Genomic DNA, 72089 nt, shown 5'->3' on the forward strand with positions numbered 1-72089 from the left:
TACCCCTTTGTGCCAAATCAGGTCCCTGTTTCTTCTTACAGGAACAAGTGTATTGTGTCCAAACACACAGAGAAACCCTAATGAAAGAGGTTGAGATTTAAGCTTTTTTACTTAAGTACAGGAGGGTAGGAGCTGGGTAGAGAATAATGTCTTAGGCTAGGTTCTTTAGAGAAGCAAAATCAGTGAATTATGTGTGTATATACATATACATATAAGGAGCCCTGGTGGTCCAGTGGTTAAGAGCTTGGCTGCTAACCAAAAGGTTCACAGTTCAAATCCACCAGCTGCTCCTTGGAATCCCTATGAAGCAGTTCTACTTCATCCTATAGGGTCGCTATGAGTTGAAATCTACTCAACAGCAACTGGTTATATATAGACAGAGAGAGATTTATATAAAAGAAATGGCTCACAGGGTTATAGAGGCTGGAAAGTCCCAAGTCCATGGGTCAGACATCAGGCTGGAGGCTTCTCCTGACTCAGGCTGATGAAACCAAGGTTGACAGGTGAGATGGTAGGCTGCTGGCTCACAGGCTGTGGAGGCTGACGAATCCAAGATCAGCAGGTAAGACAACAGGCTACTGGCTTAAGTCCCAAGAACTGGAGGTCAGATGATGATGAGCCAAATGCAGGATCCAGAGCACAGCAAAAGCCAGTGAGCTTTGCCAGAAAGTCCATGTGTATTGAATGCAGGCCACACCCCTAAGAAAACTCCCTTTCAACTGTTAAGCTGCTCATAGCAGATCTCATCATGGAGGTGGTTACATTAAATCAGATCTCATCACAGAGGTGATTGCATCATTATATAACTGTCAAACTAAGTATCATGGCCAAGTCAAGTTGACACACAACCTTAACTATCACAGACAGTATCGGTTTGGTGGGACAAGAACAGAAGTAAGAGTGAGAGGCTGAGTTCTGGTTCTGGTCTGCTTCTGACTCCTGCAGGGCCCCTTCCACTGGAGAGACAGACACAATAACTACCCTATACAGCTCAAAGGGTTGCAGCAAGGACCAGGGTTGCAGCAAGGACCAGGTGATACAATATAAGCTGACATTCAGAGAAAAACGATCAAAGGAGAATGTCAGGTGGGATGGGGCTTTCACCTCAGCCATCCTTTCCTTAGTAAGAACCATACTTTACGGAAACATACATTCAAAAGAGGGGTGGGTTTACAGTGCCCCATAAAAACAGGCACCTACCTTTTTTTATCCTGGGAGGTTTTTCTGGGGTGTAGGGACTCAGAGCTGACATTCCCACATTTCTTTAAAGTAAAGGGCATTCACCAGGTAGTAGGATCCACAGAGACATCAGGTAGGAGATTCAGGAGTTTCATCTACAAGAGTAAAAGGACAGATTTCAAAGTAGCAATATGTATATCTTAATTAAAGACAATATGTACATTTTAATTAAAGACAACCAGACAGTATGGTTCCAATTTTCTGGAACCGTAACAGTGTTCCTTAAAAGTTCTGGGGTCAGATTTAACAGAAACAGGACAATTTAGCGATAAGCACCATTCCGGTCAAGAATCACTATGAGTAAAGAAGGAAACACTAGAAAAATAATATGCCAAACATTTGGTAACCATTAGCCCATATTAATTACAGATTTGGGTGTTAATTGATAAAGCTCCTTTCTAATATCAGTTGATTTGTACCTCAATTTTGAGGGCACTGAAATATTTCCCTCCTTCTCACTTCTGTTTGCATCCACAACCATAAGCTGCTCTGGTGAACTTCTGAAAGCTTGCATCCATGTTGTCCTTTGTCTAGATTCCTTCTTTGGACAACTGCTTATGTCAGATGGCTCTAGCTCCTGTTTAAGCTGGTATTTCATGGGAAGCCCCTCGTACATTCTCTCCCAACTCCCCACTAAACAAACCAGGCATTGGAGGTTTGCTGTGGAGGCAACTTGTTTCATAACCATGAGGTAGATGGAACTGGACTGAAAAAACCTCCCTGCCATCCACCTGCACCCCAAAAGAGAGACTGCCTTCAGGCAGTAAAGGCTGATCTTTGAAGTGCCAAAACAGACATGGAAGAGATTTTAAAATTATGAGGCATTGCTTGTATTACTTGATCCAAAAAATGATATGAATTATTTCACAGGAAGATATTAATTAATAGAAATTTGAGAATTAATATGAATCCTAAAAATATCCAACATGATAGGAATTTAAAAATTGCCAGGGAACTACCGCCTCTGAAAACAGTATAAACTGCAGACAATTAAACAGATGAATTCTCTTAAGCTTTCCAGTAACAGATAATCCCTACAATATTCAGTTTCAGAGCATACAAAAATAATAATAATAATCTCAGTATGAAAACTTGTCAAAGGAAGCACAAAATCCCCACTATAGACCAATCTTTTTTATGAAGACAAGTCAAATATTCTTAAATTAAATACTAGTAAGTCAATCTAATTAATATTATTCTAAGGATGTAAGAAATGTACAGTTTTAGGAGATAGAATGATATAATCTGTTACTTTAATAAGCCAGAGGAAAAAACCCCATATCATCATCCTGATGGATGCAAAAAATACTTTTACCCTACTTTATCATCCATTTACATTTGCCACCTAAAATAAAAGGATATGTCCTTAATATGACAAAGAACATTCTTCTCAAACTTCCCTAATCATGCGAACCATGAAGCATGAATGTCATTCACATAAAAGTCAGGAAAACACAGATGTCTGCTGTCATCACCATTATTTAACATTTTTCTCACACTGCTAGTTAATGTCATGAAGCAAGAAAACCAAATGGGATACAATTACATAAAGAAAGACAAAATTATTATTTTCAGTTAATATTGAAAACAAGGAGAATCATCTGAAAAACAAAACCATAACAAGTGTTCTTCTAGGTGTTGAGTTACGCCACTATGACTGAAATAAATTCTTTCCTTAGATCCTAACAATAAGTAATTGGAAAGTGGTATAGTTTACATCCTAATCATATGTTTTCAGTTGTGCTTAGTGAGAGAAATACAGAAAAGTATGTCTATGCCACCTTCCTGGAAGTGAAAGTTAAATAGGATTTTTAGAACAGTTTCTAACAGGTTATGGGTAATGTTTAGAAAAAAGACTTGTTTTTATAGTTTAGTCCTGTGTTTTACTATCTCTTTAATGCTCGATAGATACTGAGAATCTTACATTTGTTCTTTGATTTTTTGGGGGGGTAGGCAATCATGTTATCTTCAAATAATTACAGCTTTCCTTTTTTTCTCTAATATTTTGTCACTTATGTCTTTGCTTGACATGTCACATGACTAGGACCTCTAATACAACGCTGAATATTAACAATGATATTTGACCCGTCCTATTCCTGGCTTAAAGGGAATACATTTAATGTTTCACTCTTAAGTGTGATGGTTGCAGTAGGTGTCACACTAAAACACTTTGTACAAATGTGAGCTAACAAAAGGGAGGCATTTAATGGAAGGATATCAGAAGTTCACAGAGTCAAAGGAAGCTCTGTTGCAAGCTCTATAGCTTTCAGCATCAGGATCCTGTGGATCTTCCAAATGCCTTCCTTATCCTTGGTCCTCTACTCAAGATTCAAATTCCTGAGAGAGAATCTAATGGGTTGGCCCAGATTACATGGCCACTGCCATGGTCAAAGGACAGCCTATCATCAAAACACTCTGCTATTCGAGCCGCCGTTCAAGGCACAACAATTCATCTCCATTCGCCTGAAGCAACAGAGAAAGAAGTAGAGTCAGGAACCAGAGGAGGGGATTGAATGTGTGTCTCGGTGCCTCCATAAACAACTGCCTCCTTTGACATGAGACCAGAAGATCTGGGTGGTGCCTGGCTACCATTATGGAATATTTTGATCAAAGAGTCTGTGGAAGAATCCTGAGTAAAAGGGGAGAAAATGTGGAGCAGAATTTCAAATTCTTAATGGAATCCAGAGTTTCTGGAGCCATTGAGGCTGGCTGAACCCCCAGAACTATTGCCCTGAGATAATACTCAAAATTTAAACCTTAAATCAAAACTATTCCCTAAAAACTTCTTTGAACCGAAAGAATAGTTTATCTGAATTAAGAAAGCACACCTTTGAACATTATGCTCTTTTAAAGAATTATCTGTATGAGATCAAACTGGCAATGGCAACTTGAAAGGTTGGATGGGAAGCTTAGGGAGCAGTAAGTTTAAGATAATGGTGGGGGAATAATTTGGAAAAAGATAGCGAGAATGTTAGCACAACTTAAAAGAATGTTGTGTCACTGAACTGCACATGTAGAAATTGTTGAAACAGTGTATCTTTGGCTGTGCATACTTTCACCAAAATAAAGAAATTTAAAAAACAAAAAAGTCAAGAGGCCCTACTGGTTCAAGATACAAGCACCTTCTCAGTGCTGTGCCCTGGCATTATCCAATACTGTTTTTTGATTCCATCGGATCCACTTTACTAAAGTCTCATCTTTCTAGACTGATACCCATTCTTTGTCTTCCTCCTGGAAGAAAACTCCCCCTAATTGGTCAATTTAGCTAAAAAATATTTCCCTTCTGAATGCCCTGCCTAATTAAGACAAATTTAACTTGTTCCATAATTGCCTAGACTGGCAACTATCTCTCCTAAAACTCTCTTCTGTCTCATGGGTTAATGTTATTTAGTCCACCATGCATGCTGTTACCATTGTGTATTAATGACCTGAGTGTAGTTAGGATACATGTTTTATGCTCAAAAATGTTAAGTTCCCCATGAGGTTGCATGGGTTATAGACACATCTAGAGGTAATTTAGTCTGAGTTTGCCATAAGGCTTCCTGTGATGGTTAAAGCTAGGCCATGATTCTCAGTGGTTTGGAAAATATTATATAAATACCCTCTACTTTGTGATCTGATGTGAGCAGTCAATCAGTTGGATGGGGGGGCTCCTTGTGGGTGTGGCCTACATCCAAAACATATGCATATTCCAGCAAAGCTTGCTCTCTCTGGACTCTGCATCCTACTCATCATCCTCTGATCAAGAGTTCCAGGAATGTGAGCCAGCACCTCCTATCTGACCTTCAGATTTTGAGATTCACAAGCTACTGCAGCCCTGTGAACCAGCAGCTTGCTGCCTAATCTGCAGATTTTGGGTTCGTCAGCTCCTGCAACCGTATGAGCCAGGAGAAACCTCCAGCCGGCTCCCTGACCCAAAGATTTGGGACTTGCTAGCCTCTAGAGTTGTGTGAGCCATTTCCTTGAAGAAAATCTCTTTCTATATATTTATACGAACACTTCACTGGTTTTGCTCCTCTAGAGAGCCATTTCCTTTCTCATTTCACACGTGGGGTTGATTCATGAGGAAATTTGAACATACCACGTTATGCCTCCTGCTTTATTCTTATTGAGAAACCCTTGTTCTTTTCCAGTGTATTTAATAGCTTTCCACCCACAAAAAAAAACAAAAACGGAATGATATGTATTTATATATAACACATTATGGTATGTCAGGCATGCATCTACTGTATTTTGTCCATTATAACCAGGGTTATAATGACACAGGGCTGACACAGTGCAAAAGGCAAGACGGAATGCAGGCAGTCCAGGGTCCCCTCTGTCCACACCTGTACTTCCTGCTTGCCACCACATGGTGATGCTGCTCACCATGGTCATGCTTGGCCTGAGTGCAGATGCCAGGCCTCAGAGGCAACAGGGACTGCAGCAGCTCCTTCCCTGCCTTGGGATGGATGACAAGGCATCTCTGTACCAATGCCTCTGACTAGGATGGCTCCAGGGCTGGTCCCAGCACTTGCCACTCCACAGTTTCCCGGCCCTCTCCAGGGCACGCACACCACCCAGAGGCCTGGCCGATTTTCACACGAGATCTGAACACCCCTTGTCCTGGTCAGGGGGGCTTCCTGCCCACCTTGTGAGGTTCAGTGATTCCAGAGGGCCTGCACCTACCTTTCTTAGGATGATTCACTCACTTTCTGTAACACAAAGATGGTTCAAGGACTCCCCTTAAGTGATTCTGGCCAGAAAGGAGCCAAGGATTTGATCTCTGTGGAGACATTCTAGTTCTGGCAGAAGTGCCCTCAGCACCTTTCCCACCGTCCCAGGACCTCCTGGGTTGAGAAGACAAGGTGGCCCATTCCCAGCCTGGGAGCACAGGGTTTGCGGACAGCTCCCGGCGAGGCCACATTCCCACCTCTGAAAACAGCAACAGCAGACAGACAGACATGTGGACACTGCGCCCTGAGACAGGGAGAGGTCACACGTGTAACATATAGTCTAAGAGGGAGAGCTCCAGCAACCAATAGGGGCTACAAACTTCATCAGCACCACCATCGATGGACACAGAGAACATCTTCCTTCTGTTCTGTTGCTGAAATCGGGCCATCGTAGAGCACCAGACATCAGGCATCCAGTTTGAGGAGGGGTCTTGGGGAAGCCACAAGGGCAAGTGGGCTTCCAGAAGACGTGGCACAGGCCAGAGGGTGCTGGAAAAGAGACAATTACCCCAAATGCCTTTGCAACCTGGGGCTTTTCCAAGAATTCAAGGGATGTCCTTGGCCTTTGTAATCCAATGAGGGTGGATTCTGCCCAGTGCGGCCCATTGAGTCAATTGAGAGGCCCAGACCTTTGAGAAAGAGAAAGTGGACCTTATTGCACACCGGTCAAGCAAGGAGCTTGGAGACTAAGATTCAAATCAAGCTCACCAAAGCTGGGGATTCTAGGTCAGTTACAGGGTTTAGGATAGGGAATTTATGCTTAATTCACAAAGTTTCTGGGAATAAGCGGGCAATTTCGGGAGCTAATTAACATCCATGGGGTGTAGTGGGGGTGCATGTATGACGAGTGAAGTTTATCTAAGCACAGCTTTGCAGCTTATTGCTCCTGTCAGAATGGAGGGGGCGGGGGCAGTTGTTGAGTAGTGAAGCAGCCTTGAGCAAAGAAGCAGTAAGGCGACCTCGGGCTGTAACACGGAAATGCCTTCTCAGGAACTCAGAGAGCCTGGCTGTGATGGGGGGAGCTGGGGGGATAATTTAACCCTGTGGTTACCTTTCAGGAGTGGGGATAGTTTAAGCCTGTGCTTACACCTTGAACCACTTCCTGCTTGTCCTATTCTTCCTCCCTCTTCTTTTCCTTCCCCTTCTTCTTGGTAATTAAGCCTTTTTATTTTGAGTAATTGTAGGTTCATATTTTTTATGCAGTTCTAGGAAACAATATATAGAGATTCCGTGCACCCTTCACCCATTTTCCCCAATGATAACTTGCAAAAGTACAATAGAATATCATAGCCTGGGTACTGACGTTGTCACAGTCAAGCAGAGAAGGGCTCCATCACTGCAAGGATCCCTGTTGTTGCCCTTTTACAGGGGTGCTCACCTCTCTCCCTCACCCCAGGCAAGGACTAAGCCTTTAACTGTATATACTCTCTCTGGTCGTTTCGAGCTTGTTGTGTCAATGGGCTCACACAAGTACATAACCTGTGTCTTTTTTCCACTTATAATTCTCTGGAGATTCATGCAGGTTGTGCGTCCCATTTTATTGCTGAGTGGTTTCCATACACTTACATTCTGCTTGGGGGCGGGGTGGGCAGGGTTCAAAGCTCCCGGCGCCAGGGACGGAGGGCAGCGTTCAAGGCTGTAGCCGCGGGGCGGGTCGAGGGCGCGGAGCCGGCCGAGGGCGCGGGGCGGGGCGGGGCGGGGCGCGGGGCGTGGGGCGGGGCGGGGCGAGGGCGCGGGGCGGGGCGAGGGCGCGGGGCGGGGCGAGGGCGCGGGGCGGGGGCGAGGGCGCGGGGCGGGGGCGAGGGCGAGGGCGCGGGGCGGCGGGTTGCGCAGCACCACCCCAGGAACGCGCAGCCTAGGGCGCTCCCGCCAGCGTGCGTCCAGGCTGTGTATTGACCCCTTGCGGCTCCCATTTTCACTTCCCGGCCGGCGGGTTCGCTTCCGTAGGGTGAGTTCTCCCCGCATCCGGGGGGAGGTTGGAGGGGACGGGGCTGGGCGCGGGGACTGAACGCACGGTCCCTGTGGTGCGTGCGGCACGGGACGTGGACCATTTGGAACATTCCGGTTCTTGGCTCTCTGCCCATCATCTGCCCCGACCCTGGGAAGTCGGGGCTGTAGTGTCCGCACGTCACCAATGAGGAGACGGGGCAGCGCCGCGACATGGGTTGCCCGAGATCTCCTTGGGAATGGGGTGTCCCTGTCAGACCTGGGCGGACCCCCAGGGACTACGTCCTTCCTACACGTAGAACAGGCCGCCGTGGTTCAGACCAGTCTTCCTCAAGGTTTTGTGGCAATCTGTAACAAAACCTAAAAAATACCACCTCTAACCTTTAATCTCTCTGATATTAAATATTGATATTTCAGCTAAAGAAATCCAAGAAAGAGAAAACGTATTTAATAATTTGTGCTTCCACATACACCCGTTTCCGTCGAGTCGATTCTGACTTATAACCACCCCAAAGGACAGAGTAGAGCTGCCCCATAGGGTTTCCAGGGAGAGCCTGGTGGATTCGGACTACCGACCTTTTGGTGAGCAGCCGTGGCTCTTAACCTCTGCGCCACCGGGTTTCCATATGCTTCCAGAAGTGCAATTTATAGTGTTTAAAAGATGGAAATCCCCTGCGTGTCCAGGAACAGGAAGGGAAAGGGCCCGCGGGCTTGCAAACAGCAGTGCATCCCGGGGAGCTATCCTGCCCTTAGAGCAATGAGCAGGGCGTCCCCTGGGAGGGGGCCTCAGCGCTGGAGGCTGAAAGGATGAACTAGCTATGCATCAGAAATATCAGCAGATTTGAGGTGGTAGATGTAGCTTAATAACTATGCGGTTTTTTTCTCCTATAACAGTGTCTAAGTGCCTTGTTTCTAGCAAAGGAGGAAAACTGTCAGCCTTGGAGAATGGCGCTAAGGGAGTCAGGACACCTGGGCTTGAGTCTTTTCTGATATTTTGGGTGTCTCACGTCCTGGATCTCAGTTTCTTACTCTGTGCAGCTAGAGGACTTGACCTAGATGGGTACTCCCCAACTGGAATGCCTCGTGCGGTCAGGCTGGTGATGTGGACATGTAAGCTGGGCTCGAGGGACCGTGGGGGCTGGGGGCGTGGGGAGGCTAAAGAATGCACGCCGTGCCTGAGGCGTATGCACTGAAAGCATCTGGTCCAAACTAAGATGGTCTTGGGCCCTCACTTTAGGCCACAGGATGAGGTGCTCCCCAGTCTGCCCTGACACCAGTGCTCTTTTAAAGATAAACGGACCATGCCACTCCTCCTGAAGATGCCCCGATGGCTTTCTGGGAGGCTAGGATGAATCCCCTGCCCCTGACCTGCGAGCCCAGCTTAGTGGACCCCAGCTCCTCCCTGACTGCATCTCCCACCACCAAATTCCTTTTTTTAAAAAAATCACAGTCCGGCCATGCACTTGCTGTTTCTTGACCTCCCCAGGCCAGCTCCCACCTGAGGGCCCTCCCACTGCCTGGGCCTCTGTGCCCCCAGGTCTTTGGCCAGCTCCGTATGGTCATTCACTTCCCTGCTCAGAGACACCTGGGGCAAGCCTACTACCATAGCAGTCATAGCCCTGTGGTTTTATCCACCCACGCACTGTTTTCTTGATATTGCTCACCACCTTCCAAGATTCTGTGGTGGCTTTCATTGCCTGCTTGTTTATTGTTACAACCACGCTCCCCCAAGAGTATGGCGCTTCCTTCTTCTCTGTTACAGTCACTTCTGTCCTGTGCACCTGGTGCAGTACTAGCAGAAAGCTGCCAATCAGTAATTAGGAATTGAGTTTCTCTCACTACTAGTAATAGAGTCAACTCCACCAGGTGAAATAAAATGAGGGGCTTGATCTCATGTAAAAGAAATCTGGAGGCTGGCAATCCAGAATCATCTCACAGCTCTCAGAAGCCATCAGGAATCCAGGTGCCCACCATCCTTAGACCATAGCCTCTATCCTAGGACAACAAGATGTCTGGCTGGGCCCGGGTCACTGTTCCACACTCCACGGAAAAAGGAGAGTGGCAGGGGCCAGAACGGTACTCGCAGCTGAGCCCTGGTGAATGACTTCTGCTTACTCCTCATTGACTCCCCTATCTCAAGGGAAGCTGGGCACATTGACACCCTGAATGAATCAGGGTTCTGTTTATGTTGGGTAGCCAAGAGGTGGGTTGGCAGAGACTATGATCCAATCCCTAACTTCTCAGTCACTGTTGTTGTTAGGTGCCGTCGAGTCGGTTCCGACTCATAGCAGTCCTATGCACAATAGAACAAAACACTGCCCAGTCCTGAGCCATCCTCACAATCATTGTTATGCTTGAGCTCATTGTTGCAGCCACTGTGTCAATCCACCTCGTTGAGGGTCTTCCTCTTTTCTGCTGACCCTCTATGCTGCCAAGCATGATGTCCTTCTCCAGGGACTGATCCCTCCTGACAACATGTCCAAAGTAGGTAAGACGCAGTCTCACCATCCTTGCTTCCAAGGAGCATTCTGGTTGTACTTCTTCTAAGACAGATTTGTTCATTCTTTTGGCAGTCCATGGTATATTCAATATTCTTCACCAATACCACAATTCAAAGACATTAATTCTTCTTTGGTCTTCCTTATTCATTGTCCAGCTTTCACATGCATATAATGCAATTGGAAACACCATGGCTTGGGTCAGGCGCACCTTAGTCTTCAATATGACATCTTTGCTCTTCAGCACTTCACAGAGGTCCTTTGCAGCAGATGTACCCAATGCAATGCATCTTTTGATTTCTTGACTGCTGCTTCCATGGCTGTTGATTGTGGATCCAAGTAAAATGAAATCCGTGACAACTTCAGTGTTTTCTCCGTTTATCATGATATTGCTCATTGGTCCAGTTGTGAGGATTTTTGTTTTCTTTATGTTGAGGTGCAATCCGTACTGAAGGCTGTGGTCTTTGATCTTCATTAGTAAGTGCTTCAAGTCCTCCTCACTTTCAGCAAGCAAGGTTGTGTCATCTGCATAACGCAGGTTGTTAATGAAGCTTCCTCCAATCCTGATGCCTCGTTCTTCTTCATATAGTCCAGCTTCTCAGATTATTTGCTCAGCATACAGATTGAATAGGTATGGTGAAAGAATACAACCCTGACACACACCTTTCCTGACTTTAAGCCAATCGGTATCCCCTCGTTCTGTCTGAACAACTGCCTCTCGATCTATGTAAGGGTTCCTCATGAGCACAATTAAGTGTTCTGGAATTCCCATTCTTCGCAACGTTATCCGTAATTTGTTATGATCCACACAGTTCAATGCCTTTGCATAGTCAATACAACACAGGTAAACATCCTTCTGGTATTCTCTGCTTTCAGCCAGGATCCATCTGACATCAGCAATGATATCCCTGGTTCCACGTCCTCTTCTGAAACCAGCCTGAATTTCTGGCAGCTGCCTGTCGATATACTGCTGCAGCCGTTTTTGAATGATCTTCAGCGAAATTTTCCTTGTGTGTGATAATAATGATATTGTTCTATAATTTCCACATTCGGTTGGATCACCTTACTTGGGAATAGGCATAAATATGGATCTCTTCCAGTCAGTTGGCCAGGAAGCTGTCTTCCATATTTCTTAGCATAGACGAGTGAACACATCCAGCACTGCATCTGTTTGTTGAAATGTGTAAATTGATATTCCATCAATTCCTGGAGCCTTGTTTTTCGCCAATGCCTTCAGAGAAGCTTGGACTTCTTCCTTCAGTACCATCGGTTCCTGATCATATGCTGTCTCTTGAAATGATTGAACATCGAGTTAATTCTTTTTGGTATAGTGACTCTGTGTATTCCTTTCATCTTCTTTTGATGTTCCCTTCATTGTTTAATACTTTCCCCATAGAATGCTTCACTGTTGCAACTCGAGGCTTGAATTTTTTCTTCACTTCTTTCAGCTTGAGAAACGCCGAGCGTCTTCTTCCCTTTTGGTTTTCCATCTCCAGCTCTTTGCACATGTCATTATAATACTTGACTTTCTCTTCCTGAGACGCCCTTTGAAATCTTCTGTTCAGTTCTTTTAGTTCATCAATTCTTCCTTTTGCTTTAGCTGCTTGACACTCAAGAGCAAGTTTCAGTCTCCTCTGATATCTGTCTTGGTCTTTTCTTTCTTTCCTGTCTTTTCAGTGACCTCTTGCTTTCTTTACGGATGATGTCCTTGATGTCATTCCACAACTCATCTGATCTTCGGTCACTAGTGTTCAATGCGTCAATCTGTTCTTCAGATGGTCTCTAAATTCAGGTGGGATGTACTCAAGGTCATATTTTGGCTGTCATGGACTTGCTCTGATTTTCTTCAGTTTCAGATTGAATTTCCTTATGAGCAATTGATGGTCTGTTCCACAGTCGGCCCCTTGCCTTCTTCTGACTGATGATATTGAGCTTTGCTATCGTCTTTTTCCACCAGTGTAGTCAATTTGATTTCGGTATGTTCCATCTGGCGAGGTCCATGTGTATAGTCACCGTTTATGTTGGTGAAAGAAGGTGTTTGCAATGAAGAAGTCATTGCTCTTGCAAAATTCTATCATTCGATCTCTGGCATTGTTTCTGTCACCAAGGCCATACTTTCCAGCTACTGATCCTTCTTCTTTATTTCCACCTTTCGCATTCTAATCACCAGTAATTATCAATGCATCTTGATTGCATGTTCGATCAATTTCAGACTGCAGCAGCTGATAAAAATCTTTTACTTCTTCATCTTTGGCCCTAGTGTTTGGTGCGTAAATTTCAATAATAATCGTATTAACTGGTCTTCCTTGTAGGCGTATGGATATTATCCTATCACTGACAGCGTTGTACTTCATGATTCATCTTGAAACATTCTTTTGGACAATGAATGCAACACCATTCCTCTTCAAGTTGTCATTCCCAGCATAGTAGACTATATGATTGTCCAATTCAAAATGGCTGATACCAGTCCATTTCAGCTCACTAATGCCTAGGATATTGATGTTTATGCGTTCCATTTCTTTTTTTTCTTTTAATAATTTTTATTGAGCTTTAAGTGAATGTTTACAAATCAAGTCAGTCTGTCGCATATAAGCTTATATACACCTTACTGCCTACTCCCACTTACTCTCCCCCGATGAGTCAGCCCTTCCAGTCTCTCCTTTCGTGACAATTTTGCCAGTTTCTAACCCTCTCTACCCTCCAATCTCCCCTCCAGACAGGAGATGCCAACACAGTCTCAAGTGTCCACCTGATACTAGTAGCTCACTCTTCATTAGCATCTCTCTCCAACCCATTGTCCAGTCCCTTCCATGTCTGATGAGTTGTCTTCGGGAATGGTTCCTGTCCTGGGCCAACAGAAGGTTTGGGGACCATGACCGCCGGGATTCCTCTAGTCTCAGTTAGACCATTAAGTCTGGTCTTTTTATGAGAATCTGCGGTCTGCATGCCACTGATCTCCTGCTCCCTCGGGGGTTCTCTGTTGTGCTCCCTGTCAGGGCAGTCATTGGTTGTGGCCGGGCACCATCTAGTTCTTCTGGTCTCAGGATGATGTAAGTCTCTGGTTCATGTGGCCCTTTCTGTCTCTTGGACTCATAGTCATCGTGTGACCTTGGTGTTCTTCATTCTCCTTTGATCCAGGTGGGTTGAGACTAATTGATGCATCTTAGATGGCCGCTTGTTACCATTTAAGATCCCAGACGTCACATTTCAAAGTGGGATGCAGAATGTTTTCATAATAGAATTATTTTGCCAATTGACTTAGATGTCCCCTTAAGCCATAGTCCCCAACCCCCCGCCCTTGCTCTGCTGACCTTTGAGGCATTCAGTTTATCCCGGAAACTTCTTTGCTTTTGGTCCAGCCCAGTTGAGCTGACCTTCCATGTATTGAGTATTCTCCTTCCCTTCACCTAAAGTAGTTCTTATCTACTAACTAATCAGTAAATAACCCTCTCCCACCCTCCCTCCCTCCCCGCCTCGTAACCACAAAAGTATGTGTTCTTCTCAGTTTATACTATTTCTCAAGATCTTGTAATAGTGGTCTTATACAATATTTGTCCTTTTGCCTCTGACTAATTTCACTCAGTATAATGCCTTCCAGGTTCCTCCATGTTATGAAATGTTTCACAGATTCGTCACTGTTCTTTATCGATGCGTAGTATTCCATTGTGTGAATATACCACAATTTATTTAACCATTCATCCGTTGATGGGCACCTTGTTTGCTTCCAGCTTTTTGCTATTGTAAACAGAGCTCCAATAAACATGGGTATGCATATATCTGTTCGTGTAAAGGCTCTTATTTCTCTAGGGTATATTCAGAGGAGTGGGATTTCTGGGTCGTATGGTAGTTCTATTTCTAACTTTGCAAGAAAATGCCAGATAGATTTCCAAAGTGGTTGTACCATTTTACATTGCCACCAGCAGTGTATAAGAGTTCCGATCTCTCCGCAGCCTCTCCAACATTTATTATTTTGTATTTTTTGGATTAATGCCAGCCTTGTTGGAGTGAGATGGAATCTCATCGTAGTTTTAATTTGTATTTCTCTAATGGCTAATGATCGAGAGCATTTTCTCATGTATCTGTGAGCTGCCTGAATATCTCCTTTAGTGAAGTGCATGTTCATATCCTTTGCCCACTTCTTGATTGGGTTGTTTGTCTTTTTATGGTTGAGTTTTAACAGAATCATATAGAGTTTAGAGATCAGGCGCTGGTCGGAGATGTCATAGCTGAAAATTCTTTCCCAATCTGTAGGTGGTCTTTTTACTCTTTGGGCGAAGTCTTTAGATGAGCATAGGTGTTTGATTTTTAGAAGCTCCCAGTTATCTGGTTTCTCTTCGTCATTTTTGGTAATGTTTTGTCTTCTGTTTATGCCTTGCATTAGGGCTCCTAGGGTTGTCCCTATTTTTTCTTCCATGATCTTTATCGTTTTAGTCTTTATGTTTAGGTCTTTGATCCACTTGGAGTTAGTTTTTGTGCATGGTGTGAGGTATGAGTCCTGTTTCATTTTTTTGCAAATGGATATCCAGTTATGCCAGCACCATTTGTTAAAAAGGCTATCTTCTCCCCAATTAACTGACACTGGGCCTTTGTCAAATATCAGCTGCTCATATGTGGATGGATTTATATCTGGGTTCTCAATTCTGTTCCACTGGTCTATGTGTCTGTTGTTGTAGCAGTACCAGGCTGTTTTGACTACTGTGGCTGTACAATAGGTTCTAAAATCAGGTAGAGTGAGGCCTCCCACTTTCTTCTTCTTTTTCAGTAATGCTTTGCTTATCCGAGGCTTCTTTCCCTTCCATATGAAGTTGGTGATTTGTTTCTCCATCACATTAAAAAATGTCATTGGAATTTGGATCGGAAGTGCATTGTATGTATAGATGGCTTTTGGTAGAATAGAGATTTTTACTATGTTAAGTCTTCCTATCCATGAGCAAGGTATGTTTTTCCATTTAAGTAGGTCCTTTTTAATTCTTGCACTAGTACTTTGTAGTTTTCTTTGTATAGGTCTGTTACATCTTTGGTAAGATTTATTCCTGAGTATTTTATCTTCTTTGGGGTTACTGTGAATGGTATTGATTTGGTGATTTCCTCTTCGATGTTCTTTTTGTTGGTGTAGAGGAATCCAAGTGATTTTTGTGTGTTTATCTTATAACCTGAGACTCTGCCAAACTCTTCTATTAGTTTCAGTAGTTTTCTGGAGGATCCTTAGGGTTTTCTGTGTATAAGATCATGTCATCTGCAAATAGAGATAATTTTACTTCTTCCTTGCCAATCCGGATGCCATTTATTTCTTTGTCTAGCCTAATTGCTCTGGCTAGGACCTCTAGCACAGTGTTGAATAAGAGCAGTGATAAAGGGCATCCTTGTCTGGTTCCCGTTCTCAAGGGAAATGCGTTCAGGCTGTCGCCATTTAGAGTGATGTTGGCCGTTGGCTTTGTATAGATGCCCTTTATTATGTTGAGGAATTTTCCTTCAATTCCTATTTTCCTGAGAGTTTTTATCATAAATGGGTGTTGGACTTTGTCAAATGCCTTTCCTGCATCAATTGATAAGATCATGTGGTTTTTGTCTTTTGTTTTATTTATATGGTGGATTACATTAATGGTTTTTCTAATATTAAACCAGCCTTGCATACCTGGTATAAATCCCACTTAGTCGTGGTGGATTATTTTTTTGATACGTTGTTGAATTCCATTTGCTAGAATTTTGTTGAGGATTTTTGCATCTGTGTTCATGAGGGATATAGGTCTGTAATTTTCCTTTTTTGTGATGTCTTTACCTGGTTTTGGTATCAGGGAAATGGTGGCTTCATAGAATGAGTTAGGTAGTATTCCATCATTTTCTATGCTTTGAAATACCTTTAGTAGTAGTGGTGTTAACTCCTCTCTGAAAGTTTGGTAGAACTCTGCAGTAAAGCCGTCTGGGCCAGGGCTTTTTTTTTGTTGGGAGTTTTTTGATTGCCGTTTCAATCTCTTTTTTTGTTATGGGTCTATTTAGTTGTTCTACTTCTGATTGTGTTAGTTTAGGTAGGTAGTGTTTTTCTAGGAATTCCTCCATTTCGTCTAGGTTTGCAGATTTGTTAGAGTACAATTTTTCATAATAATCTGATATGATTCTTTTAATTTCAGTTGGGTCTGTTGTGATGTGGCCCATCTCGTTTCTTATTCGGGTTATTTGTTTCCTATCCTGTATTTCTTTAGTCAGTCTGGCCAATGGTTTATCAATTTTGTCAATTTTTTCAAAGAACCAGCTTTTGGCTTTGTTAATTCTTTCAATTGTTTTTCTGTTCTCTAATTCAATTCGTTCAGCTCTAATTTTTATTATTTGTTTTCTTCTGGTGCCTGATGGATTCTTTTGTTGCTCACTTTCTTTTTGTTCAAATTGTAGGGACAATTCTCTGATTTTGGCTCTTTCTTCTTTACGTATGTGTGCATTTATCGATATAAATTGACCTCTGAGCACTGCTTTTGGTGTGTCCCAGAGGTTTTGATAGGAAGTGTTTTCATTCTTGTTGCATTCTATGAATTTCTTTATTCCCTCCTTAATGTCTTCTATAACCCAGTCTTTTTTGAGCAGGGTATTGTTCAGTTTCCAAGTATTTGATTTCTTTTCCCTAATTTTTCTGTTATTGTTTTCCACTTTTATGGCCTTATGGTCTGAGAAGATGCTTTGTAATGTTTCGATGTTTTGGACTCTGCAAAGGTTTGTTTTATGACCTAATATGTGGTCTATTGTAGATGATGTTTCATGTGCACTAGAAACAAAAGTATACTTTGCAGCAGTTGGGTGAAGTGTTCTGTATAAGTCAATGAGGTCAAGTTGGTAGATTGTAGCAATTAGGTCTTCCATGTCTCTATTGAGCTTCTTACTGGATGTCCTGTCCTTCCCCAAAAGTAGTGTGTTGAAGTCTCCTAGTATAATTGTGGAGGTGTCCATCTCACTATTCAGTTCTGTTAAAGTTTGTTTTATGTATCTTGCAGCCCTGTCATTGGGTGCATAAATATTTAATATGGTTATATCTTCCTGGTCAATTGTCCATTTAATCATTATGTAGTGTCCTTCTTTATCCTTTGTGGTGGATTGAACTGTAAAGTCTATTTTGTCAGAAATTAATATTGCTACTCCTGCTCTTTTTTGCTTATTGTTTGCTTGATATATTTTTTCCATCCTTTGAGTTTTAGTTTCTTTGTGTCTCTAAGTCTAAGGTGTGTCTCTTGTAAGCAGCATATAGACGGATCGTGTTTCTTTGTCTGAGACTCTCTGTCTCTTTATTGGTGCATTTAGTCCATTTACGTTCAGCATAATTATAGATAAGTATGTGTTTAGTGCTGTCATTTTGATGCTTTTTTATGTGTGTTGTTGACAATTTCATTTTTCCACTTACTTTTTTGTGCTGAGACGTTTTTCTTTGTAAATTGTGTGTTCCTCATTTTCATAGTATTTGACTTTATGTTTGCTGAGTCATTATGTTTTTCTCGGTTTTTATTTTGAGTTATGGAGTTGTTATATCTCTTTGTGGTTACCTTAATATTTACCCCTATTTTTCTAAGTAAAAACCTAACTTGTATTGTCCTATATTGCCTTGTATCCCTCTCCATATGGCAGTTCTATGCCTCCTGTATTTAGTCCCTCTTTTTGATTATTGTGATCTTTTACATCATGACATCAATGTTTCCCTGTTTTAAGTGGTTTTTTTCTTTTTAAAATTAATCTTAATTTGTCTTGTGATTTCCCTATTTGAGTTGATATCAGGATGTTCTAGTCTGTGACCTTGTCTTGTGCTGGTATCTGGTATTATTGGTTTTCTGACCAATTTCCTTTAGTATTTCTTATAGCTTTGATTTGGTTTTTGCAAATTCTCTAAGCTTGTGTTTAGCTGTAAATGTTTTAATTTCGCCTTCATATTTGAGAGAGATTTTTGCTGGATATATGATCCTTGGCTGGCAGTTTTTCTCCCTCAGTGCTCTATATATGTCATCCCATTGCCTTCTTGACTGCATGGTTTTTGCTGAGTAGTCTAAACTTATTCTTATTGATTCTCTTTTGTAGGAGACCTTTCTTTTATACCTGGCTGCTTTTAAAATTTTCTCTTTATCTTTGGTTTTGGCAAGTTTGATGATAATATGTCTTGGTGATTTTCTTTTTGGATCAATCTTAAATGGGGTTCGATGAGCATCTTGGATAGGTATCCTTTCGTCTTTCATGATGTCAGGAAAGTTTTCTGCCAACAGATCTTCAACTATTCTCTCTTTGTTTTCTGTTATCCCTCCCTGTTCTGGGACTCCAATCACATGCTAGTTATTCTTCTTGATAGAGTGCCACATGATTCTTAGGGTTTCTTCATTTTTTTTAATTCTTTTATCTGATTTTTTTTCAGCTATATTGGTGTCAATTCCCTGGTCCTCCAGATCTCCCACCCTGCATTCCAATTGCTCGAGTCTGCTCCTCTGACTTCCTATTGAGTTGTCTAATTCTGTCATTTTATTGTTAATCTTTTGGATTTCTGAATGCTGTCTCTATGGATTCTTGCAACTTATTAATTTTTCCACTATGTTCTTGAATAATCTTTTTGTGTTCTTCAACTGCTTTATCAGAGTGTTCCTTGGCTTTTTCTGTAGATTGCCTTATTTCATTTCTGAGGTCATCCCTGATGTCTTGAAGCATTCTGTAAATTAGTTTTTTACATTCTGCATCTAGCAATTCCAGGATTGTATCTTCATTTGGGAAAGATTTTGATTCTTTAGTTTGGGGATTTGTACAAGCAATCATGGTCTGCTTCTTTATGTGGTTTGATATCGACTGCTGTCTCCGAGCCATCACTAAGATATTGTAGTGATTTATTCTATATTTGCTCACTGAGTCTTATTTTGTTTTGTTTTCTTTCAATATACATAGATGAGCTACTAGATTGCGCTGTCTTGATTGTTGTAGCCCTTGACTCACTTATGTCCTATTACCAGGTGGTCTGGGCTGTTACCAGATATATAAGCCTAAGAGTCCATTCACTATTCTTGAGTCGAATCTGCATTTGGGTCATCAAGTGTGTGGTGCAGACTGTCACCTATCCACCTAGAGAAGTAGTGGTGATAGTTGTGTGCACCAGATTCTAGTAGCAGCGGGGGGTCAGGATGCTGAGAGGCTTCCCCCAAGTGCCAGTGAGGTAGGTGTGTCTCTATTCCTAAAGCACTTTGGTGGGTGGGCTCTGCAGCTGAACCTTAGGCCCCCAATGCAAGTACCTCTACAGATTGGTAGGTGTCACCTTCCTTAGACCCCTAAGGCAGGAGGCTAGGTGGTCTGGGGGGAGCTTCAGCCCCCAGTTCCCTGTTGTGGGTCACTGAGGGCTCTGTTGAATACGCAGAGATATCAGACCTGGGAAACTTTTCTTTCCAGTAATCCGCTAAAACGATTACAATTAGATCCCTATCAGAATTGACTTTGCATTATAATAGCCACCTTGTTCCCTGTAGGGATGAAACCCCAAGACTGTGGGTCACATATGCTTGGCTGGAGCTGGCTCTGTGTTTTTGGTCCAATTATGGAAGGGTTTTTGGTCCCTGGGTTTTTTGTAGCTGGTTCTCTGAGGCCAGGAGAATGGGTTAGGAAAAGACCAAAAAAAAAGAAAGAAAAAACGCAGCGCACTTCACTCTCTGGCTCAGGAAATTCCGATGTTAATGAAGCCGCCTAGGAAGGGGAGGGGAGGGGAGGGTTCAGATAAATAGGAGAGAGTAGCACCCCGGAATATAGACAAAGTTACTTATCTAGCTTGGGATGATCGTTTTATCTGAGATTCCCGAGGGGCGTGTTGACTGTGTGCGCTGGCTGGGTAGAGATTGCCCCTGAGGGTCAGGCCCGCGTCTCGTGCTTGCGCTGTCTCAGAAGCTGTGGTTAGTTCCTCCGCACCCAGTCCAAAGCCCAGCGCCAAGGTTCCCCGGCTGGGACGCCGCACTTCCGGCTCCAAAACCAGTTGCTACCTCCCGGTGACTTCTCCTCCTGTCAGCCGCGTTGCTGCGCTGTCTGCGTGCACTGGCTGGGCTTCCCCCAAGGTCACTTCTGGGGGCTAGGGCTGCATCCCATGTTTACGCCCTCTCAGGATGCCGTGCTCAGCTCCCCTGCGCCCAGTCCAAAGCGCGGCGCCAAGGTTTCTTGCCTGGGACACTGGCTCCAGGCTCTGAAAACAGTCGCTGCTCTCCCGTGGTTGTTTGTTCTCTGTCTCTGTCACTCAGATCAACACTTTAGATCTGTGTTTGATGGTCAGGGTTCATAGATTGTCATGTACGTGATCGATTCACTTGTTTTTCCGAGTCTTTGTTGCAAGAGGGATCCGAGGTAGCTTCTACCTAGTCAGCCATCTTCCCATTTCATTTTTGATGATTTCCAATTTTCCTAGATTCATACTTTATACATCCCACGTTCCGATTATTAATGGATGTTTACAGGTGTTTCATCTCATTTTGAGTTGTGCCACATCAGCGAATGAAGGTCCCGAAAGCTTTACTCCATTCACGTCATTAAGGTCGACTGTGCTTTCAAGAGGCAGCTCTTCCCCAGTCATCTTCTGAGTGCCTTCCAACCTGGGGGGCTCATCTTCCAGCACTTTATCAGACAGTGTTCCACTGGTATTATAATGTTTTCACTGGCTAATGCTTTTCTGAAGTAGACTGCCAGGTCCTTCTTCCTAGTCTGTCTTAGTCTGGAAGCTCAGCTGAAACCTGTCCTCCATGGGAGACCCTGCTGATATCTGAATACCGGTGGCATAGCTTCCAGCATCATAGCAACATGCAAGCCCCCACAGTACGACAAACTGACAGACATTTATGGCCGGTCAGTAGTCAACTTAAATGAGTGGCAAGTGTTTAGTGTATTAGCCCCCTGTCTTAATTACGTAGTGCTGCTACAACAGAAATACCACAACTGGATGGCTTTAAGTAGGAGAAATTTATTCGCTCACAGTCTGGTGGCTAGAAGCCAAATTCTGGGCATCATCTCTAGGGGAAGGCTTTCTCTCTCTGTTGGCTCTGGAGGAAGGCCCTTGTCATCAATCGTACCCAGTCAAGGAGCTTCTCAGCGCAGGGACCCCAAGTCCGAAAGACGCGCTCTACTGCCAGTACTGCTTTCATGGTGGTAGGAGGTCCCCATGTCTCTCTGCTTACTTCTCTTTTATATCTCAAAAGAGATTGGCTCAAGACACAGTCCAATCCCGTAGATCGAGTCCTGCCTCATGAACATAACTGTCGCTATTCCATCTCATCAATATCATAGAGACAGGATTTATAACAAATAGGAAAATCACACCAGAGTACAAAATGGTGGACAGCCATACAATACTGCAAATCATGGCCTAGCCAAATTGATGCACATATTTTGGGGGGACACAACTCAGTCCATGACAACCCCGTTCCAATCAGAGCTATTAGCTCCCTCTTGGCTTATGGCCACGTCCCACTCTCTAACTCCTAGGACTCCCTCAACTCAGCTCCAGTGACTATTTTCTACTCCTCTCTGTCCCCAGGGCACCTACCTTCTGGTCCAGACATTCCCCACCACCCCCTCAGACAGCAATGCTCTACATATCTCAGCCCTGCTGCCCCTGGGGCATATGGAGGTGTTGAACAGAACCCTGAAAGGTGCTGATCCAGGCCCTGCCGTAGATAAGCCTGATTTCTCTTTGTCTCTGTGTTCTTTTTGTTATCCTGTAAAGATGTACAGATAACATGGGAAAATCACCATGCAGACATAACACGTGTCACCACCTTACCACTGAGGAACGCTCATCCATTTTATCTGGTGGCGAGTGCAGGTACCTTGTGTCTCCCAGAATGAGGCAGTTGTTTCAGAGATGGCTGGACAAGGTGAGGCTATAGTCCTCCCTCCTGCATTTGAGGTCCCGTAGGGAGAACTAACATTCCTCTAGAGCCTTAATCTCAGCCATGCCATGAGGTGGGATTTTGTCCCTGACTTTGTGGATAAGGAGATGAAGGCCCAGAGAGGTAAAGTCATAATAGCAGAGCTGGAATTTGACCAAGTGCCTCTGACTGGGAAGTCCCTGCTGTCTTCATTGGCCTAGGCTCCCAGTCAGGAACTTTTGAGACCTCTCGATGAGAACCAGATCTAAACCAGTTCCTGCATTTTCAGGTAAGGAAAAAGGCCCAACAACACCTAGTAGCATCACCTCAGCTCCATTAACCTGACTGAGGAGCCCAGGCTGCAGACTGTGACTGGGAGGTTCACTAATACCCCTGCTGTGTGATCATCTAGAGGGCAGAACTTGGGGAGAGGGAAGGAGGGCAAGGGTGAGGCTCCTACTTCCTATCTGTTGTCTCCTTTCCCAGCACGTCTCTCAGTGGCTGCTTTTACAGAAGGATCTGAGTCCTTTCAGAACGAAAAGTATTGGTTTTGACTCCTGCATGATTTCTCTTCTGCAGCCTACATTTCCAGAGGACCCCTTGCCTCTTTTGAGAAGCATTCTTCTGACATGTTTGCATGTCATCCAGGAGGCCATCATCCAGAAGCGATGGTGAGGCCTGGAGGCAGCACGTCTGACCTTGCCACCTGGGTCTTCTCTTCTGCCAGTGTTTATTTTCTCTTCTAGATTGTTGGGCTCACCCAGGAGAGGGCTGCCTCTGAAAGCCACAGGCCTCCACACCGAATCCCTTTCTCCTCAGGATCAGCAGCAGACCCTCCTTTTTGCAGTATACTGCATAGAAAGCATCCATCTTTCTAGAAGATGGCAGGTAACTGTTAGCTATGGGCGAGTTAAACTTTTTTTAATTAAAATTTAATTAGAAATTGAATACATTGCTTATTATAAAAAATCCAAACAGCATTGAGATTTTGCGTATAACATGGATCACTATCTGGAAATTATCTCCTTTGTAGTTTTATTCCCCATTTTGACCCTGCCAGAATTTAAGTTCCTTGAAAGTAGGGACCATGCCCACTTTGCTCCAGCCCCTAGAATCATGCCTGGGGCATAGTAGGTGCTCAGTTGAGGGAATGATCCCCAGGAGTAACCACAGTAAAAGATTTGGTATCAATCCATGTTTACTTTTGGCTCCACTCATGGTAAACACACACACACACACACACACACACAATTCTGCAGTTTCTTTTTTTTTTTTCATTCAGCAGTCTAACATGGAAACCCTTCCATTTCAGAGCATACGAATATACCTTGTTGTAAATATTATAGTGTTGATTAGGGTTTTTCAACCTGGGCGCTATTGTCTTTTTGGGTGGTGGATGCGCTCCTGTGCATTGTAGGATATCAAGCAGCATCCCTGGCCTCTACTCACTAGATTCCAGTAGCATCCCCAAAACGTCTCCAGACATTGTCACATGTCCCCTGGGTGGCAAAATTGCCTCCATTTGAGAAGTACCAGTGTTGATGTTTCATTTTCTCCATTCTCCTGTTAAACACTCATGTACCCGTCCCCATTTCCATCGAGTTGATTCTAACTTATAGCAATCCTATAGGGCAGAGTAGAACTGTCCCATAGGGTTTCTGAGGAGCGGCTGGTGGATTCAAACTGCTGACCTTTTGGTTAGCAGCCAAGCTCTTAACCACTACACCACCAGGGTTCCAAACACTCAGGTAGAGTTCCTTTATAACGAATGAGTCTGAGGAGTTAAAATAAAAATGTTAATCATCAGTCTAACTCATGGAAGTCAACCTTTACACTCACCTGAGTGCTGTGAAACCATTTGCTTCATACTAGTATGTATTTCTCCTCAAGGGCCTACACTAACAAATTTAATCAAGACTTAACATTTTAGTCTTAGATGTACCATGGCAAATTTAAGCAAATCCCAAGCTGCGTCCAAAAGAAATAAGTACATGATATAGAGTCTTTTGAAAGAGGAAAATCCAGTCTATTGATTAGTGATACAACCATACCTGTAAGACCTAATTCTTCTCGGAGTCCTTTATCATGAACGCATCACCAAAACCTGTAACGGAAGCCCTGCCTTCCCTAGGATGTCCAATTGGTGATAACTGTCATATTTATGTGGACCAAGAGGAGAAGCTAAGCTTGACAGAATAACTACAATTCCTTTTTTTTTTTTTTTTATCATACTTGAGATGAAGGTTTACAGAACAAACTAGTTTCTCATTAAACGGTTAGTACACATATTGTTTTATGACATTGGTTAACAACCCCACAACATGTCAACACTCTCCCTTCTTAACCTAAGGTTTACTATCAGCTTTCCTGTCCCCTTCTGCCCTCTAGTCCTTGCCCCAGGGCTGATATGTCCCATTAGTCTCGTTTTGTTTTATGGGCCTGTCCAATCTTTGACTGAAAGGTGAACCTCACGAGTGACTTCATTACTGAGCTGATAGGGTGGTGTCTGGGGGCCATACTCTCATGGTTTCTCCAGTCTCTGTCAGGCCAGCAAGTCTGATCTTTCTTTTTGAGTTAGAATTTTGTTCTACATTTTTCTCTAGCTCTGTCCAGGACCCTCTATTGTGATCCCTGTCAGAGCAGTCAGTGGTGGCAGCCTGGCACCCTCTAGTTGTACTGGACTCAGCCTGGTGGAAAGTATGTTAGATGTGATCCATTAGTCCTTTGGACTAATCTTTCCCTTGTATTTTTAGTTTTCTTCATCGTTCCTTGCTTCCAAAGGGGTGAGACCAGTAGAGTATCCTAGATGGCCGCTTATAGGGTTTCAAGACCCTAGACGATACTTACCAAAATAGAATGTAGAGCATTTTCTTTCTAAACTCTGTTATGCCAGTTGAGCTATATGTTCCCCAAGACCACAGTCCCCACAACCCTCAGCCCAGCAGTTCAGTTCCTCAGGGAGTTTGGATGTATCTATGGAGCTTCCATGACCTTGTCTTGTAAAAGTTATGTTAGCTTTCCCAGTATTGTGTACTGTCTTACCCGTCCCCAAAGTTACCGCTTATCTATGGTCTATTTAGTGTTTTTCGATCCCCACACCTCCCCTCCCTCGTAACCACCAAAGATTGTTTCTTTTTCTGTGTAAACCTTTTCGTGAGTTTTTACAGTCATGGTCTCATACAATATTTGTCCTTTTGTGATTGACTTACTTCACTCAGCATAATGCCCTCCAGATTCATCCATGTTATGAGATTCTTCACAGATTCATTGTTTTTTATCGTTGCATAATACTTCGTTGTGTGTGGTACATCCATTCATCTGTTGATAGGTTGTTTCCATCTTTTTGCTGTTGTGAACAGTGCTGCAGTGAACATGAGTGTGCATTTGTCTATTGGTGTGACAGCTCTTATTTCTCTAGGATATATTCTTAGCAGTGGAATTGCTGGGTCATATTTTTTTTTTTATGGTGTTTCTATTTCTAACTTTCTAAGGAAGCACCATTTTGTTTTCCAAAATGGTTGTATCATTTTGCTTTCCCACCAGCAGTGCATAAGATTTCCAATCTCCCTGCCTGCAGCCTCTCCAACATTTGTTATTTCTTGTTTTTTTGATTTGTGCCAGTGATGCTGGGGGTGAGATGGTATGTCATCGTGGTTTTGATTTGCATTTCTCTGATGGCTAGTGATTTATGCCATTTCCTCATGTGTCTTTTGGCCACTTGAATGTCTTCTTTGGTGAATTGTTCATTTCTTGTGCCCATTTTTCATTTGGATTCTTTGTCTTTTCGTTGTAGAGGTGTTGGATGTTCTTGTAGATTTTAGAGATTTAGACCTTTGCCTGATTTGTAATAGTCAAAAATTTTCTCCCAGTCTGTAGGTTCTCCTTTTACTCTTTTGGTGAAGTCTTTTGATGAGCACAAGTGTTTAATTTTTAGAAGATCCCAGTTATCTAGCTTATCTTCTGGAGTTTCTGTGTTATTGGTTGTGATTTGTATCCTGTTAAGGCCATGTATTACGGTCTCTAGTGTTGATCCTATTTTTTCTTCTATGAACTTCATAGTTTTTGCCTTTATATTTAGGTCTTTGATACATTTTGAATTAGTTTTTGTTTATGGTGTGAATTATGGGTCCTGTTTCATTTTTTTGAAGATGGACATCCCGTTTTACCAGTAGCGTTTGTTAAAAAGACTGCCCTTTCCCCATTTGATGGTCTTTGGGCTCTTGTTGAAGATCAGGTGGCCATAGGTGGATGGATTTACATCTGTGTTCTCAATTCTGTTCCATTGATTGGTCAATGTCGTTGTACCAGTACCAGGCTGTTTTGACAACTGTAGCTGTGTAGTAGGTTCTGAGGTCAGGTAGTGTGAGTCCTCCTTCTTTATTCTTCTTCTATACTGCTTTACTTATCGGGGCTTCTTCTCTTTCCGTATAAAGTTAATGATAAATTTTTCTGGTTCTTTAAAGAATGTTGTTGGTATTTGCACCGTAATTGCATTGTATTTGCAAATCGCTTTTGGTAGAATTGTCATTTTCACAATGTTGAGTCTACCTGTCCATGAGCATGGTATGTTTTTCCATTTATGTAGATCTCTTTTGGTTTCTTGCAGTAGTGTTTTGTAGTTTTGTTTTTATAGGTGTTTTACATCCCTGGTTAGATTTATTCCTAAGTAGTTTGTTTTTTTAGGAGCTGTTATAAATGGTATTATTTTCCTGATTTCCTTTTCATCATTCTCTCTATTGGTGTATAGGAATCCAAGTGACGTTTGTATGTTTATCTTCTATCCTGCCATTGTGCTGAATCTTTCTATTAGTTCTGGTAGTTTTCTCATGGAGTTTTTTGGGTTTTCTATGTATATTCTATCAGTAAATAGGTACAGTTTAACTTCTTCATTACCAATTTGGATGCCTTTTATTTCTTTTTCTTGCCTTACTGCTCGAGCTAGGACTTTCAGCACAGTGTTAAATAGGAATGGTGATAAATGGCATCCTTGTCTTGCTCCTGTTCTCAAGGGGAATGTTTTCAACCTCTCTCCTTCAAGTATGATGTTGGTCATTGGTTTTACATATGGTGTTGAGAAATTCCCCTTCTGTACCTATTTTATTGAGAGTTTTTATCAGGAACGGGTGTTGGACTTTGTCAAAAGCCATTTCTTTGTTGATTGAGATGATTATGTGATTCTTTTCTTTCCTTTTATTCATGTGGTGGGTTATATGGATTGCTTTTCCAATGTTGAAGCATCCTTGCATACCTGGTAGGAATCCTAGTTGGTCATGGTGTATTCTTTTTTTATATAATGCTGAATTCTATTGGCTAGAATTTTGTTGTGAATTTTTACATCTATATTCATGAGAGATATTGGTCTGTAGTTTTCTTTTTTTTGTGGTATATTTGCCCGGTTTTGGTATCAGGGTTATGCTGGCTTCATAGAATGAATATGGAAGTATGGCTCCCTTTTTTATGTTCTAAAATAGTTTGAGTAGTTTGAGTAGTCTTGGTGTAAGCTCTCCTCTGAATGTTTGGTAGAATTCTCCAGTGAAGCCATGTGGGCCAGGGCTTTTTTTTGTTGTTGGGAGTTTTTTTTATTGCCTTTTCATTCTCTTCTCTTGTATGAGCGTGTTCAGATTTTCGACATCATTTTATGTTAGTTTGGGTAAGTAGTGTGTTCCTAGAAATTTGTCCATTTCCTCTAGGTTTTCAAATTTGTTGGAGTATAGTTTTTCATAATACTCTCTTGTGATTCTTTTTATTTCAGCAGGTCTGTTGTAATGTTCCCCGTTTCATTTCTTATTTGGGTTATTTGCATCCACTCCTGTTTTTCTTTTGTCAGTTTGGCCAGTGGTTTGTTGAATTTGTTAATCCTTTCAGAGAACCAAGTTTTGGTTTTGTTGATTCTGTTGTTTTTCTATTCTCTAATTTACTTCTGTTCTGGTCTTTATTATTTCCTTTCTTCTGTTGCCTATGGGCTTCTTTTGCTGTTCTCTTTCTATTTGTTCAAATTGTGGAGCTAAACCTTTGATTTTGTCCCTTTCTTCTTTTTTTGATATGTGCATCTGTTGCTATAAATTGACCTCTGAGGACTGCCTTTACTGTGTCCCAGAAGTTTTGGTGTGATGTGTTTTCATTCTCATTTGATTCTATGAATTTTTTTATTCCATCTCTGATTTCTTCTATTACCCAGTGGTTTTTAAGCAGGGTGTTACTCAGTTTCTATGTAATTGATTTTTTTTTTTCGTAACTCTTCCTGTTGTTAATTTCTACTTTGGTGGCTTGTGGTCAGAGAAGATACTTTGTATTATTTCAGTGTTTTTGGATTTTATTGAGGGTTGCTCTGTGCCCTAAGATGTGATCTATTCTGGAGAACGTTCCATGTGCGTTGGAAAAGAATGTGTACTTTGCAGCTGTTTGTGGGAGTGTTCTGTATATGACTATGTGGTCAAGCTGGCTGATTGTGGCCTTTTGCTCTTCTGCATCTTTGTTGAGTTTCTTTCTAGATGTTCTGTCCTTTACTGAGAATGGTGTTTGAAGCCTCCTGCTATTATTGTGGAATTGTCACTTTCTCTTTTAGGTGCTGGTTGAGTCCGTTGTATGTATTTTGGAGCCCTGTCATTAGGTGTGTAGATGTTTATTATGGTTAAGTGTTCATGATGGATCATCCCTTTAATCATTATGCACTACCCTTCTTTGCCATTTATGGTGGATTTTGTTTTAAAGTCTATTTTATCTGAAATTAGTATCACCACTCTTGCTCTTTTTTGGAAGCTGCTTGCTTGATATATTTTTTCCATCCTTTGATTTTTAATAAATTTACGTCTTTGTTTCTAAGGTGTGTCTCTTGTAGACAACAGATTGATGCATCTTGCTTTTTATCCATTCTGTTGCTCGCTGTCCCTTTATGGGTGCAGTTAGGCCATTTACAGTCACCGTAATTATTGACAGGTGTGAGTTTATTGCTGTCATTTTGTAGTGCTTCTTTTGTGGTGCTGACGTTTTGTTTGTTCTTCTTACTCTCCTGTTCTGAATTCCTTTTGTTTGTGGATTTCTTTTGTTTTTGTAGATTTTGTTTTTATCGAGACTTTGTTTTTCTTCTTCATTTTGATGAGTAGGTTTGTTAACTTTCTTTGTGGTTACCTTGAAATTTACCCTTATCTTTGTAGATTTGAACCATTCTATTATTACTTGGTATCACCTTGCCTTCCTCTCCATTAGAAAGTTCTATACCTACACCTTTTACGACTTTTTATTGTTCCAATGTTGTTGTCATTTACACATTAACCTCGCTGGTTCCCTGTTGTATTTCTTTTGGTTTTGCATAGTCCTCAAGAGCCCATTTCCTAGGTTGCTATCTGGCTGGTACAGTCTTGCGTCCTAGGTTCAGGCTGTGGTCTAATGTTGTTTGTTCCCAGACTGAAGGAGTCCCTTTAATAATTCTTGTAAGTTTGGTTTGGTTTTTATGTTGTTGTTGTTAGGTGCTGTTGAGTCAGTTCCGACTCATAGCGACCCTGTGCACAACAGAACGAAACACTGCCCTGTCCTGAGCCATCCTCACAAGCATTGTTATGTTTGAGCTCATTGTTGCAGCCACTGTGTCAGTCCACCTCGTTGAGGGTCTTCCTCTTTTCTGCTGACCCTCTATGCTGCCAAGCATGATGTCCTTCTCCAGGGACTGATCCCTCCTGACAACATGTCCAAAGTAGGTAAGACGCAGTCTCACCATCTTTGCTTCCAAGGAGCATTCTGGTTGTACTTCTTCTAAGACAGATTTGTTCATTCTTTTGGCAGTCCATGGTATATTCAATATTCTTCACCAATACCACAATTCAAAGACATTAATTCTTCTTTTGTCCTCCTTATTCATTGTCCAGCTTTCACATGCCTATAATGCAATTGAAAACACCATGGCTTGGGTCAGGCGCACCTTAGTCTTCAATATGACATCTTTGCTCTTCAGCACTTCACAGAGGTCCTTTGCAGCAGATGTACCCAATGCAATGCATCTTTTGATTTCTTGACTGCTGCTTCCATGGCTGTTGATTGTGGATCCAAGTAAAATGAAATCCGTGACAACTTCAGTGTTTTCTCCGTTTATCATGATATTGCTCATTGGTCCAGTTGTGAGGATTTTTGTTTTCTTTATGTTGAGGTGCAATCCGTACTGAAGGCTGTGGTCTTTGATCTTCATTAGTAAGTGCTTCAAGTCCTCCTCACTTTCAGCAAGCAAGGTTGTGTCATCTGCATAACGCAGGTTGTTAATGAAGCTTCCTCCAATCCTGATGCCTCGTTCTTCTTCATATAGTCCAGCTTCTCAGATTATTTGCTCAGCATACAGATTGAATAGGTATGGTGAAAGAATACAACCCTGACACACACCTTTCCTGACTTTAAGCCAATCGGTATCCCCTCGTTCTGTCTGAACAGCTGCCTCTTGATCTATGTAAAGGTTCCTCATGAGCACAATTAAGTGTTCTGGAATTCCCATTCTTCGCAACGTTATCCGTAATTTGTTATGATCCACACAGTTCAATGCCTTTGCATAGTCAATACAACACAGGTAAACATCCTTCTGGTATTCTCTGCTTTCAGCCAGGATCCATCTGACATCAGCAATGATATCCCTGGTTCCACGTCCTCTTCTGAAACCAGCCTGAGTTTCTGGCAGTTCCCTGTCGATGTACTGCTGCAACTGCTTTTGAATGATCTTCAGCAGATTTTCCTTGTGTGTGATATTAATGATATTGTTCAATAATTTCCACATTCTGTTGAATCACCTTTCTTTGGAATGGGCACAAATTGGATCTCTTCCTGTTGGTTGGCCAGGTAACTGTCTTCCAAATTTCTCAGCTTAGGCAAATAAGCACCTCCAGCGCTGCATCCGTTTGTTGAAATATCTTAATTGGTATTCCATCAATTCCTGGAGCTTTGTTTTTTGCCAACACCCTCAGTGCACCTTGAACTTCTTGCTTCAGTACCATCAGTTCTTAATCATATACTACCTCCTGAAATAGTTGACCATTGACCAATTCTTTTTAGTACAGTGACTGTGTATTCCTTCTATCTTCTTTTTATTCTTTCTCTGTCATTAAATATTTTCCCCATAGAGTCCTTCAGTATTGCAACTGGAGGCTTGAATTTTTTTCTTCAGTTCTTTCAGCTTGAGAAATACTGAGCATGTTCTTCCCTTTTGTTTTTCTCACACCAAATCTTTGCACATTTCATTACAATACTTTGTCTTTTCGAGACACCGTTTGAAATTTTCTGTTTAATCCATTTGCTTCATCATTTCTTCCATTTGCTTTCGCTACTCTACATTCAAGAGCAATTTTCAGAGTTTCTTCTGGCATTCATTTTGGTCTTTTCTTTCTTTCCTGTCTTTTTAATGATCTTTTTCTTTCCTCATATATGGTGTCCTTGATGTAATTCCAGAACTCATAAGGTCTTTGGTCATTAGTGTTCAGTGCGTCAAATCTGTTCTTGAGATGATCTCTAAATTCAGATGGGATGTACTCAAAGTCATATTTTGGTTTTTGTGGACTTGCTCTGATATTCATCAGCTTCAACTTGAACTTCTGTGTCATGATGATTAACATTGTGTGTCAACTTGGCTGGGCCATTATTCTCAGTGTTTTGGCAGTGGTGTAATGTGATCACTTCCATGTTGAGATTTGATATGTGATCACCCACACGATAGGATCTGCTATGAGTAGCCAGTCAGTTGAAAGGGAGTTTCCTTGGGCGTGTGGCCTGCGTCTGAATAGAAGCAGACATTCTGGCAAGGCTCCAGAGCTTTTGCTCATTCTAGAACCTACAACTGGCTCCTGTTTGTCTGGCCTCTGGTTCTTGGGACTTGAGCTAGCAGCTTACCTGTGGTCTTGCCTGCAAATCGTGAGGTTTGTCAATCTTCACAGCCTGTGAGCAAGATCCGTGCTCTCTGACCTGCAGATCTTGGGTTCATCAGCCCCTGAGGCTACGTGAATCAGGAGAAGCTGCTATTCTGATCCATGGACTTGGGACATTCCAGCCTCTACAACCGTGTGAGGCATTTCCTTGATACAAGTCTCTCTCTCTGTATATGTATTTATATGCTTTTTACTGATTTTGCTTATCTGGAGAACCTAGCCTAAGACACATATGATCAATTGATGATCTGTACCACAGTTGGCACCTGGCCTTGTTCTGACTGATGATACTGAGCTTCTCCATCATCTCTTTCAACAAATGTCATCAGTTTGATTCCTGTGTATTTCATCTGGTGAGGTCCATGTGTAGAGTCACCATTTATGTTGTTGAGTAAAGGTATTTGCAGTGAAGAAGTCATTGGTCTTCCAAAATTTTATCACGCAAATTCCAGTGTGGTTTCTATCACCAAGGCCATATTTTCCAACTACTGATCCTTCGTTTCCAGCTTTCACATTCCAATCACCAGTAATTATCAATGCGTTCTAATTGCATGTTTGATCAATTTCAGACTGCAGAAGTTGGTAAAAATCTTCAGTTTTTTCATCTTTAATGTTAGTGGTCGGTGCGTAAATTTGAATAATAGTCATATTAACTGGTCCTCCTTGTAGCCATATGGATATTATCCCATCACTGACAGTGTTGTCCTTCAGGATAGATCTTAAAATGTTCTTTTTGACAACAAATGTGACATTGTTCCTCTTCAAGTTCTCATTCCCAGCATAGTAGGCCATATGATTATCTGATTCACAATGGCCAATACCAGTCCATCTCAGCTCACTAATGCCTAGGATATAGATCTTATGCAATTCATTTCATTTTTGACAACTTTCAGTTTTCCTAGATTTGTACTTCATGCATTCTACATTCCAGTTATTAATGGATGTTTTCAGCTGTTTCTTCACATTTTGAGTCATGCTACCTCAGCAAATGAAGGTCCCAGAAACTTTCCTCTATTCATGTCATTAAGGTCAACTCTGCTTTAAAGAGGCAGCTCTTCCCCAGTCATATTTTGAGTGCCTTGCAACCTAAGGGGCTCATCTTCCAACACTATATCAGTCAGCGTTTCACTGCTTTTCATAAGGTTTTTACTGGTCAGTTTTTTCAGCAGTAGACTGCCAGGTCCTTCTTCCAGGTCTCCTTAGTCTGGAAGCTCCACCGAAACCTGCCCACTATGGGTGATGCTGTTGCTATTTGAAATACTGATGGCATAGCTTCCAGTATCACACCAAAATGCAAGCCCCTATAGTACGACAAACTGACAGACGAGTGATGATCCTCTTGATGGTATTCCATATATCTGTTAGTCTTTGTTTATTTCTTTTCACTCTTTTTTCAGTTTGCTCCTCAGGCTGAGCAATCTCAATGGCCCTGTCTTTGAATTTGCAGATCTTCTCTTCTGTCATTTCAGTTCTATTGCTGAGTCTTTCCAGGGAGTTGTTCATTTCTTTTACTTAAGCTTCATTTTTTCTACTTTTTTATTTTCTATTTATTTAAATTCTTTCTTTGCTCTTGTACAGGCATACCTCATTTTATTGCACTTCACAGGTTTTGCATTTTTTACAAATTGAAAGTTTGTGGCAACCCTGCATTGAACAAGTCCATTGGCTCCATTTTTCCAACAGCATGTGCTCACTTCATGTCTGTTTGTCATGTTTTGGCAATACTTGCAATATTTCAAAACTTTTTTCATTATTACTGTATCTGTTATGGCGATCTACAATCAGTCATCTTTGATGTTACTGTTGTAACTGTTTTGGGGCACCACAAACACCATAGCTGATATAGCGCCGGAAGATGAACTCCTCAGGTTGGAAGACACTCAAAAGATGACTAGGAAAGAGCTGGCTCCTCAAAGTAGAGTTGACCTTAATGACATGGATGGAGTCAAGCTTTCAGAACCTTCATTTGCTGATATGGCACGACTCGAAATGAGAGGAAACAACAGCAAACATCCAACAATAATTGGAACACGCAATGTATGAAGTATGAGTCTAGGAAAATTGGAAATTGTCCAAAAATGCAATGGGGTGCACAAACATTGATATCCTAGGCATTAGTGAGCTGAAATGGACTGGTATTGGCCATTTTGAATCAGACAATCATATAGTCTTCTATGCTGGGAATGACAGCTTGAAGAGGAATGGTGTTGCATTCATTGCCAAAAAGAACATTTTGAGAACTATCCTGAAGTACAACGCTTTCAGTGATAGAATAATATCAATATCGCTACAAGGAAGACCAGTTAAAATGACTATTATCCAAATTTAGCAACCACTAAGGCCAAAGATGAAGAAATCAAAGGTTTTTACCAGCTTCTGCAGCCTGAAATTGATCAAACATGCAGTCAGGATGCATTGGCAATTGATGGTGATTGGAAAGTGAAAGTTGGAAACAAAGAAGGCTTGGTAGTTGGAAAATATGGCCTTTTTGATAGAAGTAATATTGGAGATCGCATGATAGAATTTGGCAAGACCAGTCACTTCTTCATTGCATTACCTTTTTTAACCAACATAAACGACGAGTATGTACATGGACCTCACCAGATGTAATACACAGGAATCAAATTGACTACATCTGTGGAAAGAGGTGATGGAAAATCTCAATATCAATAGTCAGAACAAGACTGCAGTACAGACCATCAATTGCTCATATGCAAGTTCAAGATGAAACTGAAGAAAATTAGAACAAGTCCCTGAGAGCCAAAGTATAGCCTTGGGTAAATCGCACCTGAATTTAAAGACAATCTCAAGAATAGATTTGAAACATTGAACACTAATGACTGAAGACCAGGTGAGTTGTGGAATGACACCAAGGACATCATACATGAAGAAAGCAAGAAGTCATTAAAAAGACAAGAAAAGAAAGGAAAAACCAAGATGGATGTCAGAAGAGAGTTTGAAACTTGCTCTCGAAAGTCTGGTAGCTAAAGCAAAAGAAAGAAATGATGAAGTAAAAGGGCTCAACAGAGGATTTCAAAGGGCAGCCCAAGAAGACAAAGTAAGGTATTAAGACATATGCAAAGACCTGGAGTTAGAAAACCGAAAGGGAAGAACACGCTAGGCTTTTGTCAAGCTGAAAGAACTGAAGAAAAATTCAAGCTTCGAATTGCAATACTGAAGGATTCTAAAATATTAAACAACATAGGAAGCAACAAAAGAAGATGGAAGGAGTACACAGAGTCACTGCACCAAAAGAATTGGTCAGTGTTCAACGATTTCAGGAGGTACCGTATGATCATAAATGGATGGAACTGAAGAAAGAAGTCCAAATTGCACTGAAGGCATTGGCAAAAAAAAAAAAAAAAAGCCTCCAGGAATTGATGGAATACCAGTTGAGATGTTTCAACAAATGGATGCAGTGCTAGACGTGGTCACTCATCTATGCCAAGAAATTTGGAAGACAGCTACCTGGCCATCAGACTGGAAGAGATCATATTTATGTCTATTCTAAAAAAAGGTGATCCAACAAAATGCAGAAATTATCAAACAATATCATTAATATCACACACAAGTAAAATTATCTGAAGATCATTCAAAAGAGGCTACAGCAGTACATCAGCTGGGAACTGCCAGATATTCAAGCTGGATTCAGAAGGGCACGTGGAATGATGTTAGATGGATCCTGGCTGAAAACAGAGAATACCAGAAATATGTTTACCTGTATTTTATTGACTATGCAGAGGCATTTGACTGTGTGGATCATAACAAATTTTGGAAAGCATTGTGAAGAATGGGAATTCCAGAACACTTAATTGTGCTTACGGGGAACCCATCCATAGACCAAGAGACAGTCGTTCGAACAGAACAAGGGGTTACTGCATGGTTTAAAGTCAGGAAAGGTGTTTGTCAGGGTTGTATTCTTTCACTAAAAAAACCCGTTGCCGTCGAGTCAATTCTGACTCATAGCAACCCTACAGGACAGAGTAGAATACCTATTCAATCTGTATGCTGAGCAAGTAATCTGAGAAGCTGGATTATATGAAGAGGAGCAGGGCATCAGGATTGGATGAAAACTCGTTAACAACTTGTGATATGGGGATGACACATCTTGCTTGCGGAAAGTGAGGAGGACTTGAAGCACTTACTATGAAGATTAAAGACCACAGCCTTCAATATAAAATGGACCTCGACATAAAGAAAACAAAAACCCTCACTACTTCATGATAAATAGAGAAAATATTGAAGTTGTCAAGGATTTTATTTTACTTGGATCCACAATCAATACCCATGGAAGCAGCTGTCAAGAAATCAAATGACACATTATGTTGGACACAATAACAACCCTATAAGGGCCTCTAAGTGTTCAGGTGAAAGGAAGAGTCACATGCCTCTCACTTTAAATCAAAAGCTAGAAATGATTAAGCTTAGTGAGGAAGGCATATTAAAAGCTGAGAGAGGCCAAAAACTAGGCCTTTTGCACCATACAGTTAGCCAAGTTGTGAGTGCCTAGGAAAAGTCCTTGAAGGAACCTAAAAGTGCTACCCCAGTGAACACACGAATGATAAGAAAGCGAAACAGCCTTTTTGGTGATATGGAGAAAGTTTTCGTGGTCTGGATGGAAGATCAAACCATCCACAACATTCCCTTAAGCCAAAGCCTAATCCAGAGCAAGACCGGAACTCTCTTCAATTCAATGAAGGCTGAGAGAGGTGAGGAAGCAGTAGAAGAAAAGTTTGAAGCTAGCAGGTTTATTTTATGAGATTTAATGAAAGAAACTTGTCTCTGTAGCGTAAAAGTGCAAGGTGAAGCAGCAAGTGCTGAAGTAGAAGCTGCAGCAAGTTATCTGGAAAATCTAACTAAGATAACTGATGAAGGTGGCCACACTGAACAACAAATTTCAGTGTGGATGCAACAGCCTTATATTGCAAGAAGATGCCATCTAGGACTTTCATAGCTAGAGAGAAGACAATGGCTGGCTTCACAGCTTCAAAGGACAGGCTAACTCTGTTGTTAGGTGCTAATGCAGCTGGTAACTTTAAGTTAAAGCCAATGTTCGTTTACCATTTTGAAAATCCTAGGGCTCTTAAGAATTATACTAAATCTACTCTGTTGTTCTCTACAAATGGAACAATAAAGGCTGGATGGCGCACATCTGCTTTTAACAAGGCTTACTGAATACTTTAAGCCCACCATTCAGACCTACTGTTCAGAAAAAAAAATTCCTGTTTGTGCCCTATAAATGGAACAATAAAGCCTGGATAACAGCTCATCTGTTTATAACATGGTTTTTGAATACTTTTAAGCCCACTGTTCAGACCTGCTGCTCAGAAAAAAAGGTTCCTTTCAAAATCGACTCGATGGCACTGGGTGTTTTTTCAATATATTACTGCTCTTTGACAATGCACCAGGCCACCCAAGAGCTCTGTTGGAGCTATGCAAGGAGGTTAATGTTGTTTTCATTCCTACTAACAGAACATCCATTCTGCAGCCAAGTCTTAGCATTTAAGAAATATATGTCATAAGGCCATAGCTGCCATAGATAGTGATTCCTCTGTTGTTTCAGGACAAAGTAAATTAAAAACTTTCTGGAAAGAATTCACCATTCTAGATGCCATTAAGAACATTTCATGAGAGGCGGTCAAAATATCAACATTAATGGGAGTTTGGAAAAAGTTGAGTCCAACCATCATGGATGCCTTTGAGGGGGTTTCAAACTTTAGTGGAGGAGGTAACTGAAGATGTGGTGGAAGTAGCAAGAGAACTAGAATTAGAAGTGGAGCCTGACGATGTAACTAAATTGTTGCAATCTCATGATAAAATTTGAACCAATGAGAAGTTGCTTCTTATGAATGAGCAAAGAAAGTGATTTCTAGAGATGGAATCTCTTCCTGATGCAGATGCTGTGAAATGTGTGAATTGTTGAAATGACAAAAAAGGACTTAGAATATTATATAAATTTAGTTGATAAAGGAGCAGCAGGGTTTGAGAGGATGAACTCCGGTTTCGAATGAAGTTCTACTGTGAGTAAAATGCTATCCAACAGCGTCATATACTACAAAGAAATTTTTCACGAAATGAAGAGTCAGTTGATGCAGCAAACTTCATTGATGTCTTATTTTAAGAAAGTGCCACAGCCACCTCAGCCTTTAGCAACCATCATCCTGATGAGTCACAGCCGTCAATATTGACTCAAGAGCACCACACCAGCAAAAAGATTATGACTCACTAAAGGCTCAGATGATGCTTAGCATCTTTTAGCAATAAATCATTGTTTAATTAAAGTATATACATTGTTTTTTTAGACATTGCGATGGTTAAGGTTGTGTGTCAACTTGGCTGGGTCCGGATTCTCAGTGGTTTGATAGTCATATGATCATGTGATCACTTCCATGATGAGATTTGATATTATGTGATCACCTCCATGATGGGATCTGCTGGTAGTAGCCAGTTGGTTGAAGGGGAGTTTCCTTGGGCATGTGGCCTACATTGAATATAAGTGGATATTCTGGCAAGGCTTGTGGGCTTTTGCTCATTCTGGATCCATCAGCTGGCTCCTGTTTGTCTGACCTCCAGTTCTTGGAAGTCCTGCTGGCAGCTTGCCTGTGGTCTTGCCTGAGAATCTTTGGGATTTGTTGATCTTCACAGCCTGTGAGCAAGAGCCCTGCTCTCTGACCGGCCAATCTTGGGTTTGCCAGCCCCTGGGGCTCTGTGCATTAGAAGCCTCTATCCTGGCCCTCGGACTTGTAACGTTGCAGCCTCTACAGCCGCATGAACCATTTCCTTTATATAATCTAATCTCTCTCTTTGTATATATTTATACACTTTACGAGTTTTGCTTCTCTAGAAAACCCAGCCTAAAACACACATAATATTGCACCCTTAATAGACTACAGCATATTGTAAACATAATTCTTATATGCACTGGGAAACCAAAAATTCATTTGACTGGCTTTATTGTGATATCCCCTTTATCATGGTGGTCTGGAACCTAGCCTGCAACATCTCCAAGGTATGCCTTTATCGTTTTCTGATTTCCTTTAGATCTTTTTCTATGTTTTCCTTTACCTCTTTAATTACAGATAATACTGATGCTTTGAAGTCTTTTTTGTGTAATTCCATTATCTGTCCTTCCTCAGGGACAATCTCTGTCCTCTTATTTTGGTCATTTGAATCAGCCATCCTTTTTTTCTCTTCATGTGCTTTGTGATTTTTGTGTTGTCTTTGGAACATTAAGTTTTATTTTTTCCTACTTTGCTGAATCAGATTAGAATCTTCCCCTTCTCTACAGATTGCTCTTCTTCTTCTTTATTGTTGTTATTATTATTTTATACTACTGAAGGTTGTAGTTCCTTGTTCCTAACCTGGACTTTGTGTCTAGTGCACTTGTTGCTGTTGCTTCCCTATTGGTCTCCTTGCTCTGGAGCACCAGCTTTTAGTGTTTTGCCTCTTGTTTCCCTAGGTGGGGATACTGGCCTAGCTACTATAGCACTGAACTCTGTGGCTTATAGTACTGGTTATGGTTTTCTTCCCTCCACATTACTCTGGTATCTGATTACTCTGGTGTCAGACTCCCCCCACCCTAAGAGATACCAGGTATGCCCCTACAGTACCCGCTCCCCCTGACATTGGAGTTACCACGTGTCTCTAGTTACTCACCACAGACCTCCCTCCATGTGAGGTCCAGCCAAACAACTCTAATACAAGGTCCCATCCAGGAGCTGCAGCTGACACAGATGCGTAGGAATATAGGCTTCAGTACACCAGCCTCAGGGTCCCATCTTGGCAACGGCGGATTCACCCCATGTTCTCAGTGTTTATGCTCACCACCAGTCCATACTGTGCTCACCTCCTTGCTTCTTCCTGGGATTCACAAGAACTCCTGCCTGAGTAGTACTTGCCTAGCTGCACTGTCCCAAGTCTGATTGCTTAGGTGTCTCAGCCCACACTGCATCAGCTTCACCTCTCGCTGTCAGGGTTGATTGTTCATGTACTGTGGCCTACATTGTGCTTTGTGTGAGCTGTCAGGTGACTGCCAGGTGTTTCCCAGGCTTTTCTCTGCTGTGTCAGAATGGATAAGGCTGGAGGCTCTCCAGACATTATGCCCAGGAGATACGCTAATGGCTTCAGAGCCGCCAGCTGGCTGGGCAGTTTCCCACCAAGGCTGGGTGGTTCCTGGTAGATGATTTAGCTGATAGGTGGTTCCTGCTCAGGCTGATGGATGGATCCAGGGCCTCCCTCCTTTACGCATGAACGGGGAAGGGTACAGGCCGCTCAACTCATTTGCCCTGGAAATCCACCTATGGCCTCAGATCCAAAGCCACTGTATTTTAGTGTCAGCAGTCTAGGCTGTGCAGACAGGAATGGTGTGGTGCTTCCCACCGTGTTTGCCCTGCAGATCTGTTCCTGGTATTGGAGCCTGAGTCCAAGAAGACCCTCTTCCTGCGTCTGAGAAATGTGCTCTCAATGGCAGTCTGCTGAGTTCTCAGCACCCCTTTCTCCAGTCGGGTCTAGATTTTTAACTCTCTCTGGGTTCAACATGTCTATTTGTATTTTTCCTAGGGCTGCCTGCTCAGTTTTTCTGGCCCTTGGCCTGGGTATTCATAAATTCCAGTTCACAGTGTTTTCCCTTTATTACACTTTCCCAGGACACGGGAGCTCAAGCCCGTGGTGCTACACCCTCTCCGTGCTTGCTCTGGCTTTCCTGTCCCTGGCCTGGATACTCCTACAGTACCATCCGCACCACTTCCTCTGGGTAGCACCTTCCTGGGGTTCCTGGGACTCAAGTCTGTGTTGCACCCATGCACCTTTATCTCCCAGGTCTGCCACGTCCCAGTACGTGCCGTGTCCACCTTGTAGCTCCATCCCAGGGCTGTTTACTCAGAATCCTTGTCCCAATCTGTGTTCTCTGTTCTGCTCCTGCCAAGCCTCCCTGTTTGGAGATCCATCTGTAGTCAATGCAAGATGGCCACGCTCAGCTGGGTGGCAGATAAGGTGGCGGGTGATGGCCAGCAAACCTTCACTTTCCCACCGTCTGTATTCTTTTTCTTGATACAGTGCTCATTTTGGTTCTTCAGCCCTACAGCTGATGTCCAGAGTTATGAGACCATCGGTTGCATGGATTTTTACTTCTTTTCTTTTAGCAGTCTTGTGGAAGGATGTGACGGTTTCACTATCTTGCCCTCGTCTCAAGGATTTAGTTGTTTATTCTTCAGGAGTCATAATTTGACCCATTTTATTTTTGTATATTAGAAAACTCAGGTAATGATGACCTGAGATATAACTGGATTTTTAAAACGCTCATTATTTTTAAATCGTCATCCAATATAAAAAAAAAAAAAAAAAAAAATTTTTTTTTTTTTTTAAAGGTTGGTATTTCTTAGCTTCAGCTTCTGTAATGGATTAGAATGTTGGATTATTGCCTTAGTCTCCATTGAATTTTGGCAAAGAAATTGCTGTTAAAGAGAAATGTTTCCTTCTAATTTAGGTAAGAAGGTGTTGATCGTCTATGCGCACCAAGAGCCCACATCTTTAAATGGATCCCTGAAGAAAGTGGCAGAGGATGAGCTGAGCAGGCAGGGCTGCACGGTCACTGTGTCTGATTTATACTCGATGAACTTTGAGCCAAGGGCCACGAGGAAAGATATCACTGGTGAGTCACGGGATACTCTGTTTATTTTTAACTTTGTTTTTTTTTTTTAATTAAAAAATGCTTTGAAAAAGCTAATATTTGCACATGATACAAAATTCCCCGGCTAAGAGTCTACAATGCAAGTCTTTTTCCCACCCCTATCCTCAGGCCATGTTTCCCTGCCCCAACGCTAATCGGTGTTAACAGTTTGTATGTCTCTTTTCTCACAGACCACCTCTGCTACACAAGCAGTTATGAGTGCGTTCTCCATTTCCTGTGTTTATACAAAACTGGTAGTATTTCGCATATTGTTTTCACATTGCTTTCTTTTTTACTGTTGCAAAGTATTCCATTGTATGGAGATATCATTTAAGTAGTCCCTACTAAAGTGCATTTTAGATTGTTTCTGATTTTTTGCTGCAGTAAATAATCATGGCCATATGACCTTTCCTATATATGTAAGTAAATCTAGAAGTAGAATTGCTGGTCAAAGGGAATATGCATTTTTAATTTTCATAGATATAAAATTGCTTTCCATAAATGTACCAGCTTACACTCCCACCAGCACTGTTTGAAAGTGCCTATTTCCTCACACCATCACCAACAATGTTTTCAGTTTTTTTGGTGATTGATAATAGTCTAACAGGTGAAAAAATGGCCTCCCAGTAGTGTTATAGTTTGCCCTTCTCTCATTATAAGTGAGGTTTAGTATCTTTACATGTATTTAAGAAGCATTTACATTTTCTTTCCTGTGAGTGATCTCTTCATATCCCTTGCTCATTTCCTATTAGATTATTGGTCTTTTTTCTCATTGATTTTTAATAGCTGTTTATAGTATTTGATAGGTTCTACTTTTTACATTTAAATATTTAAATGTAAAATATTTAAATATTTTATCTATTTCAAATTTATTTTGGTGTATAAAGTAAGACATGGATCCAGTTTTTTTTTAGATACCTACCCAGTTGTCTCATCACCATTTATTGAATAATCCAGCTAAGTGTGCCTGATTTAAAGTGCTACCTTCACTGTATACTAAATTCTCACATGTTTGATTCTTTTCTATACTTTCTATTCTGTTTTGTCTATCTAATCATGAACCAGTACCACATGGTGACGTAGGCATCCAGTGCTGCCATAACAGAAATACCACAAGTGGATGGCTTTAACAAAGAGAAATTTATTCTCTCACAGTCTAGTTGGCTACAAGTCCAAATTCATGGCATCAGATCCAGGGGAAGGCTTTCTTTGTCAGCTCTGGAGGAGGGTCCCTGTCATCAATTTTCCCTTGGCCTAGGAGCTTCTCCACACAGGAACCTCAGGTCCAAAGGACATGCTTTTCTCCTGGCACTGCTTTCTTGGTGGTATGAGGTCCCCATGTCTTCTCTGCTCGCTTCTCTCTTTTATATCTCAAGAGATTGGCTTCAGATACTGTCTAATCTTATCATCAACATAACTGTCGCTAATCCATCTTATTATATCATAGTGATAGGATTTACAACACACAGGGAAATCACATCAGATGATAAAATGGTCGACAATCATACATACTGGGAATGATGACCTAGCCAAGTTGACAGATATTTTGGGGGTACCCAATTCAATCCATGACACATGGTTTTAACTATTTTGGCAAATAGTGTCATTTAATGTCTTATAGAGTTAGTTCACCCTCAGTTCTCTTAATTTCTATTTTTACTTTACTTTTCCATAAAACGTTTTGACTGTGCTTTCCAGATTAAAAAAGAAATCTGTTGGTATATTTATTGAGGTCATATTAAATTTGTAGATGAACTGGGAGGAATTGACCTTTTTGATGCGGATCCTTTCTATCCGAGAGAATGGTGTGACTTTTCATTTGCTCAAGTCTTCTTATACCATCCTGTGCTGCTCAAGTAGCACTAATTACATGGCAAGGATCAGCATGAATCCAATTACCATCTGGAAATGGAACCAGGCTTGCTTTCTCACATCTCCGTGATTCTCATTGCCAGCCGCTTTCATGGCATTCCTCTCTCTGACTGTAACCCATAATTAGGTCAGACTTTATCCCCAGCCACCCTGAGCCAGGTCAAAACATCACTGGCCACATGGGGCCAGGTCATCAGGTACCAGTATAGGCCTAGGAATCTACACAACAACTTCCTGTATTTCAGACCACGCAGCTTCCCACTACCTCACACCGCCTAGCCCCTTGGGGCTAGGTCAATAGGTTATAAGGATTCTGTCCTTCAGATCACCTGCTAAATAGGCAGATGCCAGCCTATGCTGGTTCTCACTGCCTTTTGTGGGTCCGTTAATTCCCCAGAACAGCTCACAAAATTTATGGAGACTATTTATCACCTATACTTACAGTTACCCATTTACTATAACCAGAAAGGATACAAGCAAAGAGAGACATCAGGCGAAGTTGGGAAGAGGTCCTGTATGAGACTTCCTTTGCCCCCAGGGACATGCCACTGTCTCCCATGCATGTACGTTCCTGCCAGTTTAGGAAGCCAATCTGCTTCTATGTTCAGGGCCTCTTACCACAATGTTGTGCATTATTGCATCCTCACTGCATAGTCATGATTGGTGCCTCATTGCATATGCATCATCGATTGAACTAATATATATATTTATATATGACAGATTGAATCATGCCTCCCTCTCTTCCTGAAGTTATTTGCCACTACATTTGCACATGTTTAAGTCTTGCCTGGCCACTTTAGAAAAACAAAGACACCTTGATTGCTAAGGAATTCCTAGGGGTATTTTCAGGGACCGGAGACAGTGGCCAAATTGAGTTTTTGTCCCACATACCCCCAAGATTATTTTGAAATTTTCTTCATTCAGATCATGTGTAATTCTTATCAACTAGTTTTTTCTGTATTTGAAGAGGATTAATTTCTCTTTGTGTTTGCCTGTGTGTGGTGTGGATTTGTGTGTGTGTGTGTGTGTGTGTGTATCCAGCCACTTCAGTAATTTTCTTACCATCTGTAATAGTTTTCAGCTGATTCTCTGGGTCTTTCCAGATAAACAGTCAAATTATCTGCAAATAATGATCATTTCACTCCTCTTCTCCAGGATTTAGCATTGCTAATTTCCTTCCATCATGTAATTGTGTTAACTAGATCTCAAAGTATAAAATTCGTGGTGATCACAGTATGCTCCTCTTTTTTTGTTTCTCATGGGAATGCACTTCATTCCTTTGAAATAAATCAATCGAGCATTTTCTCTTACAACAGAGCAAGGACTTGGAAAACGGAGAATAACAGGAGCCACTGGTTTTTGAGTGTGTAACACAAGCTTCTTGTAAAAACTGTTTTAAAATATAGGTGAATATAGGGTAAAAAGTAAAAACTCCTACTCCACACACCAAAGGCAGATAAGGTTAACTTTTCAGTGTGGATCATTTTAGATCTTATTCTACATATTAATAAAAGTACACATTCGTGAATAGTTTGGAAGTTTGGAAACGCTGTAGCTATAGATGTAAATGGGTCATTGTTGTGGGATCTTCTTTATTCTCTTACCTATATATGTCTTAGCATTCCACAGTCTCTTAAATGATGACGTATCATCCTATAACTTATTTGCCAGTTCACATGTTGATGTATATTTCTGTTGTTTCTAACTTATTTCAAACCAAGTGTCAGTCTTTCTTTCATGACTTCTAGATTTCCTGTCTTGCTTAGGAAGGCCTCCCCCGTGCTTATAAAAACATTCTCCTGAATTTTCCTGTAATTCTTGGATGCCTTTACTTTTATATTTACTTTAGTCTAATTGGCCCATGCACATTTTAGTAACTATGTTTACTGTTGTTAGTTGCTATCCAGTCAGCTGTGGCTCGTGGCAACCTTTTGTATGTTAAGAATGAAACAGAATTTCTGTAAAATTAAAGAAATAGTTTTATTCAGATTCAAAGATTTGCAAATTGGGAAGCACCAAAATGAAAGTTCAAAATGGCATTCTGAAGAGGGAGCATAAGCATATGTCATTTTATAGTCAGTTTTGTGGAATTCTGTACAGAGTTGGGAAGAGTACAGGGGTACATTTGATTGGTTGACATTCAACATGCTCTTGTAAGACCCATTTATCAAGAATTTCTACTGGCTTAGCCATAGTTTCCTGCGTTCCAGAGCTGGTTCCTTCTGTTTCCTGCACCATTCTTGTTGGGCCACCTCAGAATGTTGCAGAACATGTTATCTTGGACAAAGTGTGATCATGGGTCACATACTTTAAAAAGCAGAAGCAGGGGCCTAGGACCAAACAGAGTCTGATTCAGACCTGTGTCAGCCATTTTAGTTATATCGAGTGCTTTAGTTTTAGAGTGCTCTTTCACACTTCCCCCTCCTGATTATGAATCTCTATAAAGATTCCTTATCACCATTGTAAGAGTGTTTTTCTTCTACATGGACTTCTCATTGGATTGATTTTTTTTATAAGTTGGATCTTTCATCAGCCTTTTCCCCGTGCCATAGCTCACTCTGCTTCTGTGATCCTCCTGTTGGGCATGTGTGGAGCAAGGCTACATTTAAAGGAACAACTTAACATCCAAAAACTTAACTCAAGGTGTGAGGTCAGTCTCCTCTAAGAACTTAGTTTCTTCAAGATACATAACCTTCTGCATAGCAAGGGAAACTACAGTTTGGTGCAACAAGAACTAGACAGGCATTTCATACATTTAATTAGAACTACAATCCAGTGTATTCTTTCATTATAGGAGTGGGCATCTAAAGGAACTCCTAATAGACCCAACATGCATTGACCCATCATGTTCCAGCTATTTAAGCAGGTTAATGCCCAGGCATGAGGTTTATCACTTGGGTTTGGTTCCTTTATTGTGAGATAATTTGATCCTCCACGCAAATATACATACTCATGAGGAGGACAGATCACGTTACTTCTGGTATAATTGTATGGGAGAGGAATGGTTTCATTGACTTGCTGAAGCCAATTTTTTGTTAAAGAATTGTTATAAGTGGGCAATTGTACCATCTTTAGTGGGTTCCAGAATCTAATACACAGAGGGGACGAGTTGCTTAAATCTGTTTGATTTCCTTTTAGGCAGCCTGGTAGTTTCATTACCATACCTAAAAAACAATGAAGTTGGTCTGTGCCACTTTTGGGTGTTGAGAGTCAGTTGTATGAGGGGATGCTTCCTGGAAAAAAAAAAAAAAGGAAGGAGTGATTTTGTGGAACTTTTCTGTGTTTTGGCTTCTGTACAGCAGGTGGGTTACAGCAAGATAAGGCTTGCAAGGATGTTTACTCTTTCCTTTGTGTTACTGGGAAGGTACAGTTACCAGCATTCAGAAATATTCAAGTAAATGAGTTATTTTGGGGGTGAGAACAGTTTGTGATACACTTCCTGGGTGATGGGACTGATATGTACCATGTGTGTGATGTGCTTCATGGAACTTGGGACTGATATGGCCTGTGTGCATTAGTCACCTCCTTGATGACATCTTTTGTAAACTGTCATCCCGTGTTTTTTAAAGTTTCACTAAAAATCTGATAACAATTTTATGCAGCAAGTGCTATGTTTCTGTAGTATTTCATGTGTATTTTTGGAAAGCTGAGTAATATTTTATGGCTCAAGTGTAACCAGAAACTATGATGCACTTCCTGGGTCATGGGACAAATATGTACCACGTTTGTGATGTACTTTATAGAACATGGAACCAATGTGACCTGCTTGCAATTGGCACCCCATTTTTCCAAATAATAAAAAAATACCAACAGTGATTCAGCATACATTCCATTAGTGAAAAAACATGGCATCACCAAAAAATTCCTCAAAAATAATAATAAAGGGTTAAGTGATACAGATCATCCACACCAGATTGGTAAGCCTGAGTTAAAAGGCAGAATTTCTCTTTTTAAAAAAAAGAAAAAAAAAAAATTCAGGGTCATCAATGAGTTTTGGAAACTCGTTAGCTATTGCTCTTAATTCGGCTTTAGACCAGGGAGGTAAAGTAATTACAGGGGGTTCTCTTGCCCTTCAACTGGTTTAACCTTAAAGGTCATCTGAGACACCACGGGAAGTTTAGGGTCAAGAGGCAGATCATCATTTGCAAACAGCATTTCCGACAGACCACGATCCTTTCCAGGATATGGAGAGAGAGTAGGGTACAAAGATAGAGAAGCAGAGGGGTCAGAAGGAGTGGACTCATCAGCTGTCTTGTATGTTTCGTCGTTAAAAGACTTATTAATCTTGGTTAATTTGGGTACTGTGTCTGGTAAAGAAGCTAATTTTAGAAGCTTCTAAATACCAATCAAAATAAGCATTCTAAACCTTTTGTTTAGTTCTATGGTTTTCTAATTTAGATCTCAAGTATATCAATTTTCCCAATTCAAAGAACCCAAAAGGGGCCTCCGGTCAGAGAAACTGCCTTTGGTCAGGGCATGCCAGAGTTCTAAATACAAAGATGACTGCAACCCATAAGTCTTGGACATGTAGCAGGAGATCTGTTAGGGAAATTTGCAAGTTTAGTACCCATGACCAAGAAAAAGGCAGAGACAAAATCTGCATAATAAGGCTGAGCTGCAGTGTAACAAGACAAAGCCCGAGATCCAAGAGGGCTCACCAAATGGCCTCCAAGGCTCTTTGCAGAGACAGGGAGCCTAAAATGGCATGGTGGGATCCTTCACCCATGTCCAACGAGGGCTTCAAGGCCATAGGTTGGTCGTTTCAGTCCTGCTCCTGACACCAAGTAATTCTTAAAAATGAAACAGAATTTTGAAAAATTAAAGAAGAGTTTTATTTAGATTCAAAGATTTGCAGACTGGAAATCACCAAAATGAAAGTTGAAAATGACATTCTGAAGAGGGAGCATAAGTGTTCGTCTTTTATACTCAGTTTTGCAGAACTTTATACAGAGTTGGAAAGGGTACGTGGGAACATTTGATTGGTTGACATTCAGCATGTTCTCGTAAGACTTATTTATTAAGAATTTCTACTGGCCAGCGTACTCAACCTTAGCCAGAGTTTACTGCATTCCAGAGCTGGTTTCTTCTATTTCCTGCACCATTTTGCTTGGGCCACCTCAGAATGTTGCAGAACAAGTTAGCCCCCTGGGGCTAGGTCACAAGCTAGAAGGATTCTGTCCTTCTTCAGTGACTGCCTGTGCAGTCTTTCTCTGTCATTCAGGCACCCAAAGCTGGTTTCTCACAAGTTAGGATTCTGTCCTTAACAACTAACTGCCTGCACAGCTCTCCTGTGAATTAGCCACCCCAAGTTAAGTCAGAATTTCATTGCCTCTTGTGGGTTCATTAATTACTACAGCTCACAAAATTCACCAAGACTGTTACCTATACATACAGTTACCCATTTATTATCCAGAAAGGATACAAGCAAAGAGAAACATTAGACAAGGTCTGGAAGGGTTCCCAGTATGGCATCACCATTGTCCCAAGGGATGTGCCACTCAATCCCATTTATGGATGTTCTCACCAATTCAGGAGTCCCCAAAGAGGAAGTTTGAAGGCCCGGGGTCCCTTAGTCATTGGGACCTCAATGTATATGCATGACCGGGGCCATAATGCAGTTATGATTGATCCAATCAATGAATATGCATGACTGCATCATGCCCCACACCCTTCCTGAAGTTAGTTCTCCAGATAGAGCCCTACTTTTCTGGCTGTTTTGGAAAACAAAAACCACTTAATTGCTCAGGCTCTCTTCAGAAACCACAGACAAAGGCCAAAATAGGATCTGTGTCCCATACAGGTACCCACTGAAATTGTTGAATGTTAACCAATTTATTTTTGGTACACTGATTCTGTGTATTCCTTCCATCTTCTTTTGATACTTCTTGAGTCATTCAATATTTTCCCAGGTTGTTGTTGTTGTTAGCTGCCATCAAGTCTGTTCCAACTAATAGCGACCCTATGTACAACAGAATGAAGCACTGCCAGGTCCTGCTCCATTCTCACTATTGTTATGCTTGAGCCCATTGTTGCAACCAACATGTCAGTCCATCTCTTTGACAGTGTTCTGCTTTTTCACTGACCCTCTACTTTACCAAGCATGGGGTCCTTCTCCAGTAACTGATCCTTCCTAATAACATGTCCAAAGTATGTGAGACGTAGTCTCGCCATCCTTGCTTCTAAGGATGGTTGCACTTCTTCCAAGACAGATTTGTTCATTCTTTTAGCAATCCATGGTATATTCAATATTGAAAAATTTCCCCATAGAATCCTTCAATATTGCACTTGAGGCTTGAATTTTTTCTTCAGTTCTTTTAGCTGGAGAAATGCTGAGCGTGTTCTTCCTTTTTGGTTTTCTAACTCCAGGTCTTTACACATTTCATTGTAATACTTTGTCTTCTCAATCTGTCCTTTGAAATGTTGTGTTCATGTCTTTTACTTCATCATTTATTCCATTTGCTTTAGCTACTTCCAGTTAAGAGCACATTTAAGAGTCTCTTCTGACATCCATTTTGGTCTTTTCCTTCTTTCCTGTCTTTTTAATGACCACTTTCTTCATGTATGATGTCCTTGATGTCATTCCACAATTCTTCTGGTCTCTGGTCATTAGTGTTCCAGTGTGTGAAATCTGTTATTGAGATGGTCTCTAAATTCAGGTGGGATGTAGTCAAGGTTGTACTTCGGCTGTCATGAACTCCCTTTGATATTCTTCAGCTTCAACTTGGACTTGCATATGAGCAATTCACAATCTGTTCTGCAATCAGCTCCTGGCTTTATCTTGACTGATGATACTGAGCTTCTCCATTGTCTCTTTCCACGGATGTAGTCAGTTTGATTCCAGTGTAATCCACTTGACAAGATCTATATATATAGTCATCAATTGTGTTGTTGAAAAAAGGCATTTCCAGTGAATAAGTCATGGTCTTGCAGAATCCTACCATCAATCTCTCAGCTGTATTTTACAACTGCTGATTCTTCTTTGTTTCCAACTTTCGCATTCCAGTCACCGGTAATTATCAAATCTACATCTGTTATATATTAAAAGAAAAAAAACCAAACCCGTTGCTATGGAGTTGATTCTGACTCATAGCAACCCTGTAGGACAAAGTAGAACTGCCCCATAGGGTTTCCAAGGAGTAACTGGTGGATTGGAAGTGCTGACCTTTTGGCTAGCCCCTGAACTCTTAACCACTATGCCACCAGGGTTTCCTAAACCAAACCCGTTGCTATCGAGTGGATTCCGACTCATACTGACCCTCTAGGACAGAGTAGAACTGCTCCCATAGGATTTCCAAGTTGCTGCTGGTGGATTCAAACTGCCAACTTTTGGTTAGCAGCTATAACTCTTAACCACTGCTGTAGGTTCCAGGTAATGTGGGAAACCAAAATCCTGTTTGATAACCTACTGGTGAAACAAAGCCTCTTACATTAGTTGATTACCCTCTTAGGGTTTCATTGAAAGACAGGACCTCACACATAGAGGGCAGTCTGTGTACTTTTTGAATGAAAATCAAATGCAAATAGATTAAAAGAAGAAGCCCAGAACCCTAAATTGTTAGTTATTGATTTGTTGAAAGGCTGCTGGCCCAGTCCTTATTCTGGCCTCTCTCTGGCTGAAGTGTGATGTGGTCATTCAGAGCTTGACTATGGGGTATTCCATCTCTCTGTCACCTCTGCCACATAGGACCCACAAGGCATGAAACAAGTCTCTTAGCTTTACTGGGTCTTGTTTTCTGCTTTGTTGATGGGGATGACCCCTATCTCACTGGTGGTTATAAAGATCACCTGGCGTAGCTCCCACCAGGCAGGAAGTACTCAGTGAACGGTACCAACCGAGCCAGTTGCCGTCAAGTGGAATCTGACACATGGCAGCACCACATGTGTCAGACTTAAACCACTCCATAGGGTTTTCAGTGGCTGAATTTTTGGAAGTAGATCTCCAGGCTTTTTTCCTGAGATGCCTCTGGATGGACTTGAACCACCAACCTTTCAGTTAGCAGCTGAGCTTGTTAACTGTTCACATCACCCAGAGACTCCAAATGAATCAGTAACCTGTTCATAATACTAATCAGAGCACTTTGATGGGTAATTTCAGTCGACAAAATTTGAATTAAAAGGACAAATCATAATAATTTCTCTCTCTCTGTTAGTTGCTGGAGGTTGTGCTATAGATTTGGCCCTTAGCACCTCTCCTCCCCGTCCCCACTGCTACTGCCTGATTCCACCCTCACCACCCGCTACCCCGCTGGGCCACAGGAGCCACAGCAGGCTCTCTGCCCCAGACTGGTCCCTGAATCACTGCTGCTTCAGCGAGCCTTCCCAACCCAGATCTGAGCTCTTACTTATTTTTCCTGTTTAAGACCCTCACATGGCTGCCTACTGGGTGCAGGAAAAGTATAGACACCTTGGCAGGCTTGCCTTCACAGCAGCCCTCCTACCACTTTGCTGGGCGCCGCAGACATGCTCCCTTCCTGGTACCTGGTGGTTGGACCCTCCCTGTCTTTGCCCGAATGCCCCTGCTTTTCCCTCCAGCACTCCAGGCAGCCTAGGAAACTCCTGCCCAGGGTTCAGGACCTGGCTTGCAAAGCTCTTCCTGGGTGCACTTCCTTTCCCACCCATGAGAGCTGGTCACAGCCTCCTCTAGGCCCGTTGGACTCCTTCCACCCTCCAGAATTACACACAGCTCTGCATTTTCCTTGTTGGGTGCGAGTCTTGTCTGGCCACAGCATTAGAACGAGCAAGTGGATAACCATTCTGTACGTTAATCATTTGATTGTTTATTTAATCCTCCCACTGGACTTTCCCTCAACCCCTCGAAAGTAAGAACAGTGTCTTTCTCTCTCCTATTTCCACAACCCCGGGACCCTGCATCTGACAGGGCTCAAAGAATGCCCCTTGAGGGGCTTTCTGGGGCCAGGTAGCATATGGCTTTTGTGGGGGTTTGCCGTGGTTGCTCACTGGGGTGAGACCATGTGGCTTGTTCCTCCCCAGGTGCGTGTTCGAACCCCGAGTTCTTCAGCTATGGGGTGGAAGCCTATGAAGCCTACAAGAAGAGGTCTCTAGCCAGAGATATAATTGACGAGCAGAAAAAGGTTCAGGAAGCTGATCTAGTGATATTTCAGGTTTGTGCCCCCTCTGATCAGCATATTGAATGAGTCAACCTATGTACAAACTCATTCCAAATAATGAATTTCTGCTTCTCATAGTGGTGCGAAGCTTCAGCATATTTGCATACATATCTGTGTTGAGCTGGGTAAGGAGATCCATATAGCCAATATCTGCCATTTGAAATGCTGACCTCCAAGTTCATATTCATGAAGGACTTCCCTCTAGCCCAATGGCCCACGAAATGTCTCTGTCATGAGATCCTGTTGCTTTCCCTCCCCTCCAGCCCTCACCCCAGGCGGGCAGGGGCTGCTCAGAACCAGATTTGTCTCCACAGTATTTGTCCAGGCAGTTTGGGCCAAAGCAACTGCTGCCTTGAGATTTCCTCATCCCTGGGAGGGTGCCTTCTGTTTCCTTCTTCTCCCTGGTTCCTCACCTCTCCTGCCCTGTTCCTGGTATTCATTCACAAATTGTCCAGGGAGGTGATGCCACCCCAGAAAGGACCTGCCCCACCAAACTGCCACTGCAGCTCTAATTCATCCAGGCCACTGGATGCCATAGCTGTGCAGGCGCGAAGTTATGTGTGTGAGCGTAAGCCTGGGACAACGCAGACACACGTACTTTCGTGGAATCATTGGACTGACAGAAATCCAAGTCAAACTAGGAAAAGGGGGATTTGATCACAGTATCTGCTTCTCCCTATGTCCTGCCCCAGTTCCCACTGTACTGGTTCAGCGTGCCGGCCATCCTGAAGGGCTGGATGGACAGGGTGCTGTGCCAAGGGTTCGCCTTTGACATCCCTGGATTCTATGACTCTGGTTTCCTCAAGGTATGTGCTCTGGGACCGGGACTGCTGTGGGCCAGTGTGTGCATGTGCAGGTGTGTGTGTGTGTGTGTGTGTGTGTGTGCAGGTGTGCATGTGCATGTGTGTGAGTGTACAGTATGTGTCAATGTGTGTGAGTTTGTGATCAAGTGTTGGTGGGTGTGCCTTTTTGTGTGTTCATGTATGCATGTTTGTGCGTGTGTGAGTGTATGGTATGTGTCAGAGTGTGTGAGAGTTTGTGATAGAGTTGGTGTGTGTGGGTGTGTATGTGCGTGTGCCTGCGTGCATATGAGTGGTATGTTTCAGAGTGGGTGTGTTTGTGATCGAGGGTTGGTGTGTATGGGTGGGTTGCGTGCGCATGTGTGTGAGTGCACATGTACCTATGTGTGTGTGTGTGAGTGTATGGTATGTTTCAGAGTGTGTGTGAGTTTGTGATTGAGAGTTGGTGTGTGTGGGTGTGTACGTGTGGGGGGTGCTCATCGGGTTATGTTTCTAGTTTGTTTTCTAGCATTCCTGCTTGCACACTAGTGTGTGCAGAACCCCACAATCCAGGCACAGGTGGGGAGCGTGTAGTTTCTGCAGACATGGAGCCTTCACTCTAGTGGGGGACACAGACATGCCCACACTAACTCTGTTCTCCAAGAGGGGTAGGAGACAGGTGTCGGACAGGTTGAGGTGGCCTCACGGGGATAAGGCTTTGGCTCCAGATAGGGAGTTGTACCTCGTGACCAAGAGTGAAGTCCAGGCTTCATGCAATCTTTTCTCTGGGCTTCAGACTCCTACTTGGTAGAAATAGGTGATGGGATTTCCACCCTGTAGGGTGAGGGCTGCAGGGACCCTGGGAGACGCTCCATTAATGGGAGCTATGGATTTCTCACTGAAATAAGTCCTTACCAGTAAATGATTGTTTTAATTCAAAAGGCCTCAGAGAATAAGTACATATAAGGAAAGATTGAGCACCCCAGGTCCCTCTTAGACTGTGAGGTGGCCCCAAGGACCAGGCTTTACTCAGTCTTGGTGGCAGCCCCGTGGAGTCAGTGCCTTGTCCCCCCATTTCATAGATGGCTCCCAAGACACCTGGTTCCTGCCAGAAGCCGAGCACATTCACATTTCCTTGGCTTACTGCCCCTGGCCACTTGGGTGCCTTCTGTTAGGACGTAGTTGTTACCTGTAGTCGGCCTGCCAGAGATGGGATGTTACATTTGTATCTGTCCCTGGAGAACTGACCCCAGATGTTCCCTCCTGTCATCGTAAGCCCTCTGACCAGTATACGTACTACACACACTGTCCTTCCCCCTCCAGGGTAAGTTGGGGCTCCTCTCGCTAACCACCGGGAGTACTGCCGAGATGTACACAAAAGCTGGAGTCAGCGGAGATTTCCGGTACTTCCTGTGGCCCCTACAGGTAAGCCCACCACAGTTGACTCCATGGTAGAGGACCCTAATACTCCTGCACACGTAGCTCCCCCATCTGTAAAAGTGAGACTTTTGTAAGCCTGAGACACCGTTTTGACCCCACCTGAGTTGGAATGCATTCCATGGCAAAGGGTTTACGTATAGAAAATAATACATTTGCTTTTTTAATGACAAGCTTGGCCCATAGAGAAAAATGCATTATAATCATAGTCTTTGGCGGCCCCACCTCCTGGGCCTGACTTCTGCTCTGTGGCAGCTCCACAGTCCTGGGACAGCAGCGTGCATGTGTGTGTGGCCCTGCGGGGACACCTGGGATGTGGCTCAGGGCCCGAGGCAGTGCACCCACAGCCTTAGTGAGGCTGCGCTGCCCTTACCCCAGGCACATGCAGCAGGACCTGCATTTCTGAAGGCCTCTCTCTGGATCTCTGTCAAGAGCTGCTTTCCAGGCACCCAGAGGCCGTGCCTTCCCCTTCTCCACTCCTCTCCAGGTCTGGGGAACTGGGGACTACCCTACCCGACAACACTGGCCCTCTTCCCAAACCTGCACTCCCAGGTGGGTACTGTATGGCTGGTGTGCACCCCGAGGCCCTGAGGAGATAGGGGAAGCACTGAACAAAGCTTGTCCTCATGAGCAGCACCTCTTGGTGAGACAGAGCAGGGGTAGGAAAGAAGGGTGCAGGCTCCAGGCCAGGGCCTCGCCTGCCTCTCCCCAGACTCCGAGGAGCCAAGGAGCCCAAGGCAAAGCTGGTCTCCAGGTCACTGTGCAGGGATATTTGCCGAGGACATCACATATTGAACCATTGGTATGCCTGCCATGGGGCCCACAGCTGAGGGGGCAGGACCCACGAAGGTATGGGCTTTATAGGAAGGAACACAAGCGAGAGGAGTGTGGTATTTCTAGGGAAAAAGTGGTCTTTGAAAGGAGAATTGACAGTGATTCCAGTTAGTGGTGCTCTGCTAAAGAAAATGATACCTTCTAAGCCTAGGTGACCTTCCTTAGCCACAGGCCAACTAGTCTTACCTGTCGTTAGGCACACTTCAGTTTTTCCAGTTTTATAGAAAGCTTTCTATTTTTTCCAGTTTTCAAACGCACATGGTGTAGGAAAAAAAATGAGACAATCCAAAATAGAAAAATAGAAAATCTGTCCCTTTAGTCCCACCCTCAGAAATAATCGCTTAGCAGCTATGAGTATTTTCTTTCAGCCCGTATCTATTCCTAAATACATTATATATAAATATATATAGAGAGAGAGATAAAATTTTTTTAAGGGTTATTTTGTTTTTACATAAGAGACATACTACACTTACTGCTAAAAAAATGTGTTGTTTCCATTTAACAATACATCTTCAGCATTTTCTGGTGGCACATTACGTATAGCCACCCCATTCTAGAATAATCCGTGTTAACAATGTACCATACTTTGCCTGATCAATCAAAGCTGTAAAGTTTAATGTTCAAATCAGCAGCAAAAGTTTTAGGCTCATCTCAGTTGTAATAATGGCATCTGGAATCCCAGCTGCCCACCGTTCTTCCCCTCACTTGGAAAGCCCAGCGTCCGAAGGTTGTAGGGAAGTTCAGTTGTGTGCAGTTATCTAGTAGCTTTAAAGTTGTTGTATTATGTTTTGAAGGTTTGTTTCATTCCGGTCTGTCCTTCAGTCATCTGACACTTAGTGGGCTTAGTTTCTAATCAGCTGTTTTCTCTCTTTGTGGCTTTAGCATGGTACATTACACTTCTGTGGATTTAAAGTCCTGGCCCCTCAAATCAGTTTTGCTCCTGAGTATGCATCAGAAGAAGAAAGGAAGGGAATGGTGGCATCCTGGGCCCAGAGGCTGAAGACCATCTGGACAGAGGAGCCCATCAACTGCACACCGCCTTGGTACTTTGGGCAGTGACAGTTTGTGCCTTTGGCACAACACAGGAGCAACACACGGGTGACCCAAGCACGTGCAAGGGGAAAATGGTGCTGTAACAAAATAAAATTGTAACAGAGTTACTGGATGTATTTAAAGATGTGCATGGATGAGTGTCTCTAGGATTTTATACAGCCAGATCAAATATGTTAATGATCAGCTTCTTTTATTGAATTCTGTGCTGACTGATACCATTACTCACAGGCTTCCTTGTCTCTAATGTCTGTCTAATACCTTTCCATTCCCTATTTTCACAGATAATTTTATTTTCATGTAGCTCTCATAGCATGGAGCTAGATTTGTTAGTTTTTTAACTCAAGAGTTTTTTTTTTTTTTTTTTAAATAGGAAAGTTTAATCTACTCTTCACTACTGTTTTTGTGCTATCTTTGGACTTATTTCTCCCATAGTTCTTTTTTGCTTGCATTAAGACTATGAAGTTTTAATTGAAGAGCCAATTAACATACATTTAAAGTGATTAAGTACTGGTTACAATCAACATTTCCAGACAATAGTCAGGTGGCATCTCATCACTATGCACATGTCTCTGTACCACTACTAGTAATTACCCTGAAGGTGAGGCAGTTGGAGATCCAGGAGTCTCCCTAAAAAGCAACTCTAAGGGATTAAATGTCATCATCGTCACTGCTTAGATCAAAGGTGCTGCCTGTGGACAAGGATCCTTCTACCTTAGCATTCCCAACACAAATCCACAGTCCTCATCAGACTCTTCAAGCAACTTCTCTCTGAAAACCTCATCAACCAGCTTGTCGTTGGAATTGTCATATTTGAACAACTTTTCATCTGCATCTTTTCCATCTTCCCTTTTATCTTCATCATCTTTCTCCTCCTCTTCATCAGCATCTTCAAACCCTTTCTCATTTGCATTTTATTTGTCCTCTTTTCCATCTCACTAACCATCAAATACTTTTCCAGTTGTGTTTTCGTCTTCTTTCTTTTCATCTCATTTTTTCCAAACTCTCTCAAAACCTTCCTCTTCAAATGCTTTTTCAGAGCCATTGTCTTCCAATTCTTTTTCACCACCATTTTCTTCAGATTCTTTTTGGAGCCATTTTCACACCATTTGTCACAGCAGTCTTCAGATGTCCTTTCCCAGACATCTTTTTCAGGCCACCTTCATCTTCAGACTCCTTGTCGTGCTCATCTTCTCCAGACATTCGTCCAGGGCCATTCTCTTCATAATCTTTTTTAGAGGCTGTTCTTTTAGAATCTCTTCTGAGGCCATTCTCTTCAGGCTCTTTTTCAGGATTGACTTCTTGAAGATGATTTTTCAGAAGGTGTTTTATTCTTTACCTCTTCAGTTACATGAAGCAGTACATTGCCATTTTTGCATAAGTGATTTGAGTTGGAATTAAGTCAATTGTAATGAAAGCAAGGCTAATTAACCAAGCATGGTTACTGTCTACATGGAAATATGGTACAATCCAGTGAAAACAAATTACTTTTGGACTTCAGTTGGAATAATATAAAAACATATCGAATGCGACTTATGGCTAACTTATTTACAACAGAACAAAAATGCCCTGTCCTACATCATCCTCACGATCTCCAGCATGTTTGAGTCCATTGTTGTGGCTGTTGTGCCGGACGATCTCACAGAGGGTCTCCCTCACCCTTGCTGCCCCTCTACATCACTAAACATGATATCCTCCTCCAGTTATTGATCCCTCCAAACAATGTCGAAAGGAGGCAAAATGGGACAGTGTTCTGTTGTGATCCATAAGGTTTCCGTTGGCTAATTTTCCAAATTAGATTGCCAGGCCTTTCTCCCTCCTCGCCTTAGTGTGGAAACTCCACTGAAACCTGCCCGCCATGGGTGAACCTGCTGGTGTCTGAAATGATGGAGGCATAGCTTCCAGCATCACAGCAACACACAAGCCACTACAGACAGATTGACAGACCAGCAGTGGAAAAACATACATAGAGGTATATAAAAAATTGAGCCAAATTTACAGCAGTATGAACAATCAAATTATTTTTCTGAAAAAAAAAAAATTGGTTAACTTTGTGTGTCAAAGAAACAAAAAAGAGGTGGAAAAGGTGAAGAACAAAAACCTGACACCGTAGAGATCAAAGGTAGGCAGCAGAGTATGACATGGAGTCCTGAGTTCTGTCCCAATCCTGCCAGTAACTAACTGAGGGGCTCTGAACAGTTTATCAGCCTCCTATACGGTTACTTATAGAATCTCTCTGAGTTGGAATTGACTCGACAGCAACAGGTTTTATTGTTTTGCTTTGGGGGGTCTTAATATCCCCATCTATGAAATAAGTGGAGTCTGGCCTTAACCCATGATATGGATTGAATTGTGTCCCCCCAAAATACATGTTCTAAATTCTAACCCCAATACCTGGGGATGTAGTTCTATTGGGGATAGGGTTTTTTATTATGTTAACGAGGCCATATCAGTATAGGGTGTGTCTTAAGCCAATTATTTTTCAGATATAAAAGGACGAGACTAGGCACAGAAGCAAGCCTAAAGGTGACTCCTCCACACCCAGGAGTAGCACCTGACACAGACCTGACCAGTCAAGTGCTCCATGAGCCAGCACACAGCCCAAGCCAAAGCCAATGAGATGAAGCTCAGAGATTGATTGATTCCTGGGAAAGAGAAGCCTTTTCTTGGCTCTGGGCTAGATGCCAAATGGAGATCTGCAAGGAGCGCTGAGAAGAAATCTGAGTTGAAGACTTTCCCCCAGAGTGAACAGTGAGAGCCATTCCCTGAAGCTGGCGCCCCGAATTTGGACTTGGAGCCTCCTAAGCTGTGAGAATATAACTTTTTGTTTAAGCCACCCACTTGTGGCATTTCTGTAATTGCAGCTCTAAGGAACTAAGACACCTCACGTGCAAGACTCCAGTAGGCTTCTTGGCCATGCTCTGCACTCGCCATCCTGCCACTCTGTGATCTTTCCCCTCATGACTCAGGCACACCTTGAAATACTGTTGGAATCCCAGTAGTCCTGGTGCTGATTGTGATCCAGGCTGTGTCCACTGGTAAGTGTAATTTCTATCTGCCTCTCACTGCTTCTTTATGTACAGTGGGATTGATGTGCTGAAGTGTAAATTCATCCAGTTGGTTATTAAAACATACTGTGGATAAAGCTGCTTGGAAATCATGTCATGTGTCATTTGAACTCCTGAATCACTAATGGAAGTCTAGGACTTTGTGCTGATATCTGCAAGAATATGCTGGCAGTATAAACCAGATTGAAAGAATACAACCCTGACGCACACTCTCCTGACTTTAAACCAATCAGTATCCCCTTGTTCTGTCCGAACAACTGCCTCTTGATCTATGTAAAGGTTCCTCATGAGCACAATTAAGTGTTCTGGAATTCCCATTCTTCGCAGTGTTATCCATAGTTTGTTATGATCCACACAGTCAAATGCCTTTGCACTGTCAATAAAACACAGGTAAACATCCTTCTGGTATTCTCTGCTTTCAGCCAGGATCCATCTGACATCAGCAATGATATCCCTGGTTCCATGTCCTCTTCTGAAACCGGCCTGAATTTCTTCCAGTTCCCTGTCGGTATACTGCTGCAGCCATTTTTGAATGATCTTCAGCAAAGTTTTGCTTGCGTGTGATATTAATGATATTGTTCTATAATTTCGACATTCAGTTGGATCACCTTTCTTGGGAATAGGCATAAATAGGGATCTCTTCCAGTCAATCGGACAGGAAGCTGTCTTCCATATTTCTTGGCATAGACGAGTGAGCACCTCCAGCGCTGCATCTGTTTGTTGAAACATCTCAATTGATATTCCATCCATACCTGGAGCCTCGTTTTTCACCAATGCCTTCAGAGCAGCTTGGACTTCTTCCTTCAGTACCGTCGGTTCCTGATCATATGCCATCTCTTGAAACGGTTGAATATTGACTAATTCCTTTTACATACTTTGGACATGTTGTCAGGAGAGATCAGTCCCTGGAGAAGGACATCATGCTTGGCAGAGTACAGGGTCAGCGGAAAAGAGGAAGACCCTGAACAAGATGGATTGACACAGTGGCTGCAACAATGAGCTCAAGCATAACAACGATTGTAAGGATGGCGCAGGACCGGGCAGTGTTTCGTTCTGTTGTGCATAGGGTCGCTGAGTTGGAACCAACTCGACGGCACCTAACAACAACAACAATAAGCCAGAACCAAAGCCCTTGCCCTTGCATCAATTATGACTCACAGCGACCCTATGGGGCAGAGTAGAACTGCCCCATAGGGTTTCCAAGGAGCAGCTGGTGGATTCCAAAGCTGACCAAACTGCTGACCTTTTGGTTAGCAGCTGAACACTTAACCGCTATGCCACCAGGGCTCCATGCTGGCAGTATAAGAAGGCTTTATTATTGTGTCCAGATGACTAAACTGAGGCTTAGAAAGTTGAAGAAATTTGACCAGGGTCCCACAGCTACAAGTGGCAGAGCTGAGGCTCATCCAAGGCTTGTGCTCTGAACCATTCTGCCATCTTCCTTCTCATTGGAAGTTAAAGACACTTTCAGGAGAAACTGGGGCAACACTGAGCAAAGGCCACTTTTAAAAAACAATCCTCAAAAACCCTAAGTGGGAGTTCACAGTGAGAAAATGAGAAATTTGAGCTGGGGCCCCAGGCTCAACTAGGCCCTAAGGTTTTGTGGCTCAGAGATTGTTTTGCAAAGTGTCTGGTTGAGGGTGAAAACCTCTCTGAGACTTTCATTTCCTGTTCTGTTACAGAGAAGATATTCTGAAAGCCCTTGGACAGCAAAACTTCTAGATGCCAGATAAATGACAACAAACACTTCTAAATGCATTGCTGAGATAATAAGAAACTAAGGGAAATGTCTAGGAATATTCCCACTTTGTCCCACAACAGCTAAACCCAATCTAGTTGCTGACAGCAGAATAGTAAGCAAATGTAAAACCTTAGGCTGCCTTGGGGTGAAATGCCGATACCAATAACCTAGCAAAAGAGAGAGAGAAACCAGACCATGGATCTGTACACGGCAGGCAGCTGGGTTGAGACTCCATAACAGAAAATAACCACGTATAAAATTATAGCATCTTAGTCATCTAGTGCTGCTATAACAGAAATACCACAAGTGGATGGCTTTAAAAAAGAAATTTATTCTCTCACAGTGTAGGAGGCTAGAAGTCCGAATTCAGGGTGCCAGCTCCAGTGGAAGGCTTTCTGTCTCTGTCAGCTCTGGGGGAAAGTCCTTGTCATCAATCTTCTCTGGTTGAGGAGCTTCCAGTGCAGGAACCCCGGGTCCAAAGGATGCGCTATTCTTCTGGCTCTTGTTTCTTCATGGTGTGAGGTCCCCCTTTCTCTCTGCCTACTTCTCTCTTTTATATCTCAAAAGAGATTGCCTTAAGACACAACCTAATCTTGTAGATTGAGTCCTACCTCATTAACGTCATAGAGGTAGGATTTACAACACAGGAATATCATATCAGATGAAAAAATGGTGGACAGTCACACAATACTGGCAATGATGGACTAGCCAAGTTGACAGATATTTAGGGGGACACAGTTCAATCCATGACAGTTAGGTTAAAAAGTAGACTAGTCACAAATAAAGAGAGAATTCATGAACTGGAAAATAGATCTGAAAAAATGAGGGATAAAATGGAATGGATGAAGATAGGCTAAGAGACGTGGAGAATAGAATTTCCAGAATGAGAAAATGGAGCACACCATATCTCAAAAAAGAAAATACCTGGGAAATTCTCAGAATTTATGAAAGGTATAGTACTAAGGCTTAATAGGTACCACATATCTCAAGCAAGATAAATCAAAGAGAATTCATACCCAGACACAGCATGGTAAAACTTCCCGAGGCAAAAGAAAAATGAAAACAGGCAGAGCACCTATAAAAGAACAATTTAACTGACAACAGCTTTCTCAGTCACAACAATGGAAACCAGAACACAGTGAGATAGTATCATCAATGTGTTGCAAAAAAGATAACTATAAATCTAGACCTCTCTTTCAATTATTAGAATAAAATAAAGATATTTGACATAAAAAAATTTTTAAAGTTTTCTATAAACAGACATTACTAAAGGACTTCCTAAACCTTGTATTTCTTAAAGAAGGGTAGTGATTACAAGAGAAAGTCTAAAATGCAAGAAGAAATTGAGATCAGGGCAAATGGTAAACATGGGTAAATCTAAACAATTACTTTATAAAACAATAAAAATACAGTCTAATTCATAGAGCTAGGATTTATAACACAGGAAAATCAAGTCAGATGATAAAATGGTGGGCTTTCACGCAATACTGGGAATCATGGACTAGCCAAGTTGACAGATATTTTGGGGGGGAACAATTCAATCCACGACAGTTACGTTAAAAAGTAGAGGAGTCACAAATAAGAGAGAATTAGTGAACTGAAAAATAGATCTGAAAAAATGAAGAATAAAATGGAAATAATGGGAGGCGGAGCCAAATGGCCGAATAGACAGACACTTCCGACGAGCCCTATTTACAATAAAAACCCGAAAAAACAAATGAAACCAGTATATTTGTGACAAGCTGGGAGCCCTGAGCATCAAAGGTAAGCTTAGACAACGAGCTGAGGGGCAGGGGGAGGAAGAGACCGGTTCCGAAGTGCAAAGCACTTACTGGCCCTGAATCGCAGGGAGCCCTCAGGAACCATTCCTGGAGCAGCCGCGGCAGCAGGCTGGTACTAGCATTCAGGTGCAGTTTCCTCAGGGAGCAGCAGCCAGCTACACAGCCTACTCGCACCTCCGGAAACTGAGGAGAAAGGTGCTCCCCGCAAAGCTAAGTACTTGCGTATATTTTACAGCGCCCCCCGCCCCCCAACTCCAAGCCAGCTTCAGCGGCTGAATCCCTAGGCCTGAGATGGACCGTGGTGAGCACCTAGAGCCATCCTCTCAGCCTTGGGGAAGGAAAAAATTTGCAACTGGGGGGAAAAGATAATTTGCTAGCTCCATTAACCGGAGAGCTCAGGACAGAAGCGGCTCCTATCCAGGAATAAACCGTCCGTGGACCTTGAGCACCTTTCCCTTCTGCATGGACCTGTGTGGGCCTATTTTGGGAGAATAGGCCCTTGTTGGCAAACACTAACCATTTCAGCTGTGCAGTGGAGAGGTGGGTGTTTGTCGTCTGACATTGTTTTGCCTATTAAACAAGGTCCTCACCTACCCATATCAGGGACCTATGGACTGGTAGCTCCACTCAGGTCACCCAGCCACCCGCCACAGGGGTCCAAAGACAACTGCTACCTCCCAGTCCTTACAGCCAAAAACTTTCGGTGCCCATGGTCCCCTGCAGAACCCACCCACCAGCACGCTCTAGGGAACAGAGATGCGTTTTCCTCAGAGACAGTTGGGGGTCGGTTCTCAGCCCCCTGTCCTGTTCGGAGCATGACCCCCTGCTGCAATCAGATACGGGTATATACGCGAATCACCCCTGCCCCTCTAAGACTGTAGGACAGAGTCTGTACCACACACTTGAAGATCAGCTACCTGGAAACCTGAGCTGAATTCATACAAGAAAACTGAATGGACTCCTAGACTGATATACCTGATAACAGCTGTATCCAGCTGGGGACAGGACACCAGAGCTCCAAATGTGAAAATAATCAAGTTAGCTCACTCAAGAAACCCATAGGGGTATACCAAAACAAAACAAAGCAAGCAGCTACAACACAGTAAGCAAGCGTAAACTAAATAAAATAACTTACAGATGGCTCAGAGACAACTGTCAATATCAAGTCACATAAAGAAACAGACCATGATCACCTCAACAGGCTCTCAAAACAAAGAATCCAGGGAGCTTCTAGATGAAAGTGCATTCCTGGAATTACCAGAGGCAGAATAAAAAAGTTTAATATACAGAACCCTTCAAGACATCAGGAAGGAAATGAGGCAATAGGGCAGAACTAGCCAAGGAACGCACAGATAAAGCAACTGAAGAAATTAGAAAGATTTTTCAGGAACATAATGAAAAGTTTGATAAACTGGAAAAATCCATAGACAGACAGCAATCAGAAATTCAGAAGATTAACAATAAAATTACAGAAGTAGACAACTCAATAGAAAGTCAGAGGAGCAGAATTGAGCAAGTAGAAGCTGGAATTTTTGAAGATAAATCGCTTGGCACTAATATATTTGAAGAAAAATCAGATAAAGAAATTAAATAAAATGAAGAAACCTTAAGAATCATGTGGGACTCTATCAAGAGAAATAACATACCAGTGATTGGAGTACCAGAAGAGGGAGGGATAACAGAAAATGCAGAGAAAATTGTTGAGGATTTGTTGGCAGAAGACTTCCCTGATATTGTGAAAGATGAGAACATATCTATCCAAGATGCTCATCGAAGTCCACATAAGGTAGATCTTAAAAGAAAGTCACCAAGACATATTATAATGAAGCTTGCCAAAACCAAAGATAGGGAGACAATTATAAGAGCAGCAAGGGATAAAAGAAAAGTCACCTACAAGGGAGAGGCAATAAGAATAAGCTCAGATTACTCGGCAGAAACCATGCAGGAAAGACGGCAATGGGATGACATATTTAAAAATTGAAGGAAAGGAATGGCCTGCCAAGAATCATATATCCATCACAACTGTCTCTTAAATATGAAGGTGAAATTGAGACATTTCCAGATAATCACAAGTTGAAGGAATTCGTAAAAACAAAACCAAAACTAAAAGAAATACTAAAGAAAATTCTTTGGTTAGAAAATCAATAATATCAGGTATCAACCCAAGACTAGGACACTGGGCAGAGCAACCAGAAGTCAACCCAGACAGGGAAATCCAAAAAAACAAAGCAAAATTATTTTTTTTAAAAAAAGCCTGAAACAGGGTAACAGCGACGTTATTACATAAAAGAAGACAACATTAAAATAATAAAGAGGGACTAAGAAATGTAATCATACACCTTCCATATGGAGAGGAAGATATGGTGATACAAAGAAAGGAAAGTTAGTTTTAAATTAAGAAAAATAGGGGTAAATATTAAGGTAACCACAAAGGAGACAAACTATCCTAGTCATCAAAATAAAATACAAGGGAGAAATACAGAATCAGCAGAAGCAAAATCAACAACAACAAATATGAGGAAATGACAATATATAAAGAAAATCTACTCAGCACATAAAATCAAGTGGGAAAAAGAAACTGTCAACACACAAAAAAAGGCGTTAAAACGATAGCACTAAATTCATACCTATCCATAATTACCCTGAATATAAATGGACTAAACACACCAATAAAGAGACAGAGAGTGGCAGAATGGATTAAACAACAAGATCCATCTGTATGCTGCCTACAAGAGAAACACCTTAGACTTAGAGACATAAACAAACTAAAACTCAAAGGATGGAAAAAATATATCAAGCAAACAACAATCAAAAAAGAGCAGGAGTGGCAATATTAATTTCTGACAAAACAGACTTTAAAGTTAAATCCATGAGAAAGGATAAGGAAGGACACTATATAATGATTAAAGGGACAATACACCAAGAAGATATAACCATATTAAATATTTATGCACCCAATGACAGGGCTCCACCATCGAAAAGTGAGATAGACAACTCCACAATAATAGTAGGAGACTTCAACACACCACTTTCAGTGAAGGACAGGACATCCAGGAAGAAGCTCAATAAAGACACTGAAGATCTAAATGCCACAATCAACCAACTTGACCTCGTAGACATGTAAAGGACATGCCACCCAACAGCAACCAAGTATACTTTCTGTTCTAGTGCACATGGAACATTCTCTAGAATAGACCACATATTAGGTCATAAAACAAACCTTAGTAGAACCCAAAACATTGAAATATTACAAAGCATCTTCTCTGACCATAAGGCCATAAAAGTGGAAATCAATAACAGGAAAAGAAATCAAACACTTGGAAACTGAACAACACCCTGCTCAAAAAAGAGTGGATTACAGAAGACATTAAGGATGGAATAAAGAAATTCGTAGAATCCAATGAGAATGAAAACACTTCCTATCAGAACCTTTGGGACACAGTAAAAGCGGTGCTCAGAGGCCAACATATATCTATAAATGCACACGTCCAAAAAGAAGAAAGGGCCAAAATCAAAGAATTATCCCTACAACTTGAACAAATAGAAACAAAGCAACAAAAGAAACCCACAGGCACCAGAAGAAAACAAATAACAAAAAGTAGAGCTGAACTAAATAGAAAACAGAAAAACAATTCAAAGAATTAACAAGACCAAAAGCTGTTTTTTTGAAAAAATCAACAAAATTGATAAACCGCTGGCCAAACTGACAAAAGAAATACAGGAGAGGAAGCAAGTAACCCGACTAAGAAATGAGATGGGCGATATTACAACAGACCCAACTGAAATTAAAAGAATCATATCAGATTACTTTAAAAAACTATACTCAAAAAAATGCGAAAACCTAGAAGAAATGGATGAATTCCTAGAAACACTACCTGCCTAAACTAACACAAAGGCAGGTAGAACAACTAAATAGACCCATAACAAAAGAAGAGATTGAAAACGTAATCAAAAAACTCCCAACAAAAAAAAGCCCTGGTCCGGATGCCTTCACTGCAGAGTTCTACCAAAGTTTCAGAGAAGAGTTAACACCACTATTTCTAAAGGTATGTCAGAGCAAAGAAAAGGACAGAATACTACCAAACTCATTCTATGAAGCCACCATATCCCTGATACCAAAACCAGGTAAAGACACCAGTCAAAAAGAAAATTATAGGCCTATATCCATCCTGAACTTAGAAGCAAAAATCCTCAACAAAATTCTAGCCAATAGAATTCAACAACATATAAAAAAAAAATTCGGAAGGGCTGACTCATCAAGGGCAGAGCAAGTGGGAGTATGGAGTAAGGGGTACATAAACTTACATGTGACAGACTGACTTGATTTGTAAACGTTCACTTGAAGCTCAATAAAAACAAAAAAAATAATAATTCACTACAACCAAGTAGGATTCATGCCAGGTATGCAGGGGTGGTTCAACGGGACAAAAACAATTAATGTAATCCATCATATAAATAAAACAAAGACAAGAACCACATGATCTTATCAACTGATGCAGAAAAGGCATTTGACAAAGTTCAACACCCATTCATGATAAAAACTCTCAGCAAAATAGGAATTGAAGGAAAATTCCTCAACATAATAAAGGACATTCATACAAAGCTAACAGCCAACGTCACCCTAAATGGAGAGAGCCTGAAAGCATTCCCATTGAGATGGGGAACCACACAAGGATGCCCTTTATCACCAGTCCTATTCAACATTGTGCTGGAAGTCCTAGCCAGAGCAATTAGACTAGATAAAGAAATAAAGGGTGTCCAGATTGGCAAGAGAGAAGTCAAAGTATCTCTATTTGCAGATAACATGATCTTATACACAGAAAACCCTAAGGAATCTGCAAGAAAACTACTGAAACTGATAGAAGAGTTCAGCAGAGTATAGGGATACAAGATAAACATACAAAAATCACTTGGATTCCTCTACACCAACAAAAAGAACATCGAAGAGGAAATCACCAAATCAATGCCATTTACAGTATCCCCCAAGAAGATAAAATACTTAGGAATAAATCTTACCAGACATGTAAAAGACTTATACAAAGAAAACTACAGTACACTTCTGCAAGAAACTAAAAGAGACTTACATAAGTGGAAGAACATACCTTGCTCATGGATAGGAAGACTTAACATTATAAAAATGTCTATTCTACCAAAAGCGATCTATACATTTAATGCAATTCTGATCCACGTCAAAATGACATTCCTTAATGAGATGGAGAAAAAATCACCAACTTCATATGGAAGGGAAAGAGGCCCCAGAAAAATAAGGCATTACTGCAAAAAAAAAAAAAAAAAAGTGGGAGGCCCTACTTTACCTGATTTTGGAACCTATTATACTGCCACAATAGTCAAAACAGTCTGGTACTGGTACAACAACAGATACATGGACCAATGAAACAGAATTGAGAATCCAGACATAAATCCATCCGCATATGAGCAGTTGATATTTGGCAAAGGCCCCAAAACAGTTAAATGGGGAAAAGACAGTCTTTTTAACAAATGGTGCTGGCATAACTGGATATCCATCTGCAAGAAAAATGAAACAAGACCCATACCTCACTCCATGCACAAAAACTAACTCAAAATGGATCAAAAACTTAAATATAAAATCTAAAATGATAAAGATCATGGAAAAAAAAATTGGGACAATGTTAGGAGCCCTAATAGATGGCATAAACATTATACAAAACAAAAAGAATGTAGAAGAAAAACTAGGTAACTGGGAGCTTCTAAAAATCAAGCACCTATGTTCATCCAAAGACTTCACCAAAAGAGTAAAAAGACTACCTACAGACTGGGGAAAAATTTTTAGCTATGACATTTCTGATCAGCGCCTGATCTCTAAAATCTACATGATACTGCAAAAACTCAACTGCAAAAAGACAACGCAATTAAAAAATGGGCAAAAGATATGAATAGACACTTCACTAAAGAAGACATTCAGGTAGCTAACAGATATATGAGGAAATGTTCATGATCATTAGCCATTAGAGAAATGCAGATCAAAACTAAAATGAGATTTCATCTCACTCCAACAAGGCTGGCATTAATCCAAAAAAACACAAAATAATAAATGTTGGAGAGGCTGTGGAGAGATTGGAACACTTCTACACTGCTGGTGAGGATATAAAATGATACAGCCACTTTGGAAATCAATTTGGCGCTTCCTTAAAAAGCTAGAGAGAGAACTACCATACGATCCAGCAATCCCACTCCTTGGAATATATCCTAGAGAAATAAGAGCCTTTACACGAACAGATATATGTACACCCATGCTTATTGCAGCACTGTTTACAATAGCAAAAAGATGGAAGCAACCAAGGTGCCCATCAACAGATGAATGGATAAATAAATTATGGCATATTCACACAATGGAATACTATGCATCGATAAAGAACAGTGAGGAATCTCTGAAACATTTCATAACATGGAGAAACCTGGAAGGCACTATGCTGAGTGAAATAAGTTGCAGAAGGACAAATATTGTATAATACTACTATTATAAGAACGTGAGAAATAGTTTAAACTGAGAAGAAAACATTCTTTTGTAGTTACGAGATGAGGGAGGGAGGGAAGGTGGGAGAAGCATTCACTAATTAGATAGTAGATAAGAACTACTTTCGGTGAAGGGAAAGACAGCACACAATACAGGGGAGATCAGCACAATTGGACTAAACCAAAAGCAGAGAAGTTTCCTGAATAAACTGAATGCTTCGAAGGCCAGCATAGCAGGGGCAGGGGTCTGGGGACCATGGTTTCAGGAGACATCTAAATCAATTGGCATAATAAAACCTATTAAGAAAACATTCTGCATCCCACTTTGAAGAGTGGCGTCTGGGGATTAAACGCTAGCATGCAGCCGTCTAAGATGTATCAGTTGGTCACAACCCACCTGAAGAACATCAAGGACACAAGGTGATTATGAGCCCAAGAAACGGAAAGAGCCACATGAACCAGAGACTACATCATCCTGAGACCAGAAGAACTAGATGGTGCCCAACTACAACCGATTACTGCTCTGACAGGGAACAAAACAGAGTACCCCTGCGGGAGCAGGATAGCAGTGGGATGCAGACCCCAATTCTCATAAGTCCAGACTTAATGGTCTGACTGAGACTGGAAGGACCCCAGTGGTCATGGCCCCCAGAGCTTCTGTTGGCCCAGGACAGGGACCATTCCTGAAGCCAACTCTTCAGACATGGATTGGACTGGACAATGGGTTGGAGACAGATGCTGGTTAGGAGTGAGCTTTTTGGATCAGGTGGACACTTGAGACTATGTTGGCATCTCCTGCCTGGAGGGGAGATGAGGGGGTGGAGGGGGTTAGAAACTGGTGAAATGGACACGAAAAGAGAGAGTGGAGGGAGAGAGCAGACTGTCTCATTGGGGGAGAGTAATTGGGATGTGTAGCAAGATGTATATGGGTTTTTGCATGAAAGACTAAATTGATTTGTAAACTTTCACTTAAAGCACAATAAAAATTATTTAAAAAAAAATGGAAAGGATGAAGATAGGCCAAGAGGCATGGAGAATAGAGTAAAAAGACTTATGACATTTTAAATTGAGTTTCCAGAATGAGAAAACGGAGCACACCATATCTCAAAAAAGAAAATACCTGGGAAATTCTCAGAATTTATGAAAGACATTAGTACTGAAGCTTAATAGGTACCACATATCTCAAGCAAGATAAATCAAAGAAAATCCATTCCCAGGCACAGCATGGTAAAACTTCCTGAGGCAAAAGAAAAATGAAAACAGGCAGAGCACCTATAAAAGAACAATTTAACTGACAACAGCTTTCTCAGTCACAACAATGGAAACCGGAACACAGTGAGATAGTATCATCAATGTGTTGCAAAAAAGATAACTATAAATCTAGACCTCTCTTTCAATTATTAGAATAAAATAGATATTCGACAAAATTTTTTTTAATGTTTTCTGTAAACAGACATTACTAAAGGACTTCCTAAACCTTGTATTTCTTAAAGAAGGGTAGTGATTACAGGAGAAAGTCTAAAGTGCAAGAAGAAATTGAGATCAGGGAAAATAGTAAACATGGATATATCTAAACAATTACTTTATTAAACAATAATAATAGAGTCTAATTCATAGGGTTTAAAAACAACCAAAATGCTGGACAAAATTAACATGTAAATTAGAAAGTGTAATCTGAATTAAAATAGTAAGAACTCTTTTTTTTCCCCAAGGAGAAGGATAAAGTGAATGATTACCTTCACATTACTAAATGAAATATGTGCATTTGAGTTTCTAAGGTAAGTTTTAATATAACAGAAATTGAGTGTATAACTACCAAATTAATTAGTGGAGGGGAAAATGCAGTCATCCAAGAGAAAATAAGAATACAGGAAAAAAAGAAACAGTGAAAACAATAAATACAAGGCACACAGTATGATGGTGAAGAAAATTTTAATATATCTGTATTCACAAAAATATAATGGACAAAAATGCTAGTTAAAAGAGAGTCAAATGAGATTTTACAATAGTTAAATTCAGATTCTTGATGTTTACAGGAGATATGTCTAAAGCATAAAAATACAAGAAGGTTAAAAGGATGGAAAAAGATTGTCTTTGATATC

The 72089-nt window shown here is 41.8% G+C and overlaps 1 protein-coding gene across 2 annotated transcripts; it reads left to right on the forward strand.

The window, feature by feature from the left end:
- Window positions 1–7766: 7766 nt before the first annotated feature.
- Window positions 7767–57245, forward strand: NQO2 (N-ribosyldihydronicotinamide:quinone dehydrogenase 2). Of its 2 annotated transcripts, XM_010597543.3 has the most exons (7): window positions 7767–7902; window positions 22989–23130; window positions 41620–41784; window positions 52666–52796; window positions 53495–53608; window positions 54905–55006; window positions 56735–57245. In XM_010597543.3, the coding sequence occupies exons 2-7, from the start codon at window positions 23124–23126 to the stop codon at window positions 56909–56911; spliced, it is 696 nt and encodes a 231-aa protein (XP_010595845.1). In that variant the 5' UTR covers window positions 7767–7902; window positions 22989–23123; the 3' UTR covers window positions 56912–57245. The 2 variants fall into 2 exon arrangements, with proteins under 2 accessions (XP_010595845.1, XP_010595846.1); XM_010597544.3 differs by lacking the exon at window positions 22989–23130 and having other exon boundaries at window positions 7768–7902.
- Window positions 57246–72089: the final 14844 nt, after the last annotated feature.

The sequence above is a fragment of the Loxodonta africana genome, chromosome 1 (genome assembly GCF_030014295.1).
Source record: "Loxodonta africana isolate mLoxAfr1 chromosome 1, mLoxAfr1.hap2, whole genome shotgun sequence".
NCBI classification, from domain to species: domain Eukaryota; kingdom Metazoa; phylum Chordata; class Mammalia; order Proboscidea; family Elephantidae; genus Loxodonta; species Loxodonta africana.

What these genes read in the sequence shown, in the direction of transcription:
- NQO2 (XM_010597543.3), top strand. An exon ending in CTGATCTAGTGATATTTCAG is followed by an intron (nt 52,797 to 53,494) that starts GTTTGTGCCCCC and finishes GTCCTGCCCCAG; the next exon opens with TTCCCACTGTACTGGTTCAG. An exon ending in ACTTCCTGTGGCCCCTACAG is followed by an intron (nt 55,007 to 56,734) that starts GTAAGCCCACCA and finishes TTGTGGCTTTAG; the next exon opens with CATGGTACATTACACTTCTG.